At 36.2% G+C, this 72,089-nt stretch overlaps 1 long non-coding RNA gene across 1 annotated transcript; it reads right to left on the bottom strand.

The window, feature by feature from the left end:
* Positions 1 to 17,407: 17,407 nt before the first annotated feature.
* Positions 17,408 to 49,824, bottom strand: LOC145670689 (uncharacterized). The gene is made up of 4 exons (XR_014128377.1): positions 49,712 to 49,824; positions 46,529 to 46,666; positions 41,932 to 42,000; positions 17,408 to 17,464 (listed from the first exon to the last, which is right to left on the bottom strand). It is a non-coding gene; the product is annotated as an uncharacterized LOC145670689 (long non-coding RNA).
* Between the last annotated feature and the right edge of the window lie 22,265 nt (positions 49,825 to 72,089).

The raw sequence follows: 72,089 nt of genomic DNA on the forward strand, positions 1-72,089 counted from the left end.
CTGATTTTAGTTACTGTCATATTTAGGAGAAAATTCAAAAAACAGAATTTTGATATATTGTCTGATATTAACTATTGATATTTGAGTTGATGCAGTACCTGAAAGGAATGTTTGGAAGTAGCAGCAGAATCTGGGTAATCTTTAATTAGTGACATACAAAATTAAGGAACGTAATTGTCGTATATTGTCAGATATTTACAATTATAAACAGAATGTAACCAGTGAAGCGAAAGGAAGATTTCGAAGCTCTAATATATATTCGAGATCCTTATTTACAGGCATATTAATGAGTAAAATTAGAGAACGGATTTTACTTAAATTGTCAGAGGTTGGAATTCAAAAAGTTGTCTATTGAGTGCGGCAAAAATTGAATTTGCAAGTAGGAAACTAGCCGATCATTAGTTGCCAAAATATTTAAGAAAAAAATTAGGAACGGGATTGTTAATTGTTTTCAAATTAAATTCAGTCTCCAGTAGGCTGAAAGTAGTGTTTGGATGAAGCAGGCACTTGTTAATCCTGAGTTACTGATATCCTTAATAATAAAGTGATAGAACGGAATTGTAGTAAATTATGACATATTTAAAGTTTAAAATTTAGTTCATTCATACGAGGAGATGATCGTTGAGAGGCTATTCAGACTCTTACTGTACGCTAATTGAAGGCATATTTGAGAATATAATGAAAGAATGTAGTTGTCGTAAACAGTAAAATATTTACAATTCAAAAGGGAGTTTATTCTGTAAGGGAAAAGGAGTGTTTCCGCTTGTAGCAGACTGTTGAAGATCGTTAGTTACTGACATATTAAAGAATAAAGTGAAACATCGTAAATTATCAGATATTTAGAATTTAAAAAAGGTTCTCATTGTAGACATTCATGACCGATAATTACTCAAATATTTAAAGAAAGAAGGGAATTGTCGTAAATTGATCGTAATTTGGAATTGAAAAGCTACTCTATTCAGTACGGCGAAAAGAATTTTTGGATCCTGAACAAGACTATGATGATCGTTAGGTTAAGTCGTATTTAATAATAAAAAAAAAGCTGAAGCAGATTGTTGGTGGCAGTTATATGAAGAAATATTTAAGAATAAAATGAAACAACGGAAATAGCGTGTAATGTGAGATTTTTAAAATTGAAAAGAGAGCATATCAAGTAAACCGAAATGTGAGTTTGGAAGCTGTCATAAACGTTAGTTACCGACGTATTTAAGAAGAAAATAAAACAACGGAATTTTCGGAAAATATCTATTTTCAATCAAAAAATTAATCTATTAAGTATTGCGAAATTAGAGTTTGGAACTTGAACAGAGTAATTGATCATAAGTTACCAAGATATTTAAGAATAAAACTAAAGAACAGATTTGTCGAATGCTATCAAATAAAGCATTAATAGTGCGATAGTTTTTTTTAATGTGAAGCAGACTCTAGCTGATTGCTAGTTGATGACATATTTGGGAATATAATGAAAAAACTCAATTTCTGCAACCTGACAGTGATTTACATATAAAAAGTTCATTAAGTAAGGAAAAAGAGTGTTTGGAAGATGAAGCAGATTCTTGACGATTATTTCTTACTGACGTATTTAAGAGTTAAGTGATAGAACGGAATTATCTTAAAATGACAAATATTAGAATTTAAAAATTGAGTCTAATCTGCAGGGCTGTTTGAAAAGAGAAGCAGATTGTTCTTGATCGTTAGTTGAAGACATATTTAATTATTTTATTATATTCTCTAACGTCTTCAACTAGAGTTCAGCAACGGTCTGCTTCACTTTCAAAACGCTCGTTATCCCTATGAATACACTAAATTTTTAATCTTAAATATCTGCAATTTACGAAACTTTCGTTCTTTCACATGTAGTTGAAATTGTAAGTAACTATTGATAATGAATTTTACCTCTTATTCCCGACTCTTCTTTTACACTACTCAATAGAACACAAATCCAATTTGATAACAATTTACGACATATCGGTTTCTTTCTTTCATTGTCAAATATTTCGGCAACTAACGATCAGCAGGAGTTTACTTCAGCGTCCAAAAACTCGTTTTACCCTACTGAATATAATCCCATCTCAACTGTTAATATCTTAGAGTTTAGGACTATTCCATGACTTTAAATTATACTTAAAATAGTGCAATTATTAAAGAAATTCAAGAGGGATTTTTATAAACAAAAACACACCTCTCGCCCTACTCAATGAACTAATTTTCAATTGTACATACTTGTGTATTTGCGTCTTTCCGTTCACTCACTTTATTCTGAAATATGTCAATAACTAACAATCAGCAACACTTCGCTTCATCTTCAAAACTTTTATTTTGCCCTGATAAATGGACACTTTTCAAGGTAAAAAATTTGACATATGACAATTGCCTTCTTTCATTTTATTCTTGAATAGTTTAGTAAGAAATGGTCTTCAACTGTCTGCTTCGTCTTCTAAAAACTCCTTTCATCCTTGTATATAGACAATTTTAAATTTCAAAATCTAAATTTATCACAATCATTAGTTCATTTTATTCTTAAATTTGCTTCACCTTCCACACTGCTTTCGTCCACCTTAGTGGACCCGGTTTTTAATTGTAATAATTGTAAAAAATTTGATTTATCATCCGCACACTCCTTTCGCCAACCGAAAAACATCACTTTTTAATTATTATTATTTGAAAATATATGACAATTTCATTATTTCATTTTATTCTTAAATATGTCAGTAACTATGAATCATAAGGAGTGTCCTTGAATTCCACACTCCTTTCTCCCTGCTGTGTGTACTCATTTTCCAATTATAAATATCAGACAATTTTGCACTTCCGTCCTTTTATTTTTAATTATGCCAATAATTAACGATTAGGAGGAGTCTGGTAAGTCTTCTAAAGACTCCTTTCGCCTTACTAAATACAACCACTATTCAATTGTTAATATGTGAAAATTTACTACAAACCGATCCTACATTTTAATCATTACTTCAGTAAGAAAGGATCAACAAGAGTCAACTTCTATTTCGAAACACTCCTTTCTGCTACTGAATTGTGCCACTTTTCAGAATAAACTGATACTTTTTCGTTTGTAAGTTCCATAGTATTTACGATAATTCCCTTTTTTCATTCTATGATTAAATACGAGAATAAAAAACATATGCAAAAGTCTGCTTCCTCTTCTAAAATCTCTTTTCATTCTACTGAGTGCACTTGTTTTTCAATTATAAATATATCATCTTGTACAAAAATTCCGTTTTTTCATTCCATGTTAAATACAGGATTACCCCGAATCTGCTACGTTTTTCAAACACTACTATCAACCTACCAACCACTTTCAAATTAAATTGACAATTTAACAACATTTCATTTCAATCAATTCTTTCATTATGTTCTCAAATATGTCTTCAACTATGAAGCAGCAAGAGTCTGCTTCACACTCCAAACACTAATCTCGCATTATTAATGCACTAATTTTTTATTGTTTCTACAATTCCGAGTTTCATTTTATTCTGGTAACTAGAGAACAATTACTCTGTTCAACTTTGAAACTCTTATTTCAAGAAGCTTGTTAGGGAAACATCAGGCAATTTACGAAAATTCTGTTCTTTCATTTTATTCCTCCATACGTCGGTAACTAACCATCTTGACATCTTCCAAACTCTCCCTTTGCTTTACTGAATATGTTCTTTATCCAATTTTAAGTATTTCACATTACACTAGCATTCGTGTATTTAATTTTATTCCTAATTATGTCATCAACTAAGGTTCAGCAACATTTTGCTTCACCTTTTAAACACCTGGTTTGCTCTACAGATTGCCCTCAAATTCTAATTGCAAACATCTGATGTTTTAAGATAATTCCGTTCTGTCATATGATTCTTAAATACCTCAGTAAGAAAGAATAGTCAAGAATGGTATTCAAATTGGAAAAACTAACCTCGCCTACCGAAAAACCTCGCTTTTTAATTGTTTATATTTGACAATATATGACAATTCCTTATAGGTTAAGTCGTATTTAATAATAAAAAAAAAGCTGAAGCAGATTGTTGGTGGCAGTTATATGAAGAAATATTTAAGAATAAAATGAAACAACGGAAATAGCGTGTAATGTGAGATTTTTAAAATTGAAAAGAGAGCATATCAAGTAAACCGAAATGTGAGTTTGGAAGCTGTCATAAACGTTAGTTACCGACGTATTTAAGAAGAAAATAAAACAACGGAATTTTCGGAAAATATCTATTTTCAATCAAAAAATTAATCTATTAAGTATTGCGAAATTAGAGTTTGGAACTTGAACAGAGTAATTGATCATAAGTTACCAAGATATTTAAGAATAAAACTAAAGAACAGATTTGTCGAATGCTATCAAATAAAGCATTAATAGTGCGATAGTTTTTTTTAATGTGAAGCAGACTCTAGCTGATTGCTAGTTGATGACATATTTGGGAATATAATGAAAAAACTCAATTTCTGCAACCTGACAGTGATTTACATATAAAAAGTTCATTAAGTAAGGAAAAAGAGTGTTTGGAAGATGAAGCAGATTCTTGACGATTATTTCTTACTGACGTATTTAAGAGTTAAGTGATAGAACGGAATTATCTTAAAATGACAAATATTAGAATTTAAAAATTGAGTCTAATCTGCAGGGCTGTTTGAAAAGAGAAGCAGATTGTTCTTGATCGTTAGTTGAAGACATATTTAATTATTTTATTATATTCTCTAACGTCTTCAACTAGAGTTCAGCAACGGTCTGCTTCACTTTCAAAACGCTCGTTATCCCTATGAATACACTAAATTTTTAATCTTAAATATCTGCAATTTACGAAACTTTCGTTCTTTCACATGTAGTTGAAATTGTAAGTAACTATTGATAATGAATTTTACCTCTTATTCCCGACTCTTCTTTTACACTACTCAATAGAACACAAATCCAATTTGATAACAATTTACGACATATCGGTTTCTTTCTTTCATTGTCAAATATTTCGGCAACTAACGATCAGCAGGAGTTTACTTCAGCGTCCAAAAACTCGTTTTACCCTACTGAATATAATCCCATCTCAACTGTTAATATCTTAGAGTTTAGGACTATTCCATGACTTTAAATTATACTTAAAATAGTGCAATTATTAAAGAAATTCAAGAGGGATTTTTATAAACAAAAACACACCTCTCGCCCTACTCAATGAACTAATTTTCAATTGTACATACTTGTGTATTTGCGTCTTTCCGTTCACTCACTTTATTCTGAAATATGTCAATAACTAACAATCAGCAACACTTCGCTTCATCTTCAAAACTTTTATTTTGCCCTGATAAATGGACACTTTTCAAGGTAAAAAATTTGACATATGACAATTGCCTTCTTTCATTTTATTCTTGAATAGTTTAGTAAGAAATGGTCTTCAACTGTCTGCTTCGTCTTCTAAAAACTCCTTTCATCCTTGTATATAGACAATTTTAAATTTCAAAATCTAAATTTATCACAATCATTAGTTCATTTTATTCTTAAATTTGCTTCACCTTCCACACTGCTTTCGTCCACCTTAGTGGACCCGGTTTTTAATTGTAATAATTGTAAAAAATTTGATTTATCATCCGCACACTCCTTTCGCCAACCGAAAAACATCACTTTTTAATTATTATTATTTGAAAATATATGACAATTTCATTATTTCATTTTATTCTTAAATATGTCAGTAACTATGAATCATAAGGAGTGTCCTTGAATTCCACACTCCTTTCTCCCTGCTGTGTGTACTCATTTTCCAATTATAAATATCAGACAATTTTGCACTTCCGTCCTTTTATTTTTAATTATGCCAATAATTAACGATTAGGAGGAGTCTGGTAAGTCTTCTAAAGACTCCTTTCGCCTTACTAAATACAACCACTATTCAATTGTTAATATGTGAAAATTTACTACAAACCGATCCTACATTTTAATCATTACTTCAGTAAGAAAGGATCAACAAGAGTCAACTTCTATTTCGAAACACTCCTTTCTGCTACTGAATTGTGCCACTTTTCAGAATAAACTGATACTTTTTCGTTTGTAAGTTCCATAGTATTTACGATAATTCCCTTTTTTCATTCTATGATTAAATACGAGAATAAAAAACATATGCAAAAGTCTGCTTCCTCTTCTAAAATCTCTTTTCATTCTACTGAGTGCACTTGTTTTTCAATTATAAATATATCATCTTGTACAAAAATTCCGTTTTTTCATTCCATGTTAAATACAGGATTACCCCGAATCTGCTACGTTTTTCAAACACTACTATCAACCTACCAACCACTTTCAAATTAAATTGACAATTTAACAACATTTCATTTCAATCAATTCTTTCATTATGTTCTCAAATATGTCTTCAACTATGAAGCAGCAAGAGTCTGCTTCACACTCCAAACACTAATCTCGCATTATTAATGCACTAATTTTTTATTGTTTCTACAATTCCGAGTTTCATTTTATTCTGGTAACTAGAGAACAATTACTCTGTTCAACTTTGAAACTCTTATTTCAAGAAGCTTGTTAGGGAAACATCAGGCAATTTACGAAAATTCTGTTCTTTCATTTTATTCCTCCATACGTCGGTAACTAACCATCTTGACATCTTCCAAACTCTCCCTTTGCTTTACTGAATATGTTCTTTATCCAATTTTAAGTATTTCACATTACACTAGCATTCGTGTATTTAATTTTATTCCTAATTATGTCATCAACTAAGGTTCAGCAACATTTTGCTTCACCTTTTAAACACCTGGTTTGCTCTACAGATTGCCCTCAAATTCTAATTGCAAACATCTGATGTTTTAAGATAATTCCGTTCTGTCATATGATTCTTAAATACCTCAGTAAGAAAGAATAGTCAAGAATGGTATTCAAATTGGAAAAACTAACCTCGCCTACCGAAAAACCTCGCTTTTTAATTGTTTATATTTGACAATATATGACAATTCCTTACCTTCATTATATTCTTAAATATGTCAGTAAGTAACAATCTGTAAGCGCCTGCTTGAGCTTCCACACTCCTTTCTCCCTGCAGAGTGAACTCACCTTCAAATTATAAATATCAGAAAGTTTGACCGACAGTTCTTTTATTTTGTCATATGCGTGTAACTAAAGATTACCGAGTGTCTGCTACATCTAAAGACTTGTTTTTGTCATACTTCATAGAATGACTTTTCAATTTTTAATATCTGAAAATTTACTACAATTATGTTCCTACATTTTAATCTTAAGTACGTCAGTAAGAAAAAGGTCAAAAAGAGTCAGCTTCTACCTCGAAACATTCCATTGTGCTACTGAGTTGACTCACTTCTCAAATGTAAATGATATACTAATTACCACAATACCGTACTTTCAATTGTACTATGAAACGTCAGTACCTAATTATAATGATGGTCCATTCTATCTTCCCAACTCTTCTTTCGCCTTATTGAATAGAACAACTTTTCAATTGTAAATAGCTAAAAATTGTCAATAATTCGATTGTATTGTTTTATCCTTAAACATGTGCCACACAATTATCAGCATGAGTTTGCTTCATCTTGCAAACACCCTTTCGCCGTATACAATTGAGTAATTTTACACCTGTAAACTTCAGAGTGTTTTCAACAATTCCCTTCTTCCCTTTTATGCTTTAATACGACAATAACTAAAATCAGCAAACGTCTGTTTTCTCTTCTAAAATCTCATTTCACTCTACAGAATATACACGCTTTTCAATTATAAATATCAGATATATTAAGACAATGCCGCTTTTTAAATTTCATTCTTAATCTGTCAAATACACAGGTTAATCCAGAGTCTGCTTGAGCGATTACACAAGTTATAAAATTTAATATGCTCATACAACTGTGTATAAGAATATTTTTCTCTTATATTTCTCTTAGGAAGCTGCTGGCAATTTATCTATCTTTTTTAATAATATAATAAGATTAGAATAGAAATATATTACAATTCTACAATTTTTTCAAATTTAAATTAAAATTTTGATAAATTGAATAAATATCCATTCATATTAATATTTAATATTTTTAATGATTAAGTTTCATTGTTATATTTATGTCTCTATATTAAAATTTAATAACATTAACAACAATGAAATTTAAACATGATTTGTAAGTAGCAAATTCAATTTGAATAATTAGTACTTGACATTTGGATGGACCAACATTTAAAGTTTAAACCTAAAACACTGTAAAATATCTCTGAACGTTGATATATTACTTTTATTATTATATTTTTTGCTTGCTTCTGTTGTACTAGAGAAGAAAACACTTCCTGAAGCTCCCTTGCAGGCGGTAACGAATCAAGAAATGACGAAACGTTTCCATGTTCGACAACAATGGATATACGTTGGAATAAAAAGGATGCAGAACGAATATCTCAGAACGATAGATATGCGTCTACATACCTTTTGATAAAATCAAGGTTTCTAGAACCCCTGTTCCACTGGTCTCGATGGCTATTGGAGCAAATAAAATTTATCGAGAAGATTATTGTACTTCCTTTTTTCTCTACCTCTCTACGACTAGCATGTTCTCCGGCATTCAAACCAGTCAACGGGAAGCTGTAATGGGCAAATGTGTCCTAACATGTGAATTCCCATACTACTGATTTGCATTTCAACCAGGCTATTAATTTCACTATAACAGGTCATTTACAGTCTGAAAGACAACAGCTTCATACTTCACGAATCGAAGGAATTCCTGCCGCCATGTGGGCTGGCAAATTAATGTTATAAACACATAAATGTGTGGTGTTTCTGCGTATGCTCTTCATGCATGAGAAGCAATGCAGACCATTTTGAGTAACTTCAAACCACAGGCTGGACAGTGATGCGGCTTTCAAATAGCTGAAGCTAGTTTTAGGACTACTGAGATTCAAAAGGTTTCATTAGACATGTGAAGACTTAATTGAGTTAAAGTGACGCATTTAACAATGCCGTAGCTTGGGGGGATGACTCAGCAAAAAGTCTAGCTTTATCCTCCTAACAGTAACGGATTGTGGAAGAAATTTATAGAAATGTACTGCTATTGGTATGTACCAAGATGCCTGAGAATCTCTTTTTCTGATTTCTAGAAGGTCCTTATTTGTTATATTAATCCATTTGCTAGGGCCTTCTTCAACTATCCCATCGGGGTCTGGGTGGTAGCCTTTAGGAAGGAGAGCGTCGATTAAACGACGAGATCCGTGGTAAGACGCTAAAACTGTTCATCGAATACCAAGGCCTCCCAATCCAACAGGCAAAAATGCTTGCATCCAAGATCCAGGACTCAAGAAGCATCAATACCATCTAGACCTCCTGAGCTGCCCGATGGAAAAGAATGTATAGCATTTATAACCCTGTTGTGTTCTTCTGGATGACACGGTGAAGCAAATATGCCAGGGTGGGCTGGATGTTTCTCTTACAACATCTCAAACTCTGAAAAGTGACGGACTTCTACTGTATCATCTGACATGAGTAAATGGGCTGCTCCTCGGATATCACCACCGGCAAATTTGTTTTCAATAATTTTCAGATTTGACATTGTGTTTAGGTATAGATTTCTAGATGTTTAGCGAGTGTAAGGTTAAGGCATCAATACCTATATTATCCCAAACACGAATTCTTTCTTTCACCCATTACGTAAGGTTCTTTATATTTTCGGACTTTTTCGGAGCAGGAAGTGCCACAAATGATAATATCAACATGTGATCCATTCTCTTTATACATTTGAAATAGCTACTTGCAGTAATAAATTTGAAAATGCATCAGCAACCTCAGTTCGAGCTCCACGGAGATTACGTTTTAGAATGTGTGCAAATCTTAATGACGTCAGCAGTTTACCCTACTAGATAACGTTAAATCCTTTGTGCTATGATTGCAGTTAGTGATTAAATTTTTTGGCCCTACAGTCAGGAAATGTATTATTATTGATATGAAGACAATTTTTTTCTGCTTTTATGAACGGATGCTTTTTACCTATATGAATGGCTCTTCTGTTGCATTCACATGACACTTTCCACAGTAGGAACAAGTAACACTTTCGCAGATCTTGAAGTGGTTGAAAAGTAGCCGATAGCAGGCCTGTCAGTGATGACGTCCAAGTCATTGCCGGGGATATAGGTTTCACCTCTTCCATTGTGTTGACTGATGGAGTGGAACGCTACTTGAAGATTCTAATAGTTCATGTTGTATGCCTATGTGTAACAAGATGCGCAATAAAATAAAATAATTTTAATCACTGATAAAGAAGTATTGACAATATTAATACTTAAAAAATTCCACATTATCGTTTTAACGCATTTCCGTTGGTGTTTATTTCATTGTTAGAATACTATGTCGGAATTAAAACGTTCAATAGCTCCTTCTTTACTTCATAACAAGATAACCAGTAAGTCCTATTTTTGAACGGATTGTTGGAAGAAACTTTGTGCACACACATATATAACTCAAACATGACTATGAAAAGTATTTCTTCATTTTCTATCTAAAACCATGCAACTTGGTCCGTTGAGGACTGGAAACATGTGATATGGTTGGACGGGCCGTGTTTATGTGTGGAGAATGCCAAAAGAAGCTTATGGTCTGCAGTGTCTCCGCCCAACTGTGAAACATAGCGTCGGCTCGGCAATGCTGTGGGCTGCCATATCATGGTTTTCATTGGGTCCTGTGGTCACACTTAGCGGACGAATCAGTGCCAACGATTATGTCGCAATTTTAGGAGACCACTTGCATACTATGGTCTGCATGCTGTTCCCGGACAATGACGCCATTTTCCAGGATGATAATGCACCCATTCACACAGCTGGCGTTGTAACAGCGTGGTTTGAGGAACATCGGATTGAAGTTAAACACCTCCCCTGGCCCACCCAATCCCCAGATCTCAACATAATTGAACATATGTTGTCCGTCTTGGAAACACGACTCTGGCGACGATTTTCACCTGCATGCTCTCTCACAGAACTGGCAGATGTCCTGCACAAGGAATGGTGTAAAATTCCACTTGCCACCATTCAGAACCTCTATGCCTCTATCCCACGTCGCATCAAGGCTATCCTAAAGGCGAAAGGCGGCCCGACACCATATTAATCTGGTAAGTTGCAATTTCGTTCAGGTGTTTCCATTTTTCTGATTACCATCTGTATATTTTTCAACCTGAGCGATCAAAACAATTATTTCCTTTTTATTTTTTTTAATTTTATTTAATTTAATTAGAGGACCTTTTTAATATTTATAAGATTTTTTTTTTAAAAAAAATTACTTATAGTTGAGCTAGCGGCAAGGAACAAGTATCAATTATATAACATGTGTTTTCTGAAACAATACTGCACAGCACAAGTAGAGTGGGGAAATTTGACTTTTAACTTTACTAAACCATTTTAAAAACAAGTATTTAATGATGAACATTTAGTGGGAATTAACGGGGTTATTGGCATTCATAATCTCATTAATCTCATTCATAATCTCATATATGAAAAATTTATCTTAAAGCAATAGCGTTAACTAATATTTTCTAAATATTTAAGGGTTATATATATTAACATTGTGGACCATTGTTGTTTAAAGGCATAATATATAAAAATGTAAGGTTTCTTTTTGTGTTTAGTACATTTGATTGGGAACAACAACGAAGGAAAAATTTATTTTAAGTAATACAGATGCGGCCCTATTATTCCCCTTTGCATTATGCACACTTAACAATATATTATTTATTGTCCCCAGTATAAGCGTTTTCTTCTCTATAGGCCATTTTTCTTATGATTGCCCTGTATGCTAATATTATTGCAATTATTTTGAAACAGTATTGTTGCTGCTTTTTCAATTGCTTTTTGACTCCGGGATTGCCAAATAATATGCAAACTGTTTATTAGCATTTTTAATTTTATTTTTTCCGGTTAATTACAGCCCGTAAATTACCATTCCTTTTTGCTTTGCATATTGCAGTTATTTGTCAACACTACGTTTTTTAAAAATATATATCGAAGTTAACGACATTGATAACTATAAGCATATCTGATTTTTTTTTTATTTGCATCCTAAAGTAATTAATAATACTACTATTTAAATTTATTATTTATGACACTAGAACATAAGTTGATTCCCAAAATTCTTATTTCCTTGAAATAGATTTTTGATGCGAACGAAAATAATTTAAAAACTTACTTTATCATTGAGTATTTACAATATGAAACACTTGATTAATGATATATTCGTTTACAATGATTCGAGTATTTTTAATTTACTAATTTTATCAAATTTTTTTTACAAGAAGCTTTGTATTATTCTAATATTCACAATATTTAAGCGAAATGAAAATGAAAATTATTTTGATAAACGTACTTTAGAGAAAACATTATAGATTTTTCCATTAATTTATACATGACAACATGCAAACAGAAATAATTAAAAATTGAATATAAATCACATTCACATTCAAAAGAGATTTCTTTGAAATTATTATTTACATGACACATTCTCATGACATTTACTTGTTAATTAGAAAGCTGGTATATATTCTGGATCTCAAGTAAAACATGGTGCCTAGATCTCATTTAAAAATGCTTACTTTAGTAGTATGTTAAATCGTCATTGTAATAAGTTAATGAATTTTAATAATAAAAACAAATAATACACGTTCGGCAGACATGGTTGAACTCATAACAGAATTAGTTGTCATAAAAATAAATCACGATATTTTGACAACTCCGGAACTGACAAAGTCTTCAATGATATTAAGTTTTGGGAATTAAATGAAAAAAATAGGAGTTTTAATTCATCCCGATATTCATGAAACAACTACTCATGAGCTACAGCATTGTGCAAGTGCCCATTACCACTGTAGAAAGTTATTTATTATTCAGAAACAAAGCTTTCACTATAGAAAGATATCCCTGGCGCTAGCAGTAATTTCGTCTGTGAGAGTTATCACACGATCAACAAAATTGCGTGAAGTTAGTACTGCTGAATCACAGAGTCGTCCCAATATTTCACAGCAGGGAAAAGATGCGTCGGGACACATTTTTTTTTAACGTCCGTCATATAAAAGCGTAAACTATTGTTAGAATTAAGTCAAAAGAGGACTCATGTGACATATTACGCATTTCCAATCCATACGTCGGTTGTCTATTTTGCATGTTCTTAGTATCGTTTTGGTTATGCTAAAGAACTCTTGACGGTGATCAGCTGTTTGTGAATTGCAAAAATAATGTGGATCATACAGCTTGTGTCATACTACTATTGTCGCAATAGTCCTCTACACGTGCTGATTTAATTTCGTAGTTACTTTCTGTGTAATCATTGTACTGTTTTTGATGACATTGCTTTCTGATGTTCATCACTCAGGTTTGTCCCCTTTCCACTAATACTCTTTGCCGTCATCACATTTTGCAGTTTCGCGTGATTCTTCTAATAGATTAGACACATTGAATACACCTACACAAGTCAACTGTGTACCTAAACTTTCGCCTCTTTGAATTTCAGAGAGGATTCCTATTTTGCATCACCAACGTCTAAACTATTCTAAATATACCCCTGCTGTACTCATCCTAAGCTTCTATACAGGACCACCTAACACACCACTAATAACGGTCAGGAGATGCACATGTACCCCAGTATAAATGATATGTGCAGGTGGAGATGCACATATTTTTTTAATCATACAAATATGTTTCGAATATACCGTATTCTAAGTTAAACTATTGTTTTATTGTGTATTCAACATAATTTTCATAGAAATATTTGTAATTCAATACTTGGACTTGAAATTCCGTTCGTGTTCTGTCTTTCTTAGATTTTCTCCCTTAGCTTAAAGGGCATATTCGTGGGACGTTGAACTCAAAGATTTAATTTCTATCTGTATTAGAACTATTATTTCAAAGATATCTTACTGCATTCATAATCAGACTAGTAATAATTTAAACGGTATTTGTAAAAAGGTTTTTATGTAATTTGTTATATTGCTGTAATTTTATTTTTCAATGTATAAAATTCAAATATTATATACAAAAAATTGAAAAATTATTTTTTCCTGATCATTTCAAAGTATACGCGAAGATTAATTCCGTGCCCGACTGTCTTGATTCACAACACGACTCACAGGGCATTATGTTTAGTCAAAAATTTGGAGGATGCAAAATAAATGAAATATATGATCGTTCAGCAGAAACTAAAATGTCTTTTAAATATGATTAAGTAATACTTTTATAACCAGATCTAATACTACTAAAGATCTATATGGTACATTTAATAGAAATTAATACTCATTAAACACATAAAAATGTTACCGATGATGCTTTAAATTATTAGGATTCATAATAAAACATATGGTAAAGACTTAAGGAATATTGGAACACTGTTTTAAGTGTATTATTTGTACACCGTATGTACGCTACAAGTTGAAATTTCCTACTTTAATTTGGAAGCCATCGCATCAAAAGTATCAGGAACAAATTGATAGAGTTCAATCGTGCTTTCTTAGGTATTTCGTGTACAAAGTAAGAGGAATCTATCCCTCCCTTGAAAACTATAGTACATTGGTAAAAAATTTCAATATTTATTCAGTTACAAGTAGAGCTAAAATTACAAGTCTCTTTTATTGCAAAAAGGTTATGACAAGTATAATGCTGAAGTCAGCAATCTATAAAATATGTTTTTCTATTACAAAATGTGTCAAAAATATAATAAAATTGATAATTGTCCAGTGTCCTGTAAAGCACCATAAAAACTAGTGTAAGAATTTATAGAACTATTTCAGCATTCTAATTGGGCATGTGCCTGTTGTGTTGAGTAATAAAAAAATTAATTAATATACATTGGTTTTTTATTATTATCGATTGTGTTTAATCTATATAAATAAAAAATTGTATATAAATATAACTTGAGTTTAACTTGATAATTTTGATCGTTTGCGACCTTTTATTATCGTCATTGTTTTTCTTCTTTTATTATCAATTATATTTTAATAAAATTATAAATGATACTTATTCTCAAAGGTTCTTTTCAATTCATGATTTTCAATGGCTGGATGACTTTTGCGAAGGGACAGGCTGAGTAGCGGTTGTCACGTCAGCTTGTGAGAATGGAAAACTGATCGTTGTTTCATATTATAAGGTACCTTATAATTTTTATGATTGTAATATTAAGTAACGTTTTTATTGTTCAGATTATTATTTTTTTAGTTCACAGAATTATAAAGCAAACACTTTGGGAATTCATCATAGAAAGACTCATCACCAACGAGAGAAAATATTGTTCAATTTTACTTTGGAAAACACTCGATTTTTTTTAATACTACAAGTACATTGTACTTATTTTTATGTTCAAAAAGCACCAAATGCAGCAACAATGTATCAATTGATGGAACATTTTCAGCAAGTAAGAATTATCTTAGGTCTTTCTCGTACCGGAAGACGTCGTTCAGTTCAACGCAATTAACATTGTTCGTCCCTTTTAGCGTTGAGGAAAACCTGGACATTTCTACGAAATACATTCTCAAGAATTGATTATGAGTAGGCGGTCTTGTATAGGATAGTAGAGAAATTAAACCTTAATTCGTATAAGATGCAATTAATACTGAGTTTAAAAGCAAACGTGTATCCACGGGGGTGTAGAAGCTTGGCCCCCTAATTTTTTACCCTGCTCTAAAATTTAGACAGAAGGCTTAAAATGAAATCATATGGTGGTGAAGCATAATATGGATGGATCGGTCCCGCTAACTTCTACTGGCCCCCTACAGTTTTGTTTTGGATACCGGTCTGGTTAAAAGCACAGACGCTACAAAATTGCATGAAATATTCTTGTCGGTTTAAGGGTTGAAGTCAATTCTAAACAATTTTATTCATAACCTAGTGAAGACGATAAGGCGTAGTTTTTTTTATCTGATACCTAAATAAACAAGACATTTTTCACGGTTTAAAAAATCCAATAGACATTATTGAATGTCAAATCTATCTGATTAGGTGTACACTATGTCGGACGAGAAAACGTGCTGACCGGAGATCACCGCTTGCGTTCCACCCTCTTTTGGTATCTTTTTCTCAGAATAAAGTAACCTTAATTGTATTTATCTAAGGAAAAGTTCTTATTATTTCCACTGTTGTCTTTTTAATAAGTATTATATCAAAGAGATATTGCAAGTTACTATCCATTGTTTAAAGACCATGATGTTGACAAGTTGCTGTGCTCTCTTGGCTCCGTGTGCCAGCACTGTCACATAATCCTACGTTTTCTGTTGTAACTCGGCCTAGTCTATCTTTTTTTTTAATCACAAGTGGTCTTGTGACTGCTTTATGGCTTGTTCTCTGGTTGTGTCGTTTGATAGAGATTTGTCACAGTGTTAGCGTCTAGACTTAAGGTATGCGGTAGCTGCGTGTTTCGCAAAAACGCACCGTGTTATGTAAGAACGAAGATTCTTGTTATGGTATCAAGAAGTACAGTTCGTAATGTGCTACAGGAAATAAGTGAATTGTGTGACTTTATATAAATACTAAGGGCAGTTCCTGAAATTAAAGAAACAAATAGTTGAAATTGTAAACTCTAATGACAGCAGTTATGACACGTTACACACTGCAATTTGAGTTTACAATACCAACTTCGAATTCTTTACAGTCCTGAAACTTGAACTACTAAAGGTCATGGATAATGGTGCAAACAAAAATAACAGGTTTAGTGACAGATTGAAACTTTGTCAGCTGTATGCAGGCCCATAGGGGCGGCGGTAGTAGTGGAGGGGGCGGAATTTGTTAAGGGGGCCCGATCCACCCATATTATAGTTCATGACCATGATAGTCAGTTTGCAAGCCTACGAGAAAAAGTCTGGTAACCAGTAAAAATTAGGGAGACCGGCCCCTAGGCTCCCGTGGATATGGGCCAGGCAAAGTGGAAAAGTTTAAATGTTTTCGGAAAACAACATTTTCTTTAATAAACGAACATCAGCGGGTGGATGCTGATTTTGCAAGGAATAAGATTTGGTGTTGAAAACGCTTCTTTTTCATGAAAACTTATCTGATGAGGATTTGTCTTTGCAAGAATTCCAGTAGAAAGGACCTCCAAGCGGATACCTTCTACAGAATTTCTGAAGAAATAAAGACAAGTAAATTACCCGATGGACAGTCACGATTTTGGAAATTAAAAACTGGTGGAAGGGCAGCTAAAACCCCAAACTATGATAGGTATATCATCAGTTTACAGTGTTCATAGACCCTACAGAAGTTTCCCACTTAAATGTCTCCCGATGGATATTATGACTAGGTTGTACGTTAACATTGCGGAAGACAAATAAATATTGTTTTACAGATTGCATAACAGAAAAACTGCAAATGAAACTATATCTAATCTTTCAAAAATTTCCAAAAACAATAAAATGCAACACTTACTATAAATTTTCAAAAAATATATTTATTATATATATTTAAAATTATTTTTTCACTCAAAATTTGGGGATATTGAGCCCACAGGCCAAGGCTAGATCCTACACTGCAGACGGAGCCCTGAAAACAAGAGAAAATATAGAAAGGTGTGATGAAACTTATCTAAATGACAGGAAATTAAAGAATTTGTGACACATTAAAAGATTACTTCAAGAACCTGAAGGATGCTTCTTTTAATGACTTCGATGTGCCTCGTGCCGAGCTGATTCTGGAAATTAAGACGAGTGATATGAAAAAAACCGGAAGATCGGATCAGTTGAATACTTGTCTTTGGAAATAATGCTGCATACACTTAACGTTTATATTCCCGTATAAACTAACTTTAAATGAAAGTACTTATAGCAATTTATATTGTGTGTACATTATCCCTCTTCCAGCTATCCAGGTAACGTGTGAATTCTTATTTTATAATTTGTAATTCATTCAATCAAAACAGGTTTCTTTTAATGGCAAAGCCAACTGGAAAACTTAATGCTTCATAATATTGAATACGTCTGGAACTTTCTTGTAGATTACGATGTTATTATAAACCAAATAGCAGAAAGCTTAAGAGGTCTTAAACGATCACACAAACTGTAAAATTTGATATATTCATACAATTGTGCATAAGGATATTTTTCTTCTATATTTATGCTGAAATAGGAAGACTGCTGCCAATTTATTTACCTTTTTTAAGAAATTTTAAAGTAGAAATATATTACAATAATTCTACAAAATTTTCAAATTTAAATTCCAATATTGACAGTAATTATATCCTTCCATTTAATATTTTCAATGATTTTATTTCATTGTTATACTTAAGTCTCTATATTAATATTTCATATCAATAACAACAATGAAATTTAATGATGAATTCATGTGAGCAAACTAAAGTTCAATAAATATTACATTACACTTTCAACCTTAAATACTGTTACATATTTCTGAACATTGATATGTTATTTTTACTATTATATTGTTCGCTTCTTTCTGTTGGACTAGAGAAGAGAAGAAAAACCTCCTCCAGTTCCCTTCCCAGGGGCAAAATATCAAGAACTGACGAAACGTTGCCTCGTTGGACCGCAATGGATATACGTTGGAATAAGAAGGATGCAGAAAGAACAACTCCAAAATCTATAGATATGCGTCTATCTTCCTCTCTGATAAAATCAAGGTTTCTAGAACCCATGCTCCACTGGTCTCGATGGCAATTGAGCAAACATAAATTTATCGAGGAGATTATTGTACTTCCTTTCCTTTTCTGCCCGTATACGTCTAGTAGTTTCTCCGGCATTCACAACAGTCAATGGGAGGCTGTAATGGTCAAATGCGTCCGAATATGTAAAATCCCACACTAGTGATTTGCCTCTCATCCAAGGTATTAATGTCATTCCATCAGATCGTTTACCATGGGAACGACAACAGCCTGACAGTTCAAGAATTGTAGGAATTCCTGCAGTCGTGAGTGCTCGCCAAATAATGTTATTAACATATGAATGTTTGTGTTTCTGCCTATGCTCTTCATGGTTGAGAGGCCGTGCATTCCACATTGGGTAACTTGATTCCCGCAATCTGAAGAGTGATGCGGCTTACAATTAACTGAACCTAGTTTTATTGCTACTGCGATGCGAAAGGATTCATTAGGCATGTGACGACCTAATTGGTAGAAGGTAATGCATTTAACAATGCCCCAGCATGAAGGTATGACTCAGCAAAAAGTCTAGCTTTATCCTCTAGAACAGCAACGAATTGTGAAAAAAAGTTTATGGAAATGAACTGCTATTGGTGTGGACCAAAACACCTGAGTACCTCCTTGGGTGATTTCTGGAAGATCCTTATCTGGTTTATTTATTCATTTGCTAGGGCATTCTAAACTATCCCATCGGGGTCCGGGTGGTTGCCTTGATGAAGGAGAGCCTCGACTAAACGAAGAGATCAGTGGTAGGACGATAAAAAGGTAGGAATCGCCATATCAAGAGTTCGTCGAAAACGAAAGCCTCCTAATCCAACAGGTAATGATGCTTGCATCGAAGTCTTCACTCAAGGAACAGTTCCAAATTGACTCCAGACCCATTTTGAAGATATGATCATTTTTCTTCAGGAGCGGAGCCCGATTCCAAGATGAAAAGCACCGTAGAAAGTAGTTTAGACGAGGGAATCAAGCACGTAGGGGAAAAAAAGCACAGTTGTAAATGCTTCCTGAGTGACAGCAGAATCTAGAAGACAAGCATCTTATTTGGTTAGGAGACGTATTCCTAAGGCATCTTCTTCAAATCTTTTGAATAATTGGTCTGATGTACCTTCAACTGATCCAAGGAAACAAACTTCGCATTTTGAGAAATTCAAATGTACGCCAAGAGCTGATGCTTTTTCATTTATATGTAAACCTTTAAAAGAATGCTTCAGGTTTGTCAGCAATAGTCCAATCACCCAAATACCAGATGTTTAGTTCAGTATTAATTGAATGTACTAAAGAATTTATTGTTATGCCAAAAAGTGCTGGGCCCAATGGGTCTCCTTATTGTAGTTTTCTCTGGGATGAAATAGGGCCTTGGCCTAAGAATAGGTTGAGCATAACACTGGCGAACATATGGCTATATTGTGGGAAAATAGTTTAATACCTTAGTAAGCAAGAACTCCTGGCCAAGTTCATGAAAAGCGTTAAGAAAATCCATCTTTTCTATAACTTTTGGAGGGTTGCGTGTGGAGGAAAAATATATCCTGTTTGCATGAAAAGCTGCTTCGGTTCCATTGGAAATACAAACTCCAAGTTTATGGGGAAACAGAAAATTCTTAAGAGGCTCCCACAATCTGAAGCATATAATTTTGGCTGGTTTCTCTCCAACACATATTCCCTATGGCAATAGGTCTGACACCAATAAAGGATCTATGAGAATCGAAGAGCAAAAACCATCTAAACCTCCTGAGCTGCGAGATGGAAAAGAATGTGTAGTATTTTTAACTTCGTTTACTGAAACTCCTTGAACACTGTTGTGATCTTCTGGTAGAATCGGTGAAGTAAATGTACCAAGTTGGGCTGGATGTTTCTCCAACAACGTCTCAACTGCTGCTGTATCATCTGACATGAGTAAACGGGCTGCTCGTCGGATATCACCATCGGCAAAATTTTTTTCAATAATTTTCAGATTTGACATTCTGTTTAAGTATAGATTTCTTGATCTTTAACGAGTGTAAGGTTAAGGCGTCAATACCTATATTATCCCAAACACGAACTCTCTTTTACCCATGGGGTAAGGTTCTTTATATTTTCGGATTGTTGCGGAGCAGTTAGTTTCACAAATTTAAATATAAACAGGTTGATCTATTTCCTTTCTGCATTTGAAATAGCTACTAGCTGTAATAACGTGAAAAATACATGAGCAACCTTAGTTCAAGCACCAAGAAGGATACATCCTATGATGTGTGTACAAGATCTTAATGACGACAGCAGTTTTGCCAAGTTAGATAACGTTTACCTTCCGGTAGTCGCGCCTACCTCTGTCACACGAGTAGTCGCGCGTTGTAACTTTTACAACACCTAAAATTAACATGTTATTGACTTAATATATAATAATAAGTCAATATAATATATATATATAATATATTAACATATAAAAATCTATATGTAACTGATCGAATTTATTTAATGTGTTGTTTTGTATCCTCCATTATTTCTACTCCTTTGAATGTTATTATAGGGACACGATATAAATGAACTTACGGGTATTTATTACCAAATTTGAAGAATTTAACAACAATATTTATTATTTGTATATACAAAATTATCAAATAGAAACTACTACCTCAAAGATATTTTTCATAGTGATTTACTAGTTTATCAATTCATCGGCTGCAACATTTAGTTCACCACATCTCAACCATATAGTTTGCTTCTGGATGTGTGTCTAGAGTTGTCACACTTCATAGATTTAATTTTTGTCCTTCCACAGTCAGCCGGTACCTATTTTCTTAGTTGGAGGTTCATTTGAAGTAGAAGCTTGTTTCGCAGGTTCTTGTTTCTAGCGCTTCAAGTAAAAAAAATATTCTGAGGTAACGATTTTATTTGCGCTCTACTTGTTAGATGCCCTTTCAGTAGGACCATCGCAAGATATTTGTGGAAAATCTTTCCTCCTGGAATGCTTCCCTATGCAACACTATGACGAAATTATAAGTTCGTTAATTTTTTCATTTCATGTCTTTTATATATATATATATATATATATATATATATATATATATATATATATATATATATATATATATATATATAACTGGTAAGCCTATTTTAGAACGCATTGTTGTCTAGAAGACTTCGTGCGCACACACATATAACTCAAACATGGCTACGAAACGTATCTCCTCTCTTTCTACCGAAAACCTTGCAGAGAATATCCTTAAACTAGTGCACTGATCACAACAATCACAACGATTTATCTATCTTGTATTCACATTTTTATTTATTTATAAATTGCTGCCTTTTACAGGAGTTTTCCATGTTAAAAGAGGTTTACAAAATTAATCTCTATCTAAAAATAAACACGGGAAGAAAAAAAGAAAATTAATGTCAACAAGAAAGCACATGAGTAAGATACAAGAAAGAGAAGATGAACAAACTACTAAATTAGGTATCACCAAAACATATAAGATACATTAGAAGTCTAATATAATGTTTTTATGAAAAGGATAAATGAGACCTTTAATACCGCCGGCCAACAGGCTGTACGCTTCTCCATTCCGCGGGAAATTTAAATGAATTTTAATAGTTTGTAGTGTATGAAAGAACAGCTTTTACACTACAGTTTGTAGTGTATGAAAGAAGATTTTGCAGTCAGTCTTTCGGTCTTTGGTCAAGCTTGTAAAGTGAAAGAGAAAGAGCATGTAGGAGAGGGTTTTGATCTGTGCCGTCGAACCCAATGTCTGTAGCTGTCGAACCCAATGTCTGTAGCCGTCGAACCCAATTCGTCGTAATGTCGGAATTGTCTTCACTTAATGTCTTGGGTTCGATCTCTGGTTCGTCATTGTCAGCACCGTCCAAATCATCTACATCTTCCGTGACTCTGTCCTCCTAGAGTGATGTTGAATTGCTTCGTCGCAAAAGCCTGTTGACGCCATCTTCTCAAAGGTTAGGCGAACACTGTGAATGTATTTATAAATAGTCTTTCTCCTGCGTAAAAGAATTCCAGCTACAACAGCGAACGGAAAGTGAGTCACATAGTTTAGACACGACAAGCAACAAACAACGCAGTCTGAGCTCGCGGGTTTGAGGGGAGGGGGTAGGAGGGCAAGTTGTGTGTATCGTCCACTTGTTAAAACGAAATTGAGATAACATAATCAACTTTCTATTCGTGGCTCATAAATTATTTTCTGTGGCGAAATATGTTTATTCTAGCACGGCAGGAAACCATGATTGCCTAACTTCCCTCTTACCCGTACCCCTAGCTGTGGTAAAAAAAAAAGAAGACTTCCCTTTTTCTTCGGCGAATACGAGCTAGGGAAAAACATTGAATTACCATGACAATATTCCCTGCGAAACATTTATAAAATCTTGCGAAACGTATTTTTTTTTAAATCTAAAAGCCATTCTTTGTGAATATCACATACCTAAATCCTTATCGCTGTTAAAAACTAGATAAAAGTACGAATAGCACACTTATTTTTTAAAATGATGTGCTTTATTGTATGAAGAGATAGTCCAAAGTGAAGGGAACCAAAAACGTTGGTTCTCAACTGGTGTGTCCCCGGTCAAAGTAGACCTTCCGCCTGTGTCAGTACAGTGACACACGGGAAAGAACGGATTTATTACTCTGGCAGTATACTGACGCGTAGTAAATTTCGTCAGTTTAAAAGTTTATGAAGCGATCTATTAATAAAAGGGCATAATAGAGTCTATAAACTAACTAATCAAAAATAATTATAATTGGTCCAATATTGATACTAAGCATATTCAAAATGGTAACATTAAAATGGTGGTTAAAATACCTTAAATAGCTTAAATTATTATCATATTACTATGATCGACCTTTGTAGATTTCTAGTGAATAGGATTAGTTATGTTGATTAAGATTATAAGAGTTAATTTTGATTTTGTATTCTTAACAGGTGATTAGTTTTTCTTGTTTGTTTTGTTTATTCCAAACTTTGGTTTTGTGACTTTTAGCACCCACAAAACTTGTCATAATCCATACAAGAAGCCCTCGTTTCCACCGACTCCGGGAAAGATATCGCGGAAGAGAACAGTGCTTTCTCTAAACATTGAGGAATAAAACAAATTAAAACAATTAATTTATGAAGCACTGTCACATATCCTACGTTTTATGTTGTAATTCGGCCTAATCTATCTTTTTTTAAAATCACAAGTGGTCTTGTGACTGTTTTATGGCTTGTTCTCTGGTTGTTTCGTTTGATTGAAATTTGTCACAGTGTTAGCGTCTAGACTTAAGGTATGCGGTAGCTGCGTGTTTCGCAAAAACGCACCGTGTTATGTAAGAACGAAGATTCTTGTTATGGTATCAAGAAGTACAGTTCGTAATGTGCTACAGGAAATAAGTAAATTGTGTGACTTTATATAAATACTAAGGGCAGTTCCTGAAATTAAAGAAACAAATAGTTGAAATTGTAAACTCTAATGACAGCAGTTATGACAAGTTACACACTGCAATTTGAGTTTACAATACCAACTTCGAATTATTTACAGTCCTGAAACATGAACTACTAAAGGGCATGGATAATGGTGCAAACAAAAATAACAGGTTTAGTGACTTAGATTGAAATTTTGTCAGCAGTATGCAGGCCCATAGGGGGGGCGGTAGTAGTGGAGGGGGCGGAATTTGTTAAGGGGGCCCGATCCACCCATATTATAGTTCATGACCATGATAGTCAGTTTGCAAGCCTACGAGAAAAAGTCTGGTAACCAGTAAAAATTAGGGAGACCGGCCCCTAGGCTCCCGTGGATATGGGCCAGGCTGAGTGGAAAAGTTTAAGTGTTTTCGGAAAACAACATTTTCTTTAATAAACGAACATCAGCGGGTGGATGCTGATTTTGCAAGGAATAAGATTTGGTGTTGAAAACGCTTCTTTTTCATGAAAACTTATCTGATGAGGATTTGTCTTTGCAAGAATTCCAGTAGAAAGGACCTCCAAGCGGATACCTTCTACAGAATTTCTGAAGAAATAAAGACAAGTAAATTACCCGATGGACAGCGATCATTTTGGAAAAAAAAACTGGTGGAAGGGCAGCTAAAACCCAAACTATGATAGGTATATCATCACTTTACAGTGTTCTTAGACCCTACAGAAGTTTCCTACTTAAATGTCTCCCGATGGATATTATGACTAGGTTGTACGTTGACATTGCGGAAGACAAATAAATATTGTTTTACAGATTGCATAACAGAAAAACTGCAAATGAAACTATATCTAATCTTTCAAAAATTTCCAAAAACAATAAAATGCAACACTTACTATAAATTTTCAAAAAATATATTTATTATATATATTTAAAATTAATTTTTCACTCAAAATTTGGGGATATTGGGCCCACAGGCCAAGGCTAGATCCTACACTGCAGACGGAGCCCAGGAAGCAAGAGAAAATATAGAAATCAGTAATGAAACTTGTCTAAATGACGCGAAATCAAAGAATTTGCGATACTTTACAAACTCTACAAACATTACAGACATTATGAGTGATATGAAACCAAGTCGGAAGATTAGGATCGGTTGAATACTTGTTTTTGTAATTTGGCTGCTTACACTTTACGTTTATATTCCTGTATGAACTGACTTCAAATGAAGCACTTATAGCAATTTATATTTTGTGTACAAATAACTAATCACTCTCCCTCCTCCCAGATAACGTGTGAATGATTATTTTCTTATTTGTAATACATTCAATCAAACCTGAGGTCACTTTTATGGTAAAGCCAAGGGGAACACTTCTTCATATTGAATGTCTGGAACTTTCTTCTAAATTACGATGTTATTATAAGCCAAATAGCAGAAGGCTTAAGAGAACTTGAGCGATTACACAAGTTATAAAATTTAATATGCTCATACAACTGTGTATAAGGATAATTTACCCTTATATTTGTGATGAAATAGGAAGACTGCTGGCAATTTATCTATCTCTTTTAATAATATTATAAAATTAGAATAGAAATATATAACAATTCTACAAATTTTTCAAATTTAAATTAAAATTTTGATAAATTTATTCCTTCCATTTAATATTATTAATGTTTAAGTTTCATTGTTATATTTATGTCTCTATATTAATATTTCATAACAATAACAACAATGAAATTTAAACATGATTAGTAAGGAGCAAACTCAATTTAAATAATTATTACATGACAGTTGGATGGAGCAACATTTAAAGTTCAAACCTAAAATACTGTCAAATGTTTCTGAATGTTGATATATTATTTTTATTATTATATTGTTCGCTTGTTTCTGTTTTACTGGAGAAGAAAACACTTCCTGAAGCTCCCTTGCACGCGGTAACATATCAAGAACTGACGAAACGTTGCCATGTTCGACAGCAATGGATATATGTTGGAAAAAAGGATGCAGAACGAATATCTCAGAACGATAGATATGCGTTTACATACCTCTCTGATAAAATCAAGGTTTCTAGAACCCCTGTTCCATTGGTCTCGATGGCTATTGGAGCAAATAAAATTTATCGAGAAGATTATTGTACTTCCTTTCTTTCTCTACCTCTCTACATCTAGCATGTTCTCCGGCATTCACAACAGTCAACGGGAAGCTGTATTGGGCAAATGTGTCCTAACAAGTGAATTCACATACTACTGACTTGCCTCTCAACCAGGGTATTAATTTTATTATAACAGGTCATTTACCGTCTGAACGACAACTGCCTGATAGTTCAAGAATCGAAGGAATTCCTGCCGCCATGTGGGCTGGCAAATCAATGTCATAAACACATAAATGTGTGGTGTTTCTGCGTATGCTCTTCATGCATGAGAAGCAATGCAGACCATTTTGAGTAACTTCAAACCACAGGCTGGACAGTGATGCGGCTTACAAATAGCTGAAGCTAGTTTTAGGACTACTGAGATTCAAAAGGTTTCATTAGATATGTGAAGACTTAATTTCGTTAAAGTGATGCATTTAACAATGCCACAGCATGGGGGGATGAATCAGCAAACAGTCTAGCTTTATCCTCCTAACAGTAACGGATTATGTAAGAAATTTGTAGAAATGTACTGCTATTGGTATGCAGCAAGATGCATAAGAAACTCTTTTTCTGATTTCTGGAAGGTCCTTATAAGTTATATTGATCCATTTGCTAGGGCTTTCTTCAACTATCCCATCGGGGTCTAGGTGGTAGCCTTGAGGAAGGATAGCGTCGATTAAACGACGAGATCCGTGGTAGGACGCTAAAACTGTTCGTCGAAAACCAAGGCCTCCCAATCCAACAGGCAAAAATGCTTGCATCCAAGATCCGTCACTCAAGGAGCATCAATACCATCTAGACCTTCTGAGCTGCCGCATGTATAGCATTTATAAGCCTCTTGTGTTCTTCTGTAAGATACTGTGAAGTAAATATACCAGGGTGGGCTGCACGTTTGTCTTACAACGTCACAAACTCTGAAAAGTCACGGGCTGCTACTGTATCATCTGACATGAGTAAATGGGCTGCTCCTATGATATCACCATCGGCAAATTTTTTTTTTCAATAATTTTCAGATTTGACATTGTGTTTAGGTCTAGATTTCTCGATGTTTAGCGATTGCAAAGTTAAGGCGTCAATACCTATATTATCCCAAACGCGAACTCTTTCTTTCAACCATTACGTAAGGTTCTTTATATTTTCTAATTTTTTCGGAGCAGGTAGTGCCACAAATGATAATATCAACATGTGATCCATTCTCTTTCTATATTTGAAATAGCTACTTGCAGTAATAAATTTGAAAATGCATCAGCAACCTCAGTTCGAGCACCACGGAGAACACGTTTTAGGATGTGTGCAGATCTTAATGACGTCAGCAGTTTACCCTACTAGATAACGTTAAATCCTTTGTGCCATCATTGCAGTTAGTATTTAAATTTTGTGGCTCTACAGTCAGGAAAGCTATTAATATTGATATGAAGACAATTCTTTTTCTGCTTTTATGAACGGATGTTTTTTACCTATATGAATGGCTCTCCTGTTGAATTCACATGACATTTTCCACAGTAGGAACAAGTAAAACTTTCGCAGATCTTGAAGTGGTTGAAAAGTAGCCGATAGCAGGACTGCCAGTGATAACGTCCAAGTCATTGCCGGGGTTATAGGTTTCACCTCTTCCGCTGTGTTAAGTGATGGAGATTGAAGACTGGGAACGCTACTTAAAGGTTCTATTAGTTCATATTGTAAACCTATGTGTAAAAAGATGCGGAATAAAATAAAATAATTTTAATCACTGATAAAGAAGAATTAATGATATTAATATTTAAAAAATTCTAAATATTCGTTTTAAAGCATTTCCGTTGTTGTTTATTTCATTGTTAGAATACTATGTCGGAATTATAACGTTCAATAGCTCGTTCCTTACTTTATAAGAAGATAACCAGTAAGTCCTATTTTTGAACGGATTCTTGGGAAAAAGTTCGTGCACACACATATATAACTCAAACATGACTATGAAAAGTATTTCTTCTTTTTCTATCGAAAACCTTGCAGAGAATATCCTTACGCTCGAGCACTGATCACAACAATCACAACGATTTATCTATCTTATATTCAAATTTTTATTTATAACAGGCACACATTATTTTTTGTTGCTGCCTATTACAGGAGTTAATCTCAGTTACAAAAGCTTACAAAATTAATATTGTATCTAAAAATAAACAATAGAGGAAGAGAAAAACAAACTTAACGTCAACAACATAGCATATGAGTAACATTCTAGAAAGGGAAGATGAACAAACTACTAAATTACATATCACCAAAAACATACAAGATACATTAGAAGTCAATAAAATGTTTTTATGAACACAGGATCAATGAGACCTTTAAAACTTTATCAAACCATCTCTTGATAAAAGGGCATAAACTAACAAGTCAAAAATAATTATAATAGATACAATATTGATACTAAGCAAAGTCAAAATAGTAAAATTAAAATGGTTGTTAAAATACCTTAAATGACTTAGATTGTTTTCATCTGAATAGCATTAGTTATGTTGTTTTTCATTTTGTTTTGGATTGTTAACAATCGTTTTATTTTTCTTGTTAGTTTTGCATATTCCAATCTTTGGATTTGTGGTTTTTAGCACCCACAAAAGGTTATCATCAACTTTAAGACCACCACAGCTTCCAACTACAGCTGGAACGGTATCGGAGAAGAGAACAGTACCCGCCCTAAAGATTAATGAATAAAGCATATTAAAACAAATAATTTATGAACTGTTACAACAGACTGTGGTCTAACGAGTGATTACGGGTAAGAATTAAGCATGAGATTTAATATTGCGAGTATATACTGTTACACAGTTGTGCCTCGTAGTCCTAAGCCGGACTCCAAATTATAGGGCGAGACGCCCGCGCGTTTCAAATTGTGTGTGCAGTAAGGGAAAGAGAAATAGGGAGAACGGAGTCAGGTGAGGTCCAGATTGAATTATCAACCTGATGCCTCATTGACACCAAACCACACGCATGGGATAGTGGTATGACCCTAGCTTTGATTTTACTCAGATCACAGAGCTGGGTCCTAGAGGCAATAGTTAGGGAACACCACGAGAGCAATAAATATATGAAATCTATTATGTAGTTAGAATCAGGTATAAAACAAAAACTGTAAAAAGAAATGTAAAATAGGAATTTCAATTACGGCGTGATAGAGAAAAATCATAGAAATACTAGAAGTCTTAACCACTATTGAGCATGCGCGTGAAGAAGTCTCTCCCATGCTCGATGAGGCTCGTGACGTCGCCTTCGAGCTACGTCAGAAAAGGCAGAAATGCGTGGGACGAAGCGCCTTTATAAACGAGGCTTGTCTGCCGCACCGGTTGATTCTACGGACGGACGGCTAACAGTGAACTTCGCTCTGGTTAGGGACGCGCAGAATCAGGTATGTGCTAATTTTTTCTAAGTTCCCCCTCCACACGGGAAGAGCACTTTGAGATTGTTTAGTGATCAATATGAGTTTTATTTTCAAGTCCCATCAATCTGAGACCACATTCCCTCTTCGAGACTTAACATTTCTTCCTTTCGGGCCAATGCAAGTTGCGATGTACAAAGTTCACACTTTACTATTTTCAATAATTCGCGGTTTAGCATAAAAACCTTCTAGCACCCATTGAGTATTATAGGGTTGTGCTCCCACTTGAATAATGTAGGAAAAACTTCCAAGTTGTAACTCCAAGTAACCGATTTTGTAAAATTCATCTGTATTCTTAATTTTATTTTCTTTTAATAAAAAGTAAAGTGAAATGGTCTCTTTGATTCAGTCAAGCTATCCCACCTACTTAGATTCAACTCACAGTCTTCAAGTGTTACCTGGGTTTCGATTCCTAGTACCAAGCTCTACCACTGTTAGTGCACTTTCTCATCATCTTCGAACCAGTAGGCTAAAGACGTTTTCAAAACCGAGGCTATTAGGGAGTTGGACTCCGAACCAACTTCCTCGTACTGGGTGGAGAGTGAAGAAGTGATCTCAATTACGATTTCACAAAGGAAAGTGTACACAATTGCTACGCCAATCCCAGAACAATCACATCATCATAACATTTTATGGTGTTCGGTGTTCGCCGGGTAACCAACTGTGTGTTCTTGAAACGCTAAACAAATCTCTGGTGCTCATTCACTTTATAGGGGAACCAACTATCTCAGTTGCCTTAAAACGCGAGTTTAGCAAATCGGGAGTGATTTTTTTTTGCCGAAGAGCTTTCAATAGATAAAAGTGAAAAGTGTACGCGAAAGTTTTCTTTTGACTAGTCAAGTGGTGTATCAGTAACATGTAGAGTCAGTAAAGTTCAGTGGCGTACTTAGCCTAGGCGGTGTTCAGCCTTTGACTCTGATATACAAATATAATTTTTTGCCGCTCTAAATAGTGCATTTCACATGTAGTGAAGTGGCGACGAAAATTTTTTATTCTCAACTTCTCTCGCTTTAAGTTGTTATAAGTCAGCGGAATAGTTGCTAGGTTCCGCAGAGCGAGACTCAGTTCACCTCACGACGTTTCTTGTGTAGTAAGGGAAATGGAAAATCGGGACGCGAGTGTTAAAAAGGAATTCAGCTCTTGTCTCATGTACTTGCAAAACTTTAAGTCTGCTTATGCTTCTGCTCGCTTTGGTAAGGTCACAGTCAGTTTTATCTCTGGTCAACAGAACCTCCCGTTTTACGGGATGAAAGTTCGACTAGTTTGTCCGGCGATAAGTGGCTAATACCTTTACCACTTATTTGGGGAGGATCACAGGCAGTTTATCTCTAAGACAGCAGAACCGCCCGTATTACGGGATGAACGTTCGACTAGTCTGTCCGGCGATAAGTGTCTAAAATCCTTTCCCATGCAAAGCTTGGGGGTCACAGGTATCTTATTCTCCAGGTCCAGCAGGGCCCCTCTGTAATAGGGGTGCAAGCCCGACGGCTGCCTGGGAATAACTGCCTAAAACTCACCTTTATGCAAATGCAATATCAAAAATCAAAATGCAGGTACATGAACCAATGGTTGGATGATCGAAGTCCCCCTTGTGAATTTAAAAGCAAAATAGTTTTAAAAAAAAAACAAGTTAAAGAATAGAAGTAAAAAGTAAAACTCTTCATAAGTGAACAAAAAAGCATTATCTGTTATATAACAGCTGTCTAGTCACTTTCCGTTTCCCGTTCTAAAAAGTAAAGCAAAATTTATAAAGAAAAGGAAGTTGAGTATTTCAAGTTCAAAGGAAGTTAAATAAAGATATTGAAATAATAATAAGTCGCAAAATACGTAAGAAATTTTGACGTAGCATTTCCGAGGGAAGTAGCTATCAGTGATTAAATTCTTACTATATCAGAGGAAATAGGTTGATTACCCACTGCCCTGGTTTAAGAGGCCACTGACTTGTGAAAAACAGATTTGTTATCAAAAATGAGTTTCGCGCAGAAAATAAAAGACAAGCTATTAGATTTAGGGCAATCTCATTGTCCTAAGACCCCCACGGGCAAGCACCGTTATATTTTAGATCGGTGGAATAATTACTATTGTATTGAGTGCAATAAAATAAAATTACACGGGCATTCTCCTCCTGAATTTGGCCGTTGGAAAAAGAATCCATTACCGAGATACTTGGATACGTGGAGTCAGCCAAGATATCGTGAACCAACGACCGCTAGTCCGCAAACCCCAGACGCACCAGCGAGTGGCTGCGATCTAACGCCGCTGGCCGCGTCTAGCCCTATTCCGACTAGAAATGAGATAGAAATACAAAGTGCTGGTTCAAGTGAAAAACCAATGCCAGCTCCTAGGACGATATATGTAAATTCAGATACGGACGAGACCCCACCAGGGGTAGATCCGAAAACTCTAGTGAATGATGTAAATTTAAAAGATGAACTAGAGATAGCCGAACTAATAACTGCAGGTCAGGAAACAATTGGCAGCTTGGCCTCAGGCAACAATTGAGATAGAAACAATAGCAGGTGTACTACCTGATGTCCCCTCGAACCAAAGTCTTTTAGATAATAATAAGATAGCTGATAAGGAAAATAGACTAAGTGACTTAGTGTTAAGTTCAGAAAATAAAGACATTGGTGTATCAAAAGGACCAGATAGCCCGGTAGCGCTATATTTTCCTATAAAATACGAACTGTCAGATCCTAGAACGCCGTTAGAAATGCAAAGACCCACCTTTCAACCTTTTTACGCTGGTAGTAGTGATGAAACGGTTTATGCAGAGATCGGTCCTAGAGCTATGTATGCTAACTTAGATACTGAATCACGAATCTCAGTGAGTAAAGAGCCAATTTACGAAAATATTGGTCTCGAACCCAAGGCTTTCACGAATAAAGAGCCAAGTTATGCAAATATAGGAACCGAACCAAGGGAAGCGAAAATTGAGAACCCTGACGAGAATAATGAAAATGAATTGCGCTCTCTGTCACAAACTAACGATGAAGCGTTAATAGACCAGATTAGGCATTCATTACAAACAGAACTGTCCCCGGCAGTAGGAAACCTAATTCGACCTTTAACTAAACAACTTCGGAACAAGAAAGTACAGGTCACAGTTGTTCGTCGCCAAGGTGATGAAGAAGAGAAATTAGGTATTTTATTCCAAGCGGACCCCTCAGCCCCCTTTGAAGATTTATTACCTGAGGAAAATGTAGTTGGAAATTTTGATATGGAAATACAGACTGACGATTTTCAAAAGAAAGATGTTAGCGTTCAGACCGAATATAAGTTTCCTAAAATGACCCGAATTGATACAGACCGTGAACTTAAGGTTCTTCGGACAACAGCTACCCAAACCAATCCTGTCATGTTTGAAGATAACCTTACTCTCCAAGAGAAACTGCAATATTTGGACAGTATAGATAACGTACTCAGTGTAGTTAGTAAAGTTAGGTGGTCAAACGGAGATATTAGTAGTGCCGACTCAGATGGGGGAGAGTCGTTGAAAGACGATTGGTTAGGTTACGAACTAGAGAAATTACAAAACGACGAAAGAGCGAAATTACAAGACGACAACCCGGAGTCTTCTCCTGCGTCATCCCTGGAGGATGAGTCAAAACCTTCGTGGAACTCCGAAGAAGAACTCCGATATGACCATTGGGATCCTCCCACGGTCTCTACTCCCCGAGTAACGAACCAAGACCCTCCCAAAGAGGACGCTGACCAGAGAAATGACCTCGTCGCCCCTGCTCCAGTTGAGAGGAGGTTAGGCGAAGAGACGAAAAGTGGTGATGCTTTTCCCTCAGTTTGCTCCGACCACCAGAAGCAAATTGAGAAAGAAGAAAAAGAAAATAGCGATTCCTGGTCTGAGAGTAGAATAAACGAAAACGTTGGTAAAATATTTGATTACGCGGAGTTTGGTGCGTCGGTAATTTGTTTAGATGAAGTAGAAAATAGAAACGATCCCTCAACCTCTCCAACCCAAAGTGAATCTAACAAACAAACTGATAGTGTTATGAATATTGGTTTACAACCTTCAGCTAGTACTAGTTCTAAATTTAGTTCTTATAATGAAACTGGTGAATCACCTGCGACTAAAGAAATGAAAAAGTACAAACAAGAGGAAAAGTTAAATCCCTTACAGATAGTGTTCATTTCGCCACCTAGTAGCGTATTTACACCCATGGCCCCCATGGAGAAATTAGAGTTTAGCGAAGGGGAAAAGACCGAAAAATCAGCATTCAGCGAACAAGATAGATCTTATACATCAGAATATAGTTCAGAACAACCCTCCGAGTTAAAAAATAGAAGTGTAACTGATACCGACTATAGGTCCGTCTCTGAAAATTTCAACACCTCGGTTCCTTTAGACAGGTCCTTAGATCTGAAAGATGAGCCCGTTGCACATTCTTCCAGTGAAGATAAGACCTCTGATAAGCAAAAATCAAATTTTTCGCCCTTCTTAAAAGTAGATCCTGTGGATAAGCCTCGTATAAATTTAAAACCTGAGCCAGAAATTAAAACTAGTCCGCTTACCGAGCCAGTTATGCCATATAGTTTTGAAAAACCTAAATTTACGGATACAGTAATAACAGGCAAAGTTAGCAACCCTCCTCCCGAGGGTGACAATCAAAATTCTACTATTGGTGCTAAACCACAAGCATTCAAGATCTATCCAAATGTTGAAATTCCCTCCTTTTCTGGTAATAGACATGAGTGTGTGGAACTTTTCCTACAAGAATATGAATTAGTGGCTAGCATATATGAATGGTCAACCCTAGAGATAGCAAATTACCTTCCTTACTGTCTGAAAGGGGAAGCTTTCTCATTCTATTTAGTAGACCTAGCAAACATTTTACCTTTAAACTATAGAGAGATGAAGGAAAAACTTAAAAAGGCTTTCCCTAGCATTGAGTATACTGCAAGGTTAGAATATGACGTAGATACCAGAAAACAACAACCCCATGAAAGTACTTTAGCGTTCATTTATAAGTTAGTAAAGGATGTGAAATTCTTACGAGGTTGGGTTAATGAAAGTGAATTGATGAGTAAACTTAGAATGAGTTTGTTGCCGGACACCCTAAATAAACTGATGCTTGAAGTGGATGATTGCGATAATCTCGAACAGTGCCTACAATATCTTAGAAAATTTCACACGGCAGAAAGATTAGTTAGTCAGAGAATTAGCCATGACGTATTATGGGAAAATGACCGCTCGGACTGGTCATGCATTAAAGAACAACACCAACCGGGATTTGTACAGGTTAGTTCTTGCTACTCGGACGAAGTAGTAGCAGAACCGGGTTACAAATTGTATAGGAACAATCACCAAAATACCTATGGCCTTGGCCATGGGCAGGCACAGCTTTGTACAGTTAAGATAAAAATAGGAGACCGCTGGACACACGCACTTATAGATTCTGGCTCTGAAATTTCGATAGCTTCAAAAACCCTTTTACCCCCAAGATTTCCACTAACTGAAAGACTGAAGGGTTATGTGAAGCTTCGTGGCGTAGGAGCTCAGCCCACAGATTACATTCCTGTGGTGAGAATAGCGTGTTGTTTCAAGGATCACTTGAAAACAACCAAACGAAGATTCCTAGACGTAGCTATAGTTGACCCACAGTTTTGCGCCTATGACGTTATTTTGGGGATAGATTTTCTGCACAAGTATGTCACCACCATTCATTCCAAATACATGGAATTAGCAAATAAAGACGGGAATCATGTTGAAGACCTATGGTTCACAGTCCCAAAAAGTACATATGGAAATCGTCATGGTGTGATTCATACCTTAGATTTAAAACATGTTAAACGATACCCACCATCAGTAGGAAAAAGATCGTTTAATGATTCCCAATCAAGACAGAACGGTAATGCTGGACAAACGGCTTACTCTGTCCCCCCTCATGGAAACAAACCAATTTATAGGAAACGGAACCTCTCATATAAGAGAAAGGATCCGTCTCCAGAATTGGTCACCGGAAATCACATAAATCCTGTTGTTAGCGTACCCGATAAGAGACAAAAACTTCATACTGAAGAAATTACGTCCCGCGTATTCGTGTGTTCCAGGGAAACTACAAAATTTCCCTCGGAGCCTACGAATAAAACGAATGGGAAAGTCAATAGACGTAGGAATGCAAAACGTAAACGAACTAAGAAAAGCAAGGTGTCTTCCAGTGCTCCTGAGCTGGAACTTACCAATTCGCCTGACTTAGAGACAGAGGAAAAGAACCTATCCAACTTTGACCCTCAACCAGGCCCTAGTGGAATTTTGGCAGTTAGTTCCACAGATAGTTCGGATACAGAGATTATACCGAGAAAGAAAGAGAATGCGTCTTATGAGACAAGATATAACAAAAAGAACCAACGCTCTGTAAAGCCACCCCTGGCCTCCCAGGCGCCTCATGAGCCTGTAGAGGAAAAATCAAACAGTGCACAGTTAGAGCCCTTAGAAAAACAATTGATAACGCAAGGAAGTGAAAATGATCCAGCAACTCTCCCTGACCTAGAGAGTTCTGCCCAGGATCATAGTCCGAAAAAGGTCGTACCAAACCCCTTGGGGTTAGGCGACGAACTTTTTGATATCTATCCGTACACTACCTACAAAGTACACCTTCCGACAAATGTCCGCGTGCCGTCCAAGGCTTCATATGACATAGAAATTACCGCACCGACCGGGAACGTGCATATTTGGGAATTCTTACCGTCCAAAGGAATTCGATATTGGCACTCCTGTTTGATCCCGAGAGGTCCAGTTTTTACTGACAATGGAAATATTACTCTGACTATTTTCAATAGTTCAGATCGAACCAGATCTTTGTCTAAAAATCTTTATTTAGGGAAACTTGTACCCCAGGCCGAGTCCTTAAATGATGAAACGGAGACTATCGTACAGGCCGTTAATCAGATCATACACCTTACTAACAAAGATGAAACAGATGACGTGGAAGTCCCTGAACAACCCCAGAAAGTCCCCCAAACCAAGGAAGAATTAGCTCAAGTACTAAATATTGGCCCAAACTTAAACCCCGAAGAAAGAAACCAATTACTGGACTTATTGATGGAATTTAGGGACGTTGTAGCCTGGGACAAGTCTCGTCTGACTGCGGCTACCGATAAATTTATGTGTCCCCTAGAGGTCATTACAGATATACCTGTTTCTCATCCACCCTATAGAGAAACACCAAAACAGAGAGAGATAGTCGCGGCAGAGATTCAGAGAATGTTAGATAGCAATATTATCCGAGAAAGTCAAAGCCCATATTCTGCACCAATTGTGATAGTAACTAAAAAAGATGGCTCCCCGCGTATATGTGTCGACTTCAGAAAACTGAACTTAATATTAAGGCCCAATTATACGCCAGTGCCGCGTATAGATGATATATTAGCATTTCTGAATGGTACCAAATACATAAATACGCTCGATATGCAAAATGGTTATAACCAATTATTAATCCGTCCGTGTGATATAGAAAAGACTGCATTCATCTGCAGCCGTGGAAAATTCGAATTTTTGAGACTACCATTCGGACTAAGCACGGCCCCGGCTCTTTTTCAAAATATGATGAACGTTATCTTTGGTGACATTATGTGGAAGTATGTAATTTGTTATTTAGACGATTTGGTTTGCCCTAGTCCTTCTTTCTCAGATTTAATAGAAAGAACGAGAATTATTTTATCTCGACTCCGGGAGGCCAACCTAAAACTCAACCCTAAGAAATGTTACTTTGGTTACGAAGAAGCCTCTGTGCTTGGTCACATCGTCGGTAGACGAGGAATTTGTGTAGATCCCGCAAAAACGGAAGCTATAGCAAAGGTACCATACCCTACTACAGTCAAAGAAATACGTAGTTTTATTGGACTTTGTTCATTCTACAGAGCTTTTGTCCAAGGGTTTTCTACTATTGCCAAACCACTCATTTCATTGACTAAAAAGAATGCCAAATTCGAGTTTGGAGAAACTGAGAAACAAGCATGGGATACTTTGAAATCTTGTCTTATATCTGCTCCGGTCCTTGCCCACTTTGACCCGAATCAGGACGCCATAGTCTATTCGGATGCCTGTCGAGACGGAATAGGCGGATACGTTGCACAAATTAAAGAAGATAACAAAGAACACCCAATAGCCTATTTTTCAAAATCTTTGTCCCCAGCGGAGCTCAACTACTCCACGGTTGAGCTTGAAGCGCTAGGTGTTACTAAGACAATTTTGCATTTCCACTTCCTATTGGCTGACCGTCCCTTTATCGTGCGGACTGATGCTCACGGTATATGTTACCTAAGAAACAATAAGATGCTAAATTCTCGTTTTATGCGTTGGGCAATTCGTTTACAACCCTATCAATTCACAATCGAACACATCAGGGGCCGCAATAACGTGACCGCCGACTTTTTGTCAAGATGTCCGCTAAAGGATGAGTTACCCTCCAAATTTGGTCAAGAAGAAGATTGTGCAGAAGTGTGCAACCTAGTATTATGTCCCAAAATAGATATCAAAACAATGCAAAAAGAGGACGATAAAATTAGAGAATTAATACAAAAGAAAAAAGACAACCCTACTGATCGTGCTCTAAAACCCTATGTTGTGGTTGACGATGTGTTATATCGAGTCATGAACAAAGATAAGAAACTAGTGATACCAGAAAAGGCGATCCCCGACATCTTACAAGAGGCCCATTCGTCTCCGCTGTGTGGAGGCCATACGGGATTTTCTCGCACTTACTCTAAAGTAAACGAACGTTACTATTTTCCGAACATGGGGAAAATAGTTAAGGAATACGTCCGCTCTTGTGACGAATGTCAGAGGGTGAACATCCCTAGAGAAAAGAAACAAGGTTTTCTTCACCCTTTGCCGGTAAAAGAGGAATTGTTTTCCCGCTGGAGTTTAGATATTTTTGGCCCGCTACATAGTAGCGCAGGCTACAGCTATATCCTGGTTATGATAGAATATCTCAGCCATTTCGCAATATTAGTACCGCTACGAAATATTAAAGCCCCGACAGTAGCTAGAGCCATGTTGGACGAGTTAATCACGCGTTTTGGCCCCCCTAAAGAGGTACTGACGGATAGAGGAAGTAATTTTTTATCAACGATAATGGCCGAACTGAATGACTTATTTGACATTAAACATGTTCGAACTGCAGCATTTAAACCATCAACAAACGGGCTGTGTGAGCAATTCAATTCTGTCATTGCAAATTTCCTAACTAAGTACACGGCTAAGCAGCCTACTAAGTGGGCGGAATATGTCCGCCTGTGTGCATATGCTTATAATGTGTCACCCTCACCCATTAGAAAATACTCCCCATACGAGATTGTCTTTGGTCAAAAGGCAAGATTTCCCACTCAATTGGACACCCAGTATCAATTTACGAAAATACAGGAACACCAGAAACAATTGAAGATAATCCGTAAGTTAGCCCAGCAGGCCATGACACAAGTACAGCAACAGACTAAGTTACGAGTTGATCGCACTAGACAACCTATTAAGCTGAAAGTTGGTGACTTAGTATTGTGTAGAGATTACCTGCCCAAGAAGGATATTTCTCCTAAGCTGACACCAAAATTTATAGGACCGTATTACCTTAGAAGTATTTCCCCTACTAATGCCTGCAAAATTGAATTAGTATCGGATCCCAGCCGCACCCAGATTGTAACAATCGAAAGATTAAAGAAGTACTATCCGCGAGATAGGTTGACTTCGGAGGAGGTATCTGGCGATAGTGAGGAGGATTAAAAAAAAAATTATGTTATAACAGAGGGGGAACCATTACACTAATGTGTAGCCGCCTTGAGTGTGATGAACTGGCGCCAAAATTCTCACCATATTCAATGCCGCTACGCTGTGAAGAAAAACAATAATGTTGGGGTTGGAAATAGTGTTTTCCCTTCTATCCTTGGAGGCCGGAAGGAAAACTTCGGCAGCTACAAAGTATGAATGAGTCCGAGCCTTCGCGATGGGCGGGAGAATACTGCGCTCTAAATTTTGTTGTAAAAATATATACAAGAAAAGGAAGGAAATATCCCCCTTCTTTTGTAACTCTTGCTCCCCCCCTTCTCCAAATTTCAACCTGCTCAAGCCACTATATTTAAAAAAAAAAAAAAGAAAAAGAGAGTACTCGCGGAGCTTGAACCTAGGTTTAACCGAGTTAGTATAAAAAAAGGAGCTCCTTACTTCAGAAACATGAAGAAGTTACACCCAGAACAAGATCATATAAGTAAAACCGTACGGTGGTTAAACATAGGTTAAGCATGGTGTAAGGAAAGAATCCGCTAACTAGTGGTGTTGGGATCTCGTAAAATTATAAATACTATTGGTAGTAATGATAGTACTAATCAGTAGTACTAAAGGGTTCAACATTAAACCCAAGAACAAGGTAATTGGAAGATGATAATTTACAAATGTTATTACTCTTTCAACAGACAAAACTTCTGGTTGAACACCAAAACGATCTGGTAAAGTGTATAAAGTCAAGTAAGTTATACTGAAACCCTCATAAATACTGCTTATCTGCTTGACGCTTTAAAAAATATATATATAGGGGAAATAATTTCAGGATGGCTACGGCAAATACTACGGCTGTATCACCTAAGGTTCCTAGCATCAAAATTGATAACTATGGCGGGACCCCGGGAGAGTCCTTGGAGGACTTCCTTCAAACCTTCAAATTGGCCGCGAAGTTATATAAATGGAATGATACTGATTGCATAAAGTACCTTGTTGCTTACTTGTACGGTCCTGCACGCGATTTTTGTGAAATAAATTGTGATGAACTACAAGCCCTAACTAAATTTGAAGACGCAGAACAGAAGTTGCGCGCGGCTTTTGGAAACACTGATCAATTGTCCGACAGTTATGCTAGCCTTCATAATAGAATGAAGAAACCGACCGAAACATACTCGCAATATTACTATGCCATGATGAAGCTATGCCAACGTGTTTCTCCGCATATGAGTGACGAGGATAAATTCCAGCATTTATTGCGAGGTTTACCGGCTGATGCCCTTAGTTATGTCATTGAAAAAGGGTGTGACACCCCGGAAGAGGTAAAACTGGCTCTTGAACTGTATGAAAAAGCTCGAGTACGCTCGCAGTTGCGTCGAGAACAAATCTCTTTGCCATCCACCACTAAGCCACAACAAAAAGAAGTAAAGACCCAGATAGCCAGGAAGATTCAACCCCCAAAACCCAAATTCTCAAAATTGCAATCTGTTTCGGTCGAAAAGGCTCCAACTCGAGGCCCCTTGAAGTGCTATAGATGTGGACGACCGAAGCACTTGCGTGCTCAATGTTGGGCTAAAACTCATATTTCAGGGACACCCCTTACTGACAAAGCCCCTGCAGTCCGCCCACAAGAGCAAACAAACACCCGTGATATACAGAATAAATGGAACCCTAAAGTAAATGGAGGAAGGCCAAACACCTTCGGCCGGACTTCACAGGGTCCACAAAAATCGACAGTGACTACAAGGAATCAGACTAAAGAAAATAATCCTTCGGTTCCACCAAACAAGCAGAAATAATAACCTATTTTTCTTTTTCTGGTGAACATTTTGTCAGGTTTGACCAATACTAGTTAATCGCTAGTATATAGAGGTAAGGACAAATTTGGGTAATAAATAAGTTAAGATTAAAAATAGAATAAGGTAGATTAAGTGCAACCCGACCATGGCAGCACCAAGGTCCAATGTTGTGTTTTCCCTTTAATTATGGAATTTATATTCTGACATGGCACATTTCTGGGAAGAAAAGGAATTCCTACAACTGGATAGCGAGGACGCGGAAATAAATGAAAGTGTAAGCCAAACGAACAATTTTCACATTGCTCCCGCTTATTTCTTCGCGCTGGAAGGCCTTCAACTAGCGCCCGGACTTCAAATATACAAGGAACTATCAGTTTTGATAGTGCCCCCACGGACTAGCCAACAGCTACTAGAGTTGGATCCCATAAATTATATTTTAAAACCCTATATCACCCATGATCAACTTACCCCAGATCAACAAATTACCGCATGGCTTTATGAACAAGTTCAGTCGCTAGAGTATGACCAAGGAGAATGTTATTTACATGAAGCGTTAGGCGAAATTAAAAACAAGATCCCAATGGGATCCACGGTGTTCGTTTATGGCGAGCCGACGGCGGCCGCCTTAAGTGAAGCATGCCAGGAATGGTTTATCCTGGACCTTAAACCTTTGATTAATGTTTCCTTAGACCAGTTGCCTGACCCCATAGTACCCTGGCCCCTTTCAGAGCACTTACAAAATCATTTTGAATGTGGAATCCAACAAGTACTAAAATTACACAGCTGGTACTCGAAAAAAATAGAATCACCCTCCTGGGCGGATCCATTTTGTATGTTAGAGGACCTAATTTCCGAAGGAGAAGGAGAGCGGTAAAGCCATAACAAAGATTAATACTTGTGATGAACCATAAGATCCTCCCACCTTACACTTCATATGTACCGCCTTCCTCTTCGATAAATTGTGGATGATAACGGCTCCTAGATCCCCGATCTGGAAAGAGATAGGAGAGAGGATTACTCATTTAAAAAAATAAATAAATAAATAAATAAGTAACTAAACAAATTAAGGCATGACATAATAGTAATAACATTATTAGTAGCTAAGTCTAATAGAAACAGACAACTATCCCCTATAAGTCACAATTCATTTACGATGACCATATAATTATCGTTTTATCTTTCGTAGAGAGGTCAGACAGTAGAAGGTCAGTCTCAGGACAAGGTTGTAAGTTAAAACTTTTATCACTTAGCTGTACGCCCCATGCCGCTCTTCACTCGCATCTCTCAGCGGAAATATTTTGCAAAATCCTTTGTGGCTCAAATTCTATCTTGCATAAATCGACAACTGCCCCCGGACTTGGTATATGTCCATTTATCTGTAGATTTCCTGGAAGCCCTAGAAGTTATCTGCCTTAGCCTCATATACCGACAATTGTCCCCCAAAGCCCTTGCGGATACGGTGAATAATTTAACGGATCAAACAATAGCCTATCTTAGGTATGTCCAGCATCGCTCGATGGATACAGGAACACTGTTCTTGTTGTCTCTCTCCGGAAACGGATATTCCTACGGATTCCAATTCTGGAGATCGACGCTGCCATATCACCACTAATAGAGGTAGTGTCATTCCCCTACGAGTGTGGACGTACATAACATTGTGGGAAAGAAAACTCTGGGATAAGCTATTTGCATTCATTCCCTCCCGACAAGCTTCCAAGATACTTCCACCCTTTTTTCGATACTATCTGCGACGCTATCTTGCATTTCGATATTGTCAGATAGGAAACCTTATCCTTTTCAAGGGATGGTTGAAACTTTTTGGTTTAAAAACCACGCGTTGGATGAGAAGTGTGTACGCTACGTACAGGTTCGCATTTCGCATATTCCTGGTAATGGGAACAAGTGATGCAACCCTCCAACTGCGAGTTGCCTCCCGACCCGTCACATGGAATGAGGTTTTGGAAGAGGAATACATTTCTTTTTAACCGATACCTTAAGGCAAAGAACCCCTAAATATATAAAACCCACGGTCAGACTATACGTGATTACTCTACCTTATTAATATTAAACATATCCCTGTTGATTTGACACAATAGTTGATGGTCCAATGCAAATAAATAAATAAGGCATTATTATCATACCGTCGTAAGCCGGGTTTCTCGGCGATATGTTATCCTATATAATTGTTTCTGTTTATTGTTTCTTTCAGAAAAATGTTAATTCGTCATTATCTTTTTGTTATATTGGGAATTGGAAGTTCTTGTCTTCCATTATCCAACCAGGAAAGCGTTCTTCCTGTACTTGCGAATGCAGGAGTGTTTTGGGAACTACTAACTTCTCAGGTACCCTATCATAAGTTAGCTATATTGGCTTATACCATACCCATATACAATCTACCTCAGTTGCATGATGAATTCAAAACTCTTCAGCAAGCGTTCACTTCCGGTTATTGCGATCAGACTAGAGAGGCGTCTGAACATTCATGTACATTGTTGCAATCAATTGTAGAAATCCAAAGGATCACTGACTTACAATTGCAGCAAGAATTTCTTGACCTCACAGCATTTCAAACAGATAAAACAAAACGTGGTTTAGATTTCATTGGTAGCTTTCTCTCTTGGTGTTGTAACACTGTGTCGAAAAGTACCTTCCAAAATTACGTTACCAACCAAAGAAAGATGGGTGAATTGTTGAATCAAATAGTGGATCAAATACATTCAGATCATCATAACATACTATTGACTCGAGACTCTACAAGAAATTTCTCTACCCAAGTGAACAATGCTGTACATTCAATACAGGATAAAGTGAAATCGCTTCAGAAGGCAGTAAATAGGGTAATCGAGCAAGTAGCTCGTAATCATGATACCGCATTGTCAGTGCAAGTTCTCACCCTAAGCAAGCTCCTTGCTACGCTCCAATACGAGCGCCAACATAAGGACATCCACACTGCGTGCATTGAGGGAAGTATGTCGTTAACAGCAGTTAACCCCAAACAATTAGCGCGTGATTTACAGGTTTTAGCGCTTCGACTTCAGAAACAAGGATATTCATTGGCTATACCACAATCGGAAATATTTCGCTACTATAATTTACGTACAACCACCTGCCATTTTGTAGGAAATAGTGTGACGTTGATTGCCAAAATTCCAATCACTCGTGGGGCTCACCCCATAAAATTATTCCGTTTGATTCCATTACCATTTCACTACCAAAATCAAACGTGCAAGGTAATACATGAACCGGCCCTACTGGCTACTAATTCTGAATATGAAACTATTTTAACCGACTACGATATTATCACGTGTTTGAACAGACCTGATGGACTTTGTAAAATACCGGAAATAACACGTACATCTTTCCAAGCTCCGAATTGTATCTATCATTTGTGGCAAACATCTTCGGTCGCGGAAATCAATCAATTTTGTGCATTTACTTGTTATCCACACGTACAACCCATTATCACTCCCTTGAGTGAAGACACCTATCTTATTACTAACCCTCCCCGTCAAATGACCCTGATATGCCCAGACAAGAGTGAAAGTCTTAAACAGGATCCTTTTACTCCTGGGTCTCTCAAAGTTAGTCTGCACTGTAAATGTGCATTGGAAATTAATTCTCAATTACGAATTCCTCCCCGTTTCCCATGCCCCAAGGACTCCATCATGGATCCTGCCGTCAAGCGTTTACTACCCTTAACTTGGTTACCCTTAGAGACTCTTAAATTACCTAAAAATCTCTTAGGTGAATTGGAATTCACCGACCTTAATGCGACATTAAACCAAAATTGGTCAGTAAAGGTAACCTACTATGAGCCGCCATTACAATCTCATAGGCTAACCCCCATCGCACTTCCCCAAACAATTAAAGTATCAGATATCAGTGGCAGACCGTATCTTACGATTTTGTTCGTATGGAACACTGTTCTTACCTTATGCATGATTTATATGACCCTTCGTTTAAAGAGCACTCTGTGGCCTCTTCTGCTTACTTACCCCCAGCCGGTGAAAGCTCAAGGCATTATTCATGAGATAACAGAACCACTACTTTATGCCGTCATTGGAATAACAATTTCGGGAATTATTCTCTTTTGTTGTTATAAGACACTGTGTCTTCGAGTTTTTTCTGTTCTTCGACACCCCCCTCCACCTACCTCCCAACCCCTAGAGGACCCCTCCCCGAGCCAGGACCGACGTCCCCCAGCTCCCCCCCCGTAATACTACTTTATGACTAGCAACGATCACGTTAATATTGCTCGCTACTGGTGAGGCGCATGCTCTCGAACTTTCGACCCTTGCCCATTCTGGCGTGATTACAGACAGTGATCCGCACGTTATCCTTTATGATTCATCGTTACCACTAGTACTTGAATTTCTATACGAGTCGTTCGTACCGCCCGATGGACAAAACATTTGGGACAAACTACCTCCAAATAATCTAGAAGTACTCATGCAAGATCATAGTCAGCAAGGCTATGCCTTTGTCTTTGTCACGAAAGTCCACGTTAAGCAAGCTTGGATTACTACTTCACAGCTTCAAACCTTTCTTGGTAACTTAAGACTAGCTCAACATGCATCCGTGATTCCATGGAAAACTTTACGAACTGTCCATAAAATTCAAACGTGGGATCAATTGATTGCATCATGCTTAACGAATTCTGTCACCCCTACCTTACTTCCCCCTGATTTACTACTTAACTTGACGTATGAACTGGAACAACGGCTTAAGTCAACAGCGTATGAGTTAGTCATACCTCCCTCAGATATTTCGATTCTCTACTCGTATAAACTTAGTGAATGTATCATTGCGCCTACGCAAGTCATCATGGCTATTAAAATTCCGTTACGACAACGCGGAACTACTTTACAACTCCAACATTTGCGGATTATTCCTTTCCAAAGGGGTAAGGAAGTCTGTCATGTGGATCTGCCTATCCAACATATAGTAACCCGATGGCCGTCCAATAAACTTATGACCGTAGACTGTGATTTTTCAAAGGAAACCATTTGTTTAGCCCGTGAATTTCAACCGCACGAATTCTCCATAATACCCTGTCTCCTATCCCTTTTGCACTCAAATTCTTCGGCCATCCGAGACAATTGTCCTCTGAAATGCAAATATCTCCCATCGGTTGAATTATTTCACCGGTTAAATTTCACTACTGTCACGATTCTTGCCCGACGTGGATTGTCGATTCATATTTCATGCCCAGAAACGGACATTCCAAATATGATGTCCCCAGATGATTATGGCAGTTTTTTGATAAATCTTGGTTGTCGATGCTCTGTGCGACTACAAGGGGTTGTACAACAATCTATTTATCCTTGCATTACTCATCACGTGGAAAAAGCACGTGTTGTAAAACTAATTCCTGTGCAATGGCTTCAAGACATACCCAGTGAGACCGTACCTTTCATTTGTCACCCATGTACCCTTCGTTCAGGGTTCCCATCTTCAGAACCTATATTAACAGACTATTCGACAATGTTTCTCATTAATATAGTATTTATGGTAATTACCTTGGTCATCGGACTGTTGTCTGTTATTTTTACTGGCATTACACTGCGTAGACGTGCTCTAGTACGAGCTCGCCGTCGCCCATACTGTCAGCAACAATCGCCGCCACGATACTTAAGTGTTACTGGATAAACCCAAACCTATAAAATAAATAACGCAATTAAACACTGCCCATTGGCATGCCCTATATTTATATTATGCTAGGACGATAATTACAACAAGCTCAAAAAAGAAAAGGGGGCGCCTATCCCCCCATCTCAACATATCACTCTCTCTCTCCAGATCTCTTTCTTTTAGGAACACTATTATATCTTATTTTTTTTTATTGTCTCCTCCTCCTCTAGCCACCATGGAGCCTACACCCACACCATCTGCACCTGGCCCATCCATGGACGCTCTACGTGATGAAAATGTTCGATTATCAACTTTTACTGACTGGTCGGTATCTTTTATTTCGCCCGCTTCGTTAGCACGCGCTGGATTCTATTTCCTCTGCAAACCAGATAGAGTAGCTTGTATATTTTGTAATTTGCAGATTGGTCTTTTTGAACCAGGGGATGATCCGACTGAATTGCATCGTCAGTGTTCACCTTCTTGCCCGCTTTTACAAAATTTTCCTACAGGTAGAGACGAATGTGGCCCCTATCATTGGACGTATATGCCCAATTCCCGCCCAGAGCGTCTCTCATCCTCACAGGGGCAACCCCCTGCCATCGCAGGCACTTCGGAAATCACAATAACTGGACCCAAATATCCACACTACACTCTCGAAGAAAAACGATTGGAGTCCTTTTCATTGTGGCCCCCGGCTCTAGCTCAAACTCCACAGGCATTAAGCCGAGCCGGTTTCTTTTATGCGAAAAAGGGAGACCAAACTATCTGCTTTTTCTGTGGTCAGGGCCTTCATCGATGGGAGCCCACCGATGACCCCTGGGTGGAACACGCGCGTTATGCGCCCCGCTGCGCTTTTCTCTTACTTCATAAGGGCCAAGATTTCGTCACTCGCGTGTTACAGCCGGCATCCCAAGATCAATCCCAACCTACCCCACAACCAGTCGTATTGCCAGATACTGAGATCCCGGTCGCCGCTAATGAGGTTGTTGAAAATTCCGACCACCCCACAGACAATCACACCCCCTCCCCTCAAAATTCCCTGTGTAAAATTTGTCTACTTGAAGAAGTACAACTGGTATTCCGCCCATGCAATCATGCCGCCACCTGTGTTGCTTGTGGACTGGCGGTTACACAATGCATTGCCTGTCGGGCACCAATTACATCAGTGATTCGTATTTACATCCCCTAACGGGTAGTTGACCCGCTTGTGATTGCTTTGTGCTTCATTGCTACATATTATTTTTCCTCAAATTTCTTTTGTATATACTCTTCCCAGCCATTAAGTGCTGTCAATATATTTGCTACCTGAATTTGCTTCCTTTTTATTACCTTATATATGTTGCCTGACATTTGTTCACCTCACCTACCAGGCTCCTCATATATATTGTGTAGTCTTAGTTTTATTATTCAGTATTGTTTCTTTTTATTCATTACACTTTTCAGCCTTTAAGGTTTATTGCGCTGAGGTTCTAGGTTTATTTTATTTTATTTTTTTTTTCTGAGGAGTCTGGGCGGGAAGGATTATATACATATAGATATGCATAACTAAAATATATAAAACAAAAAAAAATAAAATAAAATAAAATAAAATAAAATAAAATAAAATAAAATAAAATAAAATAAAACAAATATTGTACAATGATATCAGATATAATCCAGTAGTAACCAATTAAGTGGTACAATTAAGTGGTACAATAACTTTTAGATATTACTTTAGTTATCCTTTTATTTTTTATTCACATCGTAAGTTAGTTGGGTTTCTGCTTACTGAGGATTTTAACTTTGGATTTATTTTTTTATTATAGTTAATTGTTCTTAGTGAATTCATTTGTGTTATATAGATATAGTTCATTTGTGTGTTAATATAGATTAAGGACTTTCGAATTTTCGTATAACATAACGAAACTCTACTCAGAATAAACACCTAGACTTTCAAAATTGGTGGCCCCCTCCATAAGCGGCCCTGTTTGATCAATGGAAAACACCACAGTTGACACATGTTAAATCCAAGTCAAACATTCCATGAGAGTGATACACAAACTTTAAGACATAAATATACAAACGGGACAGTAATTATCCTTGTAAGGGAAATAACATGTCAAAATAAACAAACAAACGTGTACTCTCTGAAACTTAAAAGTTAATCAAATATCATTGTGCTTTACAAATTGTTTTTTTTTAAATTGCTCGCGGATACTTCCTCAAAACCCGTCTCTCAATCAGCGTTAAAAAAAAAAGAAAAAAAAACTACAAAGGAAATCAACTCTTATCAGGTGACGGAAGTGCATCCGACTCAGGATGATGGTTGCGCGAAAAGTCAACAGCAAAGAATACACCAGCATTTATAACAAGCAAATAGATAAATAACGAATAAAATAGGAAAATGACGTCACGATGAAATGAATAACAATAATAAGGTTGCCTCATAAATCATCACGATTGGGATAAGCCATAGTCTCAGATAAACAATTGACTCTTAGCGATTCCTGGTTCGAGCCCCTAAGGGATCCCTTCTTTTGTCCTATATCTAAATTATCGCTCCTCACGAGCGCAAGTTTGTACTTGAATTGGTTATGTAAAAGTAGGCTAGAATCAAATACTTTCAATAGACATTTAGTGGATCACATATCCTCACTACCTACACTAGAGGTCCTGAGTTCGAGCCCCGACATATTCCAGTCAACATTAATATCGTTGTAAAAATGGTCTCAATTACCGGAGGTGATTGGCAGTTACGAAATTGTAGATCACGTTGAAAGGAAACAGATAAGTCGGAGATCGAGTCCCGACTCAAGCACTTTTTGCATGAGTGACAACCACGTAACCACGTTTGTTCTCCCTTAGGGATCCACTTACTAAAATCACAGATTATGCAAATCGCATTTTGTATAATCACTGTTACATTGTAGCTTAGGTCACTCTCTTTCATTGTAGTTTTTCACTTAATTCAGTAATAATAACAATCAGTATGGGATACACCCAGGATATGAACTGAGATTTCATGGACGTGAAGAACTTGAAATGCATGTTTCAAAAATAACACATTAACAAGTCAAGGAGATAGTACTTACCCTGTAACAAGAAAACCTCCCCTTAGTGTCTTTGGAGACGTACGTCTTCTCTTCTCCTTCCTTTGTGTTTTCCGAGCAATAGATGGTATGTATACTCCAACAAGCTGAAAAATATGAACCACAAAGTTAAGATCTTATTTAAACTCGTTGATTATCATACTCAATAAAAACAATAATTAGCCTCATACTTAATATTTCAAAAATTAAATAAGATAGCTCTCCTTCAAAACCCAGTCACGCCTTAACTACCAAGTTCGTCAAATTCGACTAATAAGTAGCTGGGACACTACACTCAACTTCAGGTTCCCACGTCCAGCCTATAATGCTATGTGTGTGTGGGAGATTTTTTTTTTTCGTTTCAGGTTTTTCCTTACAGAAGCCGAAGTAGCAGAACCGGCCCAGGTAAAAAGCAGTGGAAGGACCTACACCTTGGAAATAACTGAGTATTCGTTTTCCTTTAATACTTCTGTTAAAAGTTATAAGTTTTTAATCACTTGAGTGTAAAAGGGGAATTTGACATTTTCCTTTATTATTCTTCCTAAGTTACTTACAAAAAAAAAAAAAAGGATGCAATATAATGGATAAATCACCATGTGCCCAAGATAAGACGGCCTCCTCTGAGGGACTCATTTATCTTAATTAACCTTATAGAATTAAAAAACCCTACAGTATTATTTTAAGAAACCTATAACGATTGAGACAACAAATTATTAGAGACTTAGCGAGACACTACAATTGTGAAAAAATAATATGCACGTTAACTGAGCATTTCTCAAGTGCTGGATTGCCCCATTGTGAGATACGTCTTGTCTTGAACACTATGAGTACTTAAGGTGTAATAAAGTGTAAAGCTAGAAAGGCAGTTCCATTATGAAATTTTGCATGTTTAAAGTTATATCAGTTCTCCTTGATTGTGTTTTAGTTCAATTAGTTGCCAGAACCTTTTATTAGTCTGCTTTAGATAAGTTACAATTATTGTTTTTAGTTAAATTCATTAACAAAATTTTGATGATACTCTGGAACTAATTTTCTTAATTAGCATATTTGCAATGGTATAACTAAATTTATTTAAATCTTGTTGAATCTAAACTCTGATCATTAGTTCTGTGGTTTACGCAGTAACCTAGAATAAAATCTCACCATAAGGAAAAGGTAGATAATATTAACATTCCAAGGTATAAAAGATTGTATACAATAGACTTCTTGTACTCATGCATGAAAATCTGAACGACTGACCACTTCTTGTCTTCTAAATCAGAAAAACAATGCAAATATACTTATCTGACAATGCTGAGATGTCACTGGTCTGAAGCTGGCTTCTGTAATAGTATACTAGATGAATTCTCTCAGTTGCGATGCAAAACCCCCTTTTTCCCCTCTCTCCCTCCAAACATTCGTCAGCTGAGCTGATAATTTACCAAGCCACTTGTCAGTATACCAAGCTGTATAATTAGTTCACTTCCGCCACGCTGGCTAAATTCAAACTTCCTTTTAATACTCTAGTTCTCAACCTGACTACAGCTGAAACAAAAGATACGGCAAATGTATGTCAATATGGCCATTACGTCCTGACGTGTCATAACACACTAGGTATTGACCCATCTTGTAAAGTACCTTGGATTTACTCACCATATGATTCATCACCCATTAATCATAACAGTAAGTGGAAAGAATATTTAACAATGCAGTTTCCTCCATCATTATCATTCCACTCACAATGAAACAAGCCGAGTTAGGTACATCAATCAATTTGAGAAGAACCTGTCTCACCGTGACATTGTTCGATCTTCATCCACAGTCACAGCTTGAACACAAGAGGCATCCTAACAATAATGTGTGGTCAGCGCACATACACTTAATTCTAGGCTTCTGGTTTATTTGTTCAATGATACAAAATTGATTCTTGTAATATTACTACAATCACATACAATATTTAAACAGGTTTCTATACCTAGATGCTGACGATGTGTGGTCAGCACATTCAGGACATCTGAAGGAAAAACATTCTGTATTCGAATCTCATCTTCGAATAGCCTCATTTTTGGGTAACCCCTGCAGGTTCCATTGATTACTATATCTTTCTTAGATTTGATGTGTGGTCAGCCCCGTTGAATAAATATATATAATAAACAATTAAAAAAGGAATTCGGTGGACTTCCTATGTAAACAAGTACTTCGCATAAGACAAGGATATTATGTAACGCATTAATGATTATGTAGTCTAATAGTCTCTCTGATTGCAGAGCCATATCCATTGCCTACCCAGTGTGATGTCTAGAGTAAGGCCCCCCCCCTGGTATCTGGAGGTACCCAAGGATCCAGATTGCAGCCTGTCAGCCCCCTCCAGGGCTGATCCAGAGGGATGATATGGTAATCGATTACTGTTATTGATCGGTCCATCACTGTTTAGTAATGGGCAACAGTGATCTAAAATCTGAATTTCCATCCGGATCCAGAACTTTCTTTGTGCTACAAAATTTTATAAAATCCTGCAGTGACAAGGAAATCTCGTTTATCTATGGACAGACTTCCATTGACTTACCTCAGTTCATTGCCTACAGGTGAAAAACTCTTCTCGTAGCAGTACAAACACAAAATTTGGACAAGTGATAAGACTCAAAATAAAAGGAATAAAAAAAAAACTCCTTTCAAATCAGCGTTGTGAAAAATCATAAGAAGATTGTAAACATTGTCAAGAGACTTTAAATATTTTTCAATATATGAAACAACTCAATTTCCTTGTATTAACCACGATCCAACGTACCAAAAACCATGGACAGTTATTGTCTAAATGTAAAAAAAAAAAAAAAAAATTGAATGTCTATTGTTTGGTCAAGTAAAAGCATAAGTTTGTTTTTAAACATGTAACGAAGTATATATGTGAGTATGGTAATCGAGTTTACACATTTTCATTCCACCATGTTACAGACCGTAAGTTGTGGAACCCTCTGTATAGCTATCTTTTGGCAAACATCGAAGCGAAAAAGACAAGGAAGTACTTTATTAAATTATCCATTGCACGTTGAATTTAACTGTTGCTCAACAACAGGTCCCCGTGACGTCATCATGTAGAATTACTCTCCGTATAGTTAAATCACTTACACTAGGCATTTAAGATTGAAAAAACAGAAAAGTTCACCACAACGGAAACCGAGGCCTGTTATCAGTCAAGGCTAGTAGAATTAAAAGAAAGAACGGAACATACTTCCGGTGTGTTTTAAAAACATACCAAATATAGCTTATGTTGTGGTTAACTTTTGCGTTTAAAATCTATCCTATAAATCAACAAGATCCACTAACACGATGAAACATGATGTAACTTGACTTCGTAGAATTCCCTTTGTAACCGCAAAGAAATCCCTTTCGATTTCGGTGTATATTTAAAAAAAAAAATAAATTAAATAAAGAAGACATAACATACGTTCATACTATTATTAAAGTAATAAGAATAGGAATACTAACAATACTAACCTATAACCCCCACTGACATTCCCCTCTAATTATAAGGAATCGATATGAAATCCCCTGCAAGAAACCTGTCTTTTGGTATAGCAAATGTAACTGCATCCCTGATTATTAGATTTTGTATCTGATACTACCATAGGCCATTAGGGCATAAACTAACACACTAACCATAGGGTCAGTATTTTAACCATTCAGACTCCCCCCTTTGCTAACACAACCTCTCATGGATTCATGAAAAGAAGTCTAGAGTTGTTATATGTAATCCTTAGGTGTGCTAAAATGCGCTAATCGATTGTAATGTCTGTACGTTATCAGTATACGTAAATATCATTGTGTCTAGCGTAATGCATACCACACAGGATGAGAGAAACCAAATCGAGGTCAAAATAGCAATCAAGCTGAGTAGAAGTTTAGAAAAACACATGTACATACTATGATTACCCTGTATAGAACAGAGCTATACAGTACGTTTGAAATATATTACATTTTTATTGCATTATCAATACAAAGAGCAATAACTAATAATGTGAGATGCATTTTTGATAACAATAGGATGAGTTTCATATAAAATGCGTATAGACGCATTTCTAACATTTATTAAGCATTCAGCAACTGTTGTAATCGCTAGTTGTTAAGTACTCAAGTTATTTTACATATGCGATTTGATCATTCAGTATGCAATCGCTCCTATGTTACAAATAAATTTACTACCAGATATGTAATGGAGTATTCAAATATCTTCAAAGGTTTACTCAAGGGAGTACTCCAATACTTTCAATACATTACAGGTTATAAAATCTTCATTTGATTCTGGAAAGTAGAGTATAGCCTATGATTTATAAAGTATAACTGGTATATAGAAACAACATAAGAAATGTTGTTCACAAACTGTAAAGCACAACCCCGCATTAATTAAAAAAAAAAAAAAAAAGAAAAAGAAAATTCAGGCAACACAATTGAGTATACTAGTCTACATCATTACATGTTATCCCATTTGGCTTATACTATAAACAATGAGAACTACTCTTGTAATTTTATCGTTCATCACAGTCAAACTTTAAAGCGCTTCACGCTATTTTTTTTGTTTGAGTGCATATAATGTCAAAAATTCTTTCATTTCTAGTTGAATAAACTTAATAGCCTGCGACAAGCACATTTAACACGTATAACTATACTTGTACTCAGTACCGTAAATACAATGGTAATTAGCAAATTATTGGATTCACAAAATCTTACTTTTCTTTATACTATTAGAAGCTGTACTCATAATCGGTTCGAAGTCATGTTTAATAATATGGTTAGGAATTGGTTTTTTTTAAAAAAAAAATTATAAAATAAAATATATATATTATTGTGAGTTGATAACTATAAGCTAGAAGGATTCCAAGATTGTAAAGTTTCATCTTACATATTTTAATCTACTATTTTGCTAACGGAATTAAGCTACTATTTAAGTAACATTTAAACGTACTATAGCTAGTTATGACACATGAAATCTTACAATCACGCTCTCTTGCAGTTTAGTCGTGCATAATCTCCAATCCCTCAAGAAAGTTTGTTGTTAGTTCCTAACGCCTTGTGTAAGGCCAGTTCTATATTAACCCTTTAACTCCCAGCAACTTGCCTTGGACAACCGTTGTTGTAAATGAATATAGATGCTAGAAAGACAACTTTCGACATTTTTTTTTTGTTTATTTTTTTTTACCGAGGTCGGCGGATAACTGTTACACAGTTGTGCCTCGTAGTCCTAAGCCGGACTCCAAATTATAGGGCGAGACGCCCGCGCGTTTCAAATTGTGTGTGCAGTAAGGGAAAGAGAAATAGGGAGAACGGAGTCAGGTGAGGTCCAGATTGAATTATCAACCTGATGCCTCATTGACACCAAACCACACGCATGGGATAGTGGTATGACCCTAGCTTTGATTTTACTCAGATCACAGAGCTGGGTCCTAGAGGCAATAGTTAGGTAACACCACGAGAGCAATAAATATATGAAATCTATTATGTAGTTAGAATCAGGTATAAAACAAAAACTGTAAAAAGAAATGTAAAATAGGAATTTCAATCCCGGCGTGATAGAGAAAAATCATAGAAATACTAGAAGTCTTAACCACTATTGAGCATGCGCGTGAAGAAGTCTCTCCCATGCTCGATGAGGCTCGTGACGTCGCCTTCGAGCTACGTCAGAAAAGGCAGAAATGCGTGGGACGAAGCGCCTTTATAAACGAGGCTTGTCTGCCGCACCGGTTGATTCTACGGACGGACGGCTAACAGTGAACTTCGCTCTGGTTAGGGACGCGCAGAATCAGGTATGTGCTAATTTTTTCTAAGTTCCCCCTCCACACGGGAAGAGCACTTTGAGATTGTTTAGTGATCAATATGAGTTTTATTTTCAAGTCCCATCAATCTGAGACCACATTCCCTCTTCGAGACTTAACATTTCTTCCTTTCGGGCCAATGCAAGTTGCGATGTACAAAGTTCACACTTTACTATTTTCAATAATTCGCGGTTTAGCATAAAAACCTTCTAGCACCCATTGAGTATTATAGGGTTGTGCTCCCACTTGAATAATGTAGGAAAAACTTCCAAGTTGTAACTCCAAGTAACCGATTTTGTAAAATTCATCTGTATTCTTAATTTTATTTTCTTTTAATAAAAAGTAAAGTGAAATGGTCTCTTTGATTCAGTCAAGCTATCCCACCTACTTAGATTCAACTCACAGTCTTCAAGTGTTACCTGGGTTTCGATTCCTAGTACCAAGCTCTACCACTGTTAGTGCACTTTCTCATCATCTTCGAACCAGTAGGCTAAAGACGTTTTCAAAACCGAGGCTATTAGGGAGTTGGACTCCGAACCAACTTCCTCGTACTGGGTGGAGAGTGAAGAAGTGATCTCAATTACGATTTCACAAAGGAAAGTGTACACAATTGCTACGCCAATCCCAGAACAATCACATCATCATAACAATACGTTGTGGTAAAAGAAAAAAAATAATAAGCAAATTATAAGCACATTATACAGATGGTGATCAGAAAAATGGAAACACCTGTAGTTGGCAACACGTCAGATGTATGGATTGGCAGTGGTGTCGTGGCGCACGCAGCGCTGGACCGCTGGTGATGGTGTGTTAGGTCGGTCTCCATATTACGTCAGGCGCAGTGGGACAGCGGTGTCAAGTGGCTGCAGCTGACGGAGGTAGTAAAAAACGGGAGACCTATCAGATTTTCAAAGAGGGCAAACTGTTGGTGCGCTGTTATGTTGAATGAGTGCGACGGCAGTGGCTACTGTCTTAGGTATGTGGCGTGGGACAGTGTCGAAGATGATGACAACCTACACAACACACAAGAAAACCACATCGCGAAAGCGGAACAGTGGGCGGAAGAAAATCATGAGCGACAGGTCACGCCGGGTATAAAAGCTCATTGTCACGAAGAACCGTCGTGCCACTGCGGAGCAAGTAACGGAGGAACTCAATCAGCACCTCCCCCACCCTGTGACGACAAGCACAGTCCGCTGGGAATTACATGACAGGAACTTACGGCGTCGTGTTGGACGGGCCAAACCGCTCATCAAGGACCATAACACTTTCGCACGCTGCAAATGGTGCCGCGACCATGCAACTTGGACCGTTGAGGACTGGAAACGTGTGATATGGTCGGATGAATCATCCTTCACCCTATTCCCAACCACGGACCCTGTTTATGTGTGGAGAACGCCAAAAGAAGCTTATGGTCTGCAGTGTCTCCGCCCAACTGTGAAACATGGCGGCCGCTCGGCGATGCTGTGGCCTGCCATATCATGGTTTTCATTAGGTCCTCTGGTCACAGTTAGCGGACGAATCTGTGCCAACGATTATGTCGCAATTTTAGGAGACCACTTGCATCCTATGGTCCGGGTGCATTCCGTAGCACACTCCTTTCTGCTACTGAATTGTGTCTCTTTTCTGAAAAAACTGACTAATTTTTCGTTTGTATATTTCATAGTATTTACGATAATTCTTTTTTTTTTCATTCTATGATTAAATACGACAACAACAAAAATATGAATAAGTCTGCTTCCTCTTCTAAAATATTTCATTCTACTGAGTACACTTGTTTTTCAATTATAAATATTAGACCTTTTAAAAAATCCCGTTTTTTTTTTCATTCTTAAATATGCTAAACACAGGGTTACCCTGAATCAGCTTCGTCTTTCAAACACTACTATCAACCTACCATGAATTCACTTTCAAATGAAATTGACAATTTATCAAAATTTCAACAGTTCATTTATTGTTAAAATATGCTTCAGCTTCCACACTCCTTTCGTCCTCCTGACTCAACCCTTATTTCAGTTTTAAGTACAGTAGAGCGTCAATTATCCGAACGGTGGTCAACCTAATGACCGCTTAACACAACGGTGTACTTGCTCGCACCTGTTACTCTCCCACCCTACCGCCCATCATCAACCCTCACTACCAAACCAAGTTTCCACACAGTAGTCGCCGCTCTGAGCCACCGCTGGCGGAACATTGCTTCTAATTGGGCCTTCATGAAGCGCTGCTGACCGGCCAAGCCGCCAGTTGCTATGTTTCAACAATCAGCACACTTTTTTTTATGAATAAATTTACTGTACAGTACTTCTTTTTGGCAAATAAACATGTACATTTCGATTATCCGAACAAACCAGTTTTCCGAACACCCATGTCCCCCAATTACTTGGGATAATCGACGCTCTACTGTATGTGTAAACTGAATGGTCCGTTGTTTCATATTGAAATATGTCTGCAACTAACGATTAGTAGCTGTGTGCTAAATCTTTTAAACGCTCCTCTCCCTTACTGAATAAAGTCTTTTTAAATGTACATATTTGTCAAGTTGCGAAAATTAATTCAATGAATTCTTTCATTATGTTCTCAAATATGTCATCAACTATGAAGCAGCAAGAGTCTGCTTCACATTCCAAACATTCCTCTTCCACTATTAAGGGACTAACATTTTTATTCCATTCGACCATTCCAAGTTTCATTTTCTCTTTAATATCTTGGTAACTAGTGAACAATTACTCTGTTCAACTTTCACACTCTTATTTCACCCAGCTTGTTAGGGAAACATCAGGCAATTTACGAAAATTCCGTTCTTTCATTTTGTTATTCAATACGTCGGTAACTAACGATCATGACACCTTCCAAACTCTCCCTTCGCCTTACTGAATATGTTCTTTTTCCAATTTTAAGTATTTCACACTACATCAGCATTCGGGGATTTAATTTTATTCCCAATTATGTCATCAACTAAGGTTCAACAACATTCTGCTTCACCTTTCAAACACTCCGTTTGCTCTACAAATTGCCCACAAATTCTAATTGCTAACATCTGATGATTTAAGATAATTCCGTTCCGTCATATTATTAACTACCTCAGTAAGTAAGAATAGTCAAGAATGGTATTCAAATTGCAAACACTAACGTCGCCTACCGAAAAAACTCGCTCTTCAATTGTTAATATTTGACAATATATGACAATTCCCTACTTCCATTATATTTTTAAATATGTCAGTAACTAACAATCTGTAAGAGTCTGCTTGAGCTTCCACACTCCCTGCTGTGTGTACTTGTTTTTCAATTATAAATATCAGAGAATTTGATTGACCGTTCTTTTTTTTTTAAATGTGGGAGTAACTAATGATTACCAAGTGTCTGCTGCATCTAAAGACTTGCTTTTGCCATACTTTATAGAATCACTTTTCAATTTTTAATTTCTGAAAATTTATTACAATCATGTGCCCACATTTTAATCTTAAATACGTCAGTAAGGAAAGGTCAAAAAGAGTCAGCTTCTACCTCGAAACACTCCTTGGTGCTACTGAGATGACTCACTTCTCAAATGTAAATGATAAACTAATTACCACAATACCCTACTTTCAGTTGTACTATGAAACGTCAGTACCTAATTATAATGATGGTCCATTCTATCTTCCCAACTCTTCTTTCGCCTTACTGAATCGAACAACTTTTCAATTGTAAATAGCTAAAAATTGACAATAATTCCATTATATCATTTTATCCTTAAACATGTGCCACACAATTATCAGCATGAGTTTGCTTCATCTTGCCTTTCGCCATATATAATTGAGTAATTTTACACCTGTAAACTTCAGACTGTTTTCAACAATTCCCTTCTTCCGTTTCATGCTTTAATACGACAATAACTAAAATCAGGAAACGTCTGCTTTCTCTTCTAAAATCTCTTTTCACTCTACAGAATATACACCCTTTTCAATTTTAAATATGAGATATATTAAGAGAATCCCGCTTTTTCAATTTCACTCTTAATCTTTCAAACACACAGGATAATAAAGAAATCTGCTTCGTCTTCCAACCACTCCTTTCACCCTACTATGTACACTAACTATTCAATTTAAATATCTGACAATTTATAACGTTTTCATTAGCTCATTTATTCTTAAATATGCTCAGCTTCCATGCTCCTTTCGTACTCCAGAGTGGACAAACTTTTGAATTGTAAATATATTAAAAGTATGAAGAGTCCGTTCTTTTATTTTTAAATAAGTCTTTAACTAACGATTAGCAGCAATGTCCTACATCTTCCAAACACTCCTTTACACTACTGAATTAACTCACTTTTTAAATGTACTTATTTGTCGGTTGCGAGAAAAATTCTTTCATTATAATCCCAAATATGTCGTCAACTAGCAATCAGCTACAGTCTGCTTCACATTCCAAACACTCGTCTCCCACTATTAATACACTTTTTAATTGCATTCGACTACTCTCTTTTTTTTTTAAAATATCCTGGTAACTTACGAACCATGACTCTAATCAATTTCCAAGCTCTCCTTTCACCATACTTAATAGAGAAGCTTACGATTGTAAATATTAGACTATTTACGTACAATTACGTACATAACTAAAAAACCATATTATGTTACTAACATGAGGTTAATGGTGTGGAAATAGAGAAGAACAGACATTATGATAGATCTGGGAGTAATATTTGGCACGAAGTTAAAAGTTCGTCAACTTACAAATGTATCACGGAAGAAGCAATAAAGGACAATAGGCTTAATTCATTTATTTATTTATTATATCAGAATGATAGAATATGTATTTATACAAATAGATTGTAAGAACTAAGGTTCTGTAATTTGAAACAGTATACCTAAGACTTTGAATAACAGATATACTGTTTCAAACTGTTTCGGAAGGTTGTATCCAAAACTTTTGCTTTATTGATTACACTCTCTTTACAAATGAAAATATCTGACAATATACAATTTCTTTGTTAATTTTTTTTAATATATCACTAACTAAGAATTAACAAGATTATGCTGCAACTTCTAAACTTACCCTTCAAGTCGTAACGAATCGACTCAAATTCCAATAGTTAATATCAGAAAATATCTCACAAATCCGTATTTTGTACTTGTTCATAATATGTCTTTAAATAACAATCAGCAGGAGTTTGCTTCATCTTGCAACATTCTTTCACCCTACATAACGGATTCACTTTTCAGTTGTAAGTATCTTACAATTCGCAACAATATCCTTCTTTCCCTTCAGTCTTCAATATGTGAGTAATTAATGATCATGAGGCTCTATTTAAGCTTGCAAAATCTTTTGCTTCTACAATTCTAAATAATTGAAAATTTACAATTTCGTTCCTTAATTAAGTTGATAATTATGCCAAAAACTTACGAACAAGAAAAAGCTACTATAACTTAGAAAAACTCTTTTTACTTTACTGAGGGCACTCAGATTTGAATTGTAAATATCTGCCGAATTAAAACAATTCCGTTCCACCATATTTTCTTTAAAATGTCAGTCTACTACCATACGCATGAGTCTCCTTATGCCTGCCAAGTCCCTTCGTCCTCCTGAGTGGACTTACTTTTTAAATGTATATATCTGACAATTTTTAAAAAAAATTAATTGTTAATGTTACACTTCAGTACGCCTTCTACTACCGATCGCTCACAAGCTGTATCACTTTACAAACACTGCACTCACTCTGGCTAGTGAGCTCACTTATCAATTATAAATATTTTAATGTATACGACAACGAAGTTGTTACATTATATTCTCAAATATGTCTTAAACTAGAAATTAGCAAAAGTCTTCTTCCCCTTGCAGTCATTCGTGTACTGCTATGAACAGTAAGTAGTGCACTTTTTATTTGTAATTAACTGACACTACATGACACCCACTTTTTCATTCTAATTATCTGAGAATTTACATTTCAAATTTTCATAATAAATTAACACATTGGTAACTAACGGTCCACAAGACTCAGTTACATATTCCAAACACAATTCCAGCCCTGCTGAAAGGTCTCAGTTTCCTTTGAAAATTTCAGATAAGGTTACAATTCCGTTGTTTATTTTTTTCAAATAACTAGGTAATTAATGATCTGCTAGTCTGCTCCATCTTTGTAACTGTCCTTTCGCGATACTGAATGCACTCATTTTCCAATTTTAATATCCGACAATTTATGACAACTTCATTCCTTCATTTTATTCTAAAATAGTTCAGTATCTAGCAATCAGCAAGAGTCTTCTTTATGTACGAATGACACGTTTCGGCCTTATCAATGGACTTCGTTTTCAACGTAAACATGTGGCAATTTACGACTGTACCGTTCACGCATTTTATTCCCAGTTATGTCAGTAACTAACATTCAACAAGAGCATCCTTCTTCTTCCAGATACTCCTTTCGCCTTACAGGATGGACTCACCAATTGCAAATGCCTGGAAAAGACGGTAATTCAGTTCTTTCATTTCATTCTTAAATAAGTAGGCAAGTACTGATTACCAACAGTTTACTAGAGCTACAAAACTCTACTTTCCACCTACTGAATACATTCGCTACTCAATTCTAGATATTTGACAATTTACATTTCCACTATTTTATCCTAAATGGTGCACTAACGAACGATCATCAAGATTCTGCTTTATATACCAAAACACTACTTTACCAAACGTACTCAAAGGACTTACATTTCGATAGTAAATATGTGACAATTTACGAGTGTTTCGTTCCTTAAATTTATTCTAAAATATATTAGTAACTAGCGATCAATGAGTCTAATTACTATGGCTTCCATAACTCCTGTCACTGTCAATATTGAAATCATTCTTCCATTTTAAAAATCTGTTAAATTACGACAAATTCGTATATTCAGTTTATTCTTAATTAACTAAGTCTTGAACTAACGATCAGCAAGAATCAGCTTGAGCTTTAAGTCACTCGTCACTCTTTTTGCTCTATCGCATCACGCGATTTCTGAATGTAAATATCTGACAATTTACGACATTTCCGTTAATTCATTATTTTCTCTAATATGTCGACAACTAGTGATCTTCGGCAGCTTGCTACATCTCCCAAACTCTTCTTTCATCAACCAAATTTAATAACTTTTAAGTTGGGATTGACAAAGAATATACGACCACTCCATTCTTTCGTTTTATTCCTAAATACGTCTTTCAGCAAGGATCACCAAGAGTCTAAATTCTAAGCAACCAAAATCTCCTTAGGCCCTATATTTTGCATTTTTTTTAATTGAAGATATCTGAAAAAATACAATAATTGTATTTTATTTTAATGATAAATAAATGAGTAACTAATAATCAATAAGAGTTTGCTTCATCTAGCAAACATTCTTAACGGGATGATCTACCTTTTCTAAGCACAAAAATTTTTATATTGGACCTTATGGGGAGAACATGGCTACCGAATTTCCTCAGTTTCTAAGGAACTAGGTATCTCTAATGGGAAAGAAAAATTTTGCAGCACTCTACAGAAGTTTATTAACGGGTTGAAATTCTTAAATTGTATATTTGTCTGCCAGTTTAGCAGAAATAAATTATTAAAAAATAAATAAGGTTCTTTTTATACAAATTATAATATGTCTAACTTTGGAACCAATTATGGTAGAAAGATCAACTTTTTTTTGTTTTATTCCTTGAGAAGAAACGACTCTAATAGTTTTAATCACAACCATATCTGATACGCCAATTAAAAAATAGTATTTTAATATAAGTATTAAAGTCCACCTGTCAAGAAGTTTGACGAGGGTAAGGCATCCGCGCCCACCCTTTTCTTCTGTTTTCGTCCCGAGAGATATGAAGGGACCGTTTTCACAGCAGGTGTCAATGCGAATGTAAACATCCTGTCCTCACGTTCAATAGTCCAAGTTCGGCCACTTTCTCTCTCTTTTTTTCTCTCTCTCTCTTCCGAGGAGGTCTTTCTACCCTCTAAGAAAATTATAGATATATAGAGAAAATGGTGATCAATTATTTCTGATAGCCAGATGATAGACAAGCATTCTAAAATGCCTTCGAATTCCAAAAATGTATCGACCATAACTTTACCATCTGGTTATTTTCAGGATTCAAAAGTTATATTATTATTATTATTATTATCTCAAGAACAGCAACAGGACACATTCCAAAAAGATGTCTCAAAAGTATCAAAGTTCTGAACAATTTTTACAACTGTAGTGGAGAAATGAAGTTATTTAGGACATTATTATTTTGTTTATTTCTAACAACTAAAAAGTTTATGTACATTGTGCAAAATTATTTTGACTTGCAAAAGAATCTTTTGTAATGAAATTTAACGAGTTAGTTCTTGTGTGATCTGATGAGACTTCAATTGAGACACCCCCCAACTCTCTGCCGGTGGTTAACCCAGCCGGTGATGTAGGGGAAAAGCGGCCGCCTGCTACGCGGCACTGAGTAGGTTGAGTGTGGGTTCAAATCCCGCTTATGCCGATCATCCTGGCTGAGGTTTTCCTCAGTTTCACCAGACGAATGCCGGGATGGTACCTTCTCTAAAACGGTCAGGACCACGATCACTTCCTTTTCAAATCTAGCTTTCCCTAAAGGGCCGATGTGACCTCGAAATTGGAGGCCCGACCCCTTCCTAGTGTCCTCCTCGTTCACAAATAAATAAGAAGTAAATAAATTGAATCCCTTATACACTGAAGGCCCCATGTTAACATTTATGAAACATCTGATTTTCAACTTATTAGGATAAATCGAGACTAACTGATAGTGCGTAGTCTTAGCGGGGTAAGCGCGGAAAACGAAAAAGTCAAAGAAAACAGGGCTTTGCTCCCTTGTCCCCATATAACAATGCACAATATGGACACCGTTCCAAATGGGTCTTATAGGAGCATTTTCGTATAAGACAATTGGTGTGTGTCGTCTGCATGGTTGTCTGGGGACAAAAAAGGGCAAACATGTTTTTCAATAAATAAATAAATTAATTAATTAATTAATAAAAGAAAACATGCATTTTTCAATTCCCATATCCTCGTCCTAAGAAAGCGCTTAGCGCAAGAGCTTAAACTTTAAATGCTTTGAAAGTTTGTTCTTTTTTGCGTATCCTGCTTCTTGTTTCAACTCTCAAGGACAGAGATGATTTTAGGGGTGATTCTGGGGGGGAATTCTCCCAAGAGCTACGAAATTCACCCTCGGGTGCTTGAGATCTTCGCAGAAATTTCTGTGGAGCACGCAATTTTTAGTCGCTTTCCCCCCTGTGCGTGGTGCCTCCGGAGGAAAGGATCTGAAATTAACACTGCTATAGGATAATTGGAGATTGGCTTACAGTGCTTAGTCTTAGCGAAGTAAGCACGAGAAACCAGAAATATGACAAAAAACAGGGCATTTGCTCCGCTGTTCCCCCGTGAAAATGAACGGTTTACACACAATACAGGTTGGATCTAACAGGGCTATTTAGAGAACGTCTTATAGAGCATTTGGTGTGCAGTGTTGTCTGCGGACAAGGAGGCAAAACCGTGTTTTTCATTAAAAAATGGAGTATTTTAAATTTCCCTCGCCCCCTCAGGAGACGCTTCTTCAACGAGACCGTATCCTGCCTCTTTCTCCCATTCTCTAGGCTCTAGGCCAATTAGGACTGACAGGCATTTGAATAAGTCCATTACTTGGTTGCCTAGTAATTAGCCATCATATTAGCTGCCATATTGGATTTAGACAAATGTTCTCTCATGTTACCATGTAAAATATGTCTTGTCGTGATGAAAGCTACGAGAAAAAGTAGGTTTCGTTTAGTCCTAAGGAAGTACGCTACATCCTAGAGTAATGCGTGCATATACGCATTTGTAACTTTGTACAGTTAATCGTTAGACAACAGTGTTGCCAGGTTGTAAGGTTTCTAAGTGGCAATAAACAATGCCATATTTAAATTCATCGGCCTCAGAAACCTATAGTTTGACACCAAAATTATCTTTCTAAGTGCCTTGGTTCACGATCACTCTCTTTATATATATATATATATATATATATATATATATATATATATATATATATATATATATATATATATATATATATATATATATAGCGAGAGAGAGAGAGATTTACGTAGGGCGCCGGCCATATTGGAAAATGACGGCTACCAGGAAAACACCTCAAATTTGAAACATATTCCCAAGACATTATTTTAAAAAGAACTTAGGGGACATTTTTTACGGACACCTATATATGGGGGCCAGGACTTTACATTGTCGGAATCCTGTGGGGGTACCCCTCTGCCCCCTTCCCTTCGCCACTACTGTATGCTATAATATTTGTCCGGAAGGGAAAAAAATTCCCAAAATAACAGCGTTTTCTGATATATACTGTTCTTCCCGCGCACTCTAGAATGCATCGAGATGAACTTCCAGAGGTAACGGGGAAAAGAGGATACTTCACACCACATCGTCCAGTCTCTTAGTATGGAACCATTGAGGGAGACAAACTCTATAAAGCTAACAGTATTTGGCAGCTGACAGGTAATCTCAGAAACTGGTCGAGAACCTGTTTCATTCAGACATCCACCCCCTTCCCCCTCAATTTCACCAACCCCCGCCCTTTCCGCGGCCAAGCTTAGAGTGGGGCGTAACTTACCCTCGCCAAACTTTTTGACAGGTGGACTTTAATACTTATATTAAAATACTATTTTTTAATTGGCGTATCAGATATGGCTGTGATTAAAACTATTAGAGTTGTTTCTTCTCAAGGAATAAAACAAAAAAAAGTTGATCTTTCTACCATAATAGGTTCCAAAGTTAGACATATTATAATTTGTATAAAAAGAAACTTATTTATTTCTTTTTTAATAATTTATTTCTGCTAAACTAGCAGACAAATATACAATTTAAGTATTTCAACCCGTTAATAAACTTCTGTAGAATGCTGCAAAATTTTCTTTCCCATTAGAGATACCTAGTTCCTTAGAAACTGAGGAAATTCGGTAGCCATGTTCTCCCCATAAGGTCCAATATAAAAATTTTTGTGCCGAGAAAAGGTAGATCATCCCGTTAATGCCCTGAAGAGTGGAATACACTGACTGATGAATTCTAAGTATATGACTATTTTTTATAATTTCATTCTTAATTTCGTACTTAATTTTATTCTTAAATATATTTTCAACAAGAAATGGGCAACTATCTGCATCAGCTTGCAAGCACTCTTTCAGGTATTCAATCCACTCACCTTTCAATTCTAAATATATGAAAGTTAACGACAATTCATTATTTTATTTCAATTCCTAAATATGTCGGATATTCCATCAGCGAGAATGTATTTCAGCTTCCAAAACTCATTTCACCCATTTGAATAGACTCGATTTTTAATTCTAAGTATTTTCATATTCATTTTCAATATGTCGGCGGCTTCCGTTCGGCAAGAGGCTACTTCAGCTTCCAAAGAAATCTTTTCGCCCAACTGAATAGACTCAGTTTTCAAATGTAAATATCTCACAACTTGCCACAATTCTCATTCTAACAGATTATTCTTAAACATGTCGCTAATTAATTATCACAAAGAGCCTGGTTCATCTTCGTAACACACCTTTCGTACTACTCAATGCACTCACTCTTCTATTGTAAGTGACAGACAAATAACACTAGTTCCATTGTTGACTTGTAATTAAATACATACGTCAAACAAGTAATTTTATATTATCAAAAAGTGTCAGTATTTATCGATCTGCAAGTTTATCGTTCAGCTTCCACTTTCCTTTCGCCCGGCTGAGTGTACTCACTGTTCAAATCAAAAAAATGGAAAGTATTTCGAGTGGATTACGTTCATGAGAATGGCGAGAACAATGCCACAGATGATTTATTGAAGCAAGATTCTTATAGAAATCAGTGAAATTTTTGGGCCCAAATCTTCAGTGCTAAGAAATATGTCAGGGTACCTTTGTTGCTGCCAAAAATGGGAGGGGTTGCTTTTTGAAAAAAATGTGAATTTGCCAAAGTTAAGCATTCAATGACTAAGGACGCAGTGTATCTTACCCTGAAACTTCGCCCACCAAGACAAAAGCAGCTTAGCACACTTTATGCGACAGCCATCCCTATCAGTACGGGGAAGTTCAGGATCTTAACAATTGTGTTATCAAAATATTCTACCAAAGCATTTACATGGGTTCTGTCAGCGGTTGCTGCACGCAGGGGGGGCAAAACATACCCTTCCTCAGTCAGATGAAGAGGACACCAAAGAAGAAATTCAAGATTGAAGCATCTTATAATTTTTTTTTATTTTTTCGTGGAATATTTAAAAATTGATAAAGTTATAATTTTGCGAAGTTTGGACAATTTGCATTTATTTTGTATATGTATGGTGATAAATTTCATTGTAACACCAACTCTTAAAAAACAGTAACATTTTGCAATACTGTAAGCTTTAAAAAATTAAAAAAGATAACGCTAAAAATGAATGAGAAAATTAAATAACGGTGGTATCCGTTATTAACTTCCCATTCAGAAGATAAGATTATTTTTTACATATAAAGGAGTGGCAAGCCAAAGCATTTTTCTTGTATATTTGATATTAAGCAGCTTTATTTCTATAAGCACAACTAACATTTTTCAACTAAAGAATGTGCAATATATTATCATTCATTTTCTTTCCCCTAACGGTCGTTTTAATCACTCTCACTATGATACCGAGTGCCTTAATGAATTAATAGCTTTGAACGAATGTTGTTTCAAGCATAAATTTGTTAAAAAAATTTTCAGCAAAAATGAATTGAGTCTGTGACGTATATAATAACTAAGTGAATATGTTAGTTATTATATACGTCACTATTCTATTACACGAAGAATGTTTAATTATTTTAGCTGATTTTTGTTTATATAGTCCAGATTACAAAAAATATAAAGTAAAAAGCTCCACTTTTAAAGATTATTTACGTAGTGCTTAATCTACCATTAAATAATATTTGTATATATAATTAAAAGATTTCTATTTCTAATTTAATATGTCCACCGAAATAATTTATTAATAATAAAAAGTATATTTGTTCAGTCACGTAGTTTTACTATTCATTAATAATCCTTGAGTACGTCAATTTAATTTAAATAATAAGTCCAATTATTTTTTTCGTTCAGTTAATAATTTATTTTATACTCAATTTTTAATTATTTGTGTTTGCATGTTGTCACGTATAAATTAATGGAAAAATCTATAATGTTTTCTCTAAAGTACGTTTATCAAAATAATTTTCATTTTCATTTCGCTTAAATATTGTGAATATTAGAATAATACAAAGCTTTTTGTAAAAAAAAAAATAATTGATAAAATTAGTAACTTAAAAATACTCGAATCATTGTAAACGATTATATCATTAATCAAGTGTTTCATATTGTAAATACTCAATGTTAAAGTAATCTCGTTTTTTAATTATTTTCGTTCGCATCAAAAATCTATTTCAAGGATATAAGAATTTTCGGAATCAACTTAGGTTCCAGTGTCATAAATAATAAATTTAAATAGTAGTATTATTAATTTCTTTAGGATCCAAATAAAAAAATTCAGATATGTTTATAGTTATCAATGTCGTTAACTTTGATATATATATTTTTAAAAAACGTAGTGTTGATAAATAACTGCAATATGCAAAGCAACAAGGAATGGTAATTTACGGGCTGTAATTAACCGGAAAAAATAAAATTAAAAATGCTAATAAACAGTTTCCATATTATTCGGTAATTCCGGAGTCAAAAAGCGAATGAAAAAGCAACAACAATACTGTTTCAAAATAATTGATATAATATTAGCATACAGGGCAATCATAGCAAAAATGACCTATAGAAAAGAAAACGCTTATACTGGGGACAAGAAATAATATATTGTAAAGTGTGCATAATGCAAAGGGGAATAATAGGGCCGCATCTGTATTACTTAAAATAAATTTTTCCTTCGTTGTTGTTCCCAATCAAAGGTACTAACACAAGAAGAAACCTTACATTTTTGTATATCTATGCCTTTAAACAACAATGGTCCACAATGTTAATATATATAACCCTTAAATATTTAGAAAATATTAGTTAACGCTCATGCTTTAAGATAAATTTTTCCCTGTTTACGTTCTGAAAACAATCATTTTAATGATATATATATATATATATATATATATATATATATATATATATATATATATATACAAATATTAACCTACTTTATGAATGCCAATAACCCAGTTAATTCCCACTAAATGTTCATCATTAAATTCTTGTTGTTAAAACGGTTTAGTAAAGTTAAAAGTCAAATTTCCCCACTCTCCTTGTGCTGTGCAGTATTGTTTCAGAAAACACATGTTATATAATTGATACTTATTCCTTGCCACTAGCGCAACTATAAATATAATTTTTTAAAAAAAATCTTCTAAATATTAAGTAAAGTAAATCATCTAATTAAAGTAAATAAATTTAAAAAAATAAAAAGGAAATAACTGTTTTGATCGCTCAGGCTGTTAAATATACAGATGGTGATGAGAAAAATTGCAACTTACGAAATTGCAACTTACCAGATTAATATGGTGTCGGGCCACCCTTCGCCTTTAGGATAGACTTGATGCGACGTGGGATGGAGGCATAGAGGTCGTGAATAGTGGCAAGTGGAATTTTACACCATTCCTCGTTCAGGACATCGGCCAGTTCTGTGAGAGAGGATGCAGGTGGAAATCGTCGCCGAAGTCGTGTTTCATAGACGGACCACATATGTTCAATTATGTTGGGATCTGGGGATTGGGTGGGCCAGGGGAGGTGTTGAACTTCAACCCGATGTTCCTCAAACCACGCTGTAACAACGCCAGCTATGTGAATGGGTGCATTATCATCCTGGAAGATGCCGTCATTGTCCGTTAACAGCATGCGGACCATAGGATGCAAGTGGTCTCCTAAAATTGCGATATAATCGTTGGCAGTGATTCGTCCGCTAAGTGTGACCACAGGCCCCATGAAAACCATGATATGGCAGCCAACAGCATCGCCGAGCCGCCGCCATGTCTCACAGTTGGGCGGAGACACTGCAGACCATAAGCTTCTTTTGGCGTTCTCCACACATAAACACGGCCCGTGTTGGGAATAAGGTGAACGATGACTCACCCGACCATTTCACACGTTTCTAGTCCTCAACGGTCCAACTTGCATGGTCGCGGCACCATTTGCGGCGTGCGAAAGTGTTATGGTCCCTGATGAGCGGTTTGGCCCTTCCAACACGACCCCGTAAGTTCCTGTCATGTAATTCCCAGCGGACTGTGCTTGTCGTCACAGGGTGAGGGAGGTGCTGATTGAGTTCCTCCGTTACTTGCTCTGCAGCGGCACGACGGTTCTGCGTGACAATGAGCTTTTTACCCGTCGTGACCTGTAACTCATGATTTTCTTCCGCCCACTGTTCCGCTTTCGCGATGTGGTTTTCTCGTGTGTTGTGTAGGTTGTCATCATCTTCGACACTGTCCCACGCGACACACCTAAGACAGTAGCCACTGCCGTCACACTCACTCCACATAAGCGCGCACCAACAATTTGCCCTCTTTGAAAATCTGATAGGTCTCACGTTTTTCACTACCTCCGTCAGTGTAGCCACTGGACACTACTGTTCCACTGCGCCTGACGTAGTATGGAGACCGACCTAACACACCATAAGCTCTGCGGGCGCCACGACCACTGCTAATCCATACATCTGACGTGTTGCCAACTACAGTTGTTTCCATTTTTCTGATCACCATTTGGATGATGTGCTTATAATTTGCTTATTATTTATTTTTCTTTACCACAACATATATACTCGCAATATTAAATCTCATGCTGAATTCTTACCCGTAATCTCTCGTTACTCTACAGTCTGTTGTAACAGTTCATAAATTATTTGTTTTAATATGCTTTATTCATTAATCTTTAGGGCGGGTACTGTTCTCCTCTCCGATTCCTTTCCAGCTGTTGGTGTATACAGTGGTGGTTTTAAGGTTGAAGATAAACTTTTGTGGATGCTAAAAACCACAAAACCAAAGTTTGGAATAAGAAAAACTAACAAGAAAAATAAATCGACTGTTAACAATCCAAAACGAAATGAAAAACAACATAACTAATGCTATTCAGAATAAACCACAAAGCTCGATCATAGTAATATGATATCAAATTAAGTCATTTAAGGTGTTTTAACAACCATTTTAATTTTACTATTTTGAATTTGCTTAGTATCAATATTGTATCTATTATAATTATTTTTAACTTGTTAGTTTATGCCGTTTTATCAAGAGATCGGTATATAAATTTTTAAAAGTCTCATTGATCCTGTGTTCATAAAAAACATTTTATTGACTTCTAATGTATCTTGTATGTTTTTGGTGATATGTAATTTAGTAGTTTGTTCATTTTCTCTTTCTAGTATGTTACTCATATGCCTTCTTGTTGACGTTAATTTTTTTTCTCTTCCTCTATTGTTTATTTTTAGATACAATATTAATTTTGTAAGCTTTTGTAATTGGGATTAACTCCTGTAATAGGCAGCAACGAAAAATAATGGGAGAAAAATAATAAATAAAAATGTGAATATAAGGTAGATAAATCGTTGTGATTGTTGTGATCAGTGCACGAGCCTAAGGATATTCTCTGCAAGTTTTT

This window comes from Thermobia domestica, chromosome 14 (assembly GCF_964235325.1).
Source record: "Thermobia domestica chromosome 14, izTheDome1.hap1.1, whole genome shotgun sequence".
NCBI lineage: Eukaryota > Metazoa > Arthropoda > Insecta > Zygentoma > Lepismatidae > Thermobia > Thermobia domestica.